The 71,690-nt window shown below is 39.4% G+C and overlaps 5 protein-coding genes across 12 annotated transcripts; 2 read left to right on the top strand and 3 right to left on the bottom strand.

Annotated features, from left to right (window-relative positions):
- The first annotated feature begins 6,134 nt into the window (after positions 1-6,134).
- LOC121744895 lies at positions 6,135-11,731 on the top strand. Of its 5 annotated transcripts, none has more exons than XM_042138584.1 (11): positions 6,135-6,427; positions 6,669-6,731; positions 6,838-7,158; positions 8,838-8,967; positions 9,302-9,819; positions 9,877-10,032; positions 10,124-10,222; positions 10,413-10,523; positions 10,605-10,688; positions 11,037-11,108; positions 11,174-11,731. In XM_042138584.1, exons 3-11 carry the CDS (start codon positions 6,841-6,843, stop codon positions 11,438-11,440), a joined length of 1,755 nt encoding a protein of 584 aa, XP_041994518.1. In that variant the 5' UTR covers positions 6,135-6,427; positions 6,669-6,731; positions 6,838-6,840; the 3' UTR covers positions 11,441-11,731. The 5 variants fall into 5 exon arrangements, with proteins under 5 accessions (XP_041994518.1, XP_041994516.1, XP_041994517.1 ...); XM_042138582.1 differs by having other exon boundaries at positions 6,829-7,158; XM_042138583.1 differs by having other exon boundaries at positions 6,135-6,731.
- LOC121744922 (release factor glutamine methyltransferase-like) lies at positions 7,995-13,237 on the bottom strand. Of its 3 annotated transcripts, none has more exons than XM_042138632.1 (3): positions 12,076-13,237; positions 11,847-11,987; positions 7,995-8,310 (listed from the first exon to the last, which is right to left on the bottom strand). In XM_042138632.1, exons 1-2 carry the CDS (start codon positions 13,003-13,005, stop codon positions 11,856-11,858), a joined length of 1,062 nt encoding a protein of 353 aa, XP_041994566.1. In that variant the 5' UTR covers positions 13,006-13,237; the 3' UTR covers positions 7,995-8,310; positions 11,847-11,855. The 3 variants fall into 3 exon arrangements, with proteins under 3 accessions (XP_041994566.1, XP_041994565.1, XP_041994564.1); XM_042138631.1 differs by lacking the exon at positions 7,995-8,310 and adding an exon at positions 11,726-11,777; XM_042138630.1 differs by lacking the exon at positions 7,995-8,310 and having other exon boundaries at positions 11,726-11,987; positions 12,076-13,236.
- A 23,040-nt stretch (positions 13,238-36,277) lies between these two features.
- On the top strand, positions 36,278-39,427 carry LOC121744903 (probable protein phosphatase 2C 66). 2 transcript variants are annotated; one of them, XM_042138603.1, is made up of 5 exons: positions 36,278-36,831; positions 37,083-37,466; positions 37,915-38,032; positions 38,411-38,634; positions 38,721-39,427. In XM_042138603.1, the coding sequence occupies exons 1-5, from the start codon at positions 36,550-36,552 to the stop codon at positions 39,246-39,248; spliced, it is 1,536 nt and encodes a 511-aa protein (XP_041994537.1). In that variant the 5' UTR covers positions 36,278-36,549; the 3' UTR covers positions 39,249-39,427. The 2 variants fall into 2 exon arrangements, with proteins under 2 accessions (XP_041994537.1, XP_041994538.1); XM_042138604.1 differs by having other exon boundaries at positions 36,692-36,831; positions 37,051-37,466.
- Positions 39,428-56,131: 16,704 nt separating this feature from the next.
- LOC121744881 (DNA topoisomerase 1-like) lies at positions 56,132-63,930 on the bottom strand. Its single transcript, XM_042138559.1, has 16 exons — positions 63,716-63,930; positions 61,075-62,218; positions 60,711-60,905; positions 59,825-59,905; positions 59,556-59,615; positions 59,369-59,463; positions 59,102-59,258; positions 58,877-59,002; positions 58,662-58,742; positions 58,325-58,415; positions 58,104-58,237; positions 57,321-57,389; positions 57,153-57,242; positions 56,834-56,937; positions 56,587-56,755; positions 56,132-56,507 (listed from the first exon to the last, which is right to left on the bottom strand). The coding sequence occupies exons 2-16, from the start codon at positions 62,203-62,205 to the stop codon at positions 56,439-56,441; spliced, it is 2,652 nt and encodes an 883-aa protein (XP_041994493.1). The 5' UTR covers positions 62,206-62,218; positions 63,716-63,930; the 3' UTR covers positions 56,132-56,438.
- A 6,711-nt stretch (positions 63,931-70,641) lies between these two features.
- Positions 70,642-71,294, bottom strand: LOC121744938 (ethylene-responsive transcription factor ERF036-like). The gene has a single exon (XM_042138652.1). It carries the CDS (start codon positions 71,249-71,251, stop codon positions 70,679-70,681), a length of 573 nt encoding a protein of 190 aa, XP_041994586.1. The 5' UTR covers positions 71,252-71,294; the 3' UTR covers positions 70,642-70,678.
- Between the last annotated feature and the right edge of the window lie 396 nt (positions 71,295-71,690).

Raw genomic sequence — 71,690 nt, 5'->3', positions numbered from 1 at the left:
CGTCCCGACACATTCCTTAGTCGGCACAAGATTTTAGGAAATATTGGTTAAAACGTTTAATTGGAGAGATGAACGGAGAGTGAAAGTATTAAAATAGAGAGAGAAAGAAAGATGAATATTTTAATATGAGTGAAAAAAAGTTGTTGGGTGTATTAATTGGAGAGAGAAAGTTTCCAAAAAAGGAAATGTGTCATCTTAGCTGGGACAAACTAAAAAGAAAAACGTGTCATCTTAAGCAAGACGAAGGGAGTATAATTTAGTTCACTCATTAGGATTAGGGAATTATTTGAATAATACACCGTCACTCATTATTTCCACCTCTCACTTTCCAGTTGAAGCTCATATTCTTTGTTTCCATTGTCCTTTCTAATCTAAAATCGCCGCGGCACATCGCCAAAGACCTGGAATTCGCTGCTCGGCGCTATCACCCAGCATCCTAGAGTCGAGTCAATTTATCAAGAGTGATAAGTTCTGGTAAGATATTTACTTTTTAATACATGAATAACATACTAGGCAACTAGCGATAATTTTGGAAAAATTGTTATACTCCCTCCTACCGCGATTAGAAATCCTGTTACTCAATTTTAGTTTGTCCGCAAATAGGAATCTCGGTTCATTTTTTCTATAAATGGGTAATGCCCCACATTTTCCTAACCCATTCCGCTCATATTTCATTTAAAACTAGTAGTAGTAATATACTCCCTCCGTCTCCAAGGAATATGCACTTTGGGTTCAGAACGGGTTTTAATGTAAAATTGGTAAAGTAAGAGAGAAGTAGAGAGAAAAAATAATTAAAGTATTGTTAGTGGAGAATGTGTCCCACCTCATTAGAGAGAAAAGACTTTCTAAAATTAGAAAGTGCATATTCTTGTGGGACAGAGGGAGTATAAGACTTCATCCTATAAAAATAGGAACATATGAGACTACAGAAGAATTAATGCTTAATTGGTAAAGTAAGAGATAAAATGATAATGGTAGTTAATAGTGTTAATAGTAGTGAGACCGGCATTATTATCTGTTTAATAGTGGATACTAGTGGTATAATTTGTAAATAAATTGATGTATATAAGTAATGAGTTGGGGAGAATTTTCCATAAATGGAAATGAGGTATTTTTATGGGACATGCGGAATTGGAAAGTGTCTCTATTTTTATGGGACGAAAGGAGTATAAATGAGACTCATATTCCTTCCATTTTTCATAACATTTTTTAAACTTTTACAAAAAAAAAAACGGAACTCCTAATAATAGATGGAGAAAATATAATCAAATGATTTCTCCTAAATGAGGTTATATTAAATGTTGAGTTATGGACAAAATAGCATCCAAATACTCCTATAATGCAGAATTTTCTTCTAGATTTTTTAGATGCATGCATTCTTTTTTTTTTAAATCAAAAGCGCCCTTTATGGGCGGATGGGAGGTTTAGGCAGACCTCCAACCCGTAAATAAGATCAAAATAAAAAGTTCTAACAACATGATCTTAGCCCAAAAGTGACTAGGATCTAAGCAAGAACATGAAGAAGCCAAATAGAGGTCCCACAAGTCTTTTAGATGCATGCATTCTGAATAGTTGTTTGTTGCTCATTCGTCTTATAAAAATATGTGTATTTTTCATTTTCGTCTGATACATAAAATTGTGGAAATTTTGATTTACCGAAAGTTATCCTCAACTCATTACTCGTATACATCAATTTATCATTACGGCCCACCATTACAACTCATTAAACACTAATAATGATATGGGTCCTACTCAATGGTGGATCCAACATTCGAAAACAGAGGAGGTGGAACATATATTACTAGCTTGGCTTAGGGCGGATATGGCTATTTTTTCGGCGTTCGGGGCGACATTGTAGGCAAACAGAGGGAGCGGACATGGATTTTTTTTATGTCCGGGTAAGGGGAAATTAGTCGCACAGAGGGGTCGCCCTATCCTACTATCCACTAATAGTCTAACACTACTTTAGTACTTTAACTACTCTTCTATACACCTCTTACTTTATTAATTATGTATTAATTCTCATAATTTTTTAAATATGCATATTTATATGAGATGGAAGGAGTATATTTTTTCAAGTTTTTTTCAGTTTGGAAATTAGTTTACTCTTTCAAATTTTTTTGAATATTGTTAGAATTGTAATTTTAACTCCTCCTGCTTTATTTCATTGCGACTAAAGTAAATTGGCTCCAACAAAAAATAAGATTGGAAGAGCATCAGCAATGGCGCCCATCCCGGCGGACGTCCGACCGGCGTGCTGGACGTCCGATGCGGACACCAGAGTTCCGCGGCGTTCCACGGACGTCCGCCATTGCGGAGACATGACGGACGTCCGTGCGGACGTCCCGATTTTTTATTTTTTAATTTTTTTTGTTTAAAAGTTTATATATACGGCTCATTGAACTTCATTTCATTCGCACCACTTGCTTAAACAAGTTTCTCTATCTCTAAATTTCTTTTATATATCCGTAATAACTGGTAGTGGTAGTGGTAGTGATAGTGGTAGTGGTAATGGTAGTGGTAGTGGTAGTGGTAGGCATTATGAACACATGATGCGGCTGATTCATGCACGTGTGCGGGAGGCAGCGGATAGGGAGGAACAAGCGGCCTTAGAGCCGGCGGTACCTCGACCCATCCATTGTCGATCTATAGTACTCCGGGACCACCTCGCTGCACACCGTCGGTTGTACGAGGATTACTTCGCTCCGGAGCCACGATATGGGGAGAACATGTTCCGGCGACGTTTTAGGATGCATCGTCCGCTCTTTCTGCGTATCGTGGACACTTTAGAGCGTCGATACGAGTATTTCAGGGTGGGGGAGGATGCGGCTGGTAAACCCGGCCACACGCCGATTCAGAAGTGCACTGCCGCAATCAGGCCGTTGGCATACGGAGGCGCGACCGACATGTTCGACGAGTACCTCCACATCGGCGAGACGACTGCCCGCGAGTGCCTGGAGTATTTTTGTCAGGGCGTTAGGGAGATATTCGGGGATAGGTATCTTCGGAAGCCTACCCCCGAAGATTGTCAGGCTCTGCTGGATATGCACGGGAATTAGCACGGGTTTCTGAGAATGTTAGGCAGCATATATTGTATGCACTGGGAGTGAAAGAACTGCCCCGCTGCTTGGAAAGGGATGTACAGTACTGGTTTCAAGGGCAAGAATCCCACGATGATCCTTGAAGAGGTAGCTGACTACCGGCTGTGGATTTGGCATGCCTATTTTGGAGTAGCCGGGTCTAACAACGACATCAACGTCCTCCAGTCGTCGCCCCTTTTCAACGACCAGTGCATGGGCGTTGGTCCGACCGTCAATTTCGTCGCCAACGGCAACCAGCACAGTATGAGCTATTATTTGGCGGATGGGATATACCCTATGTGGCCCATCTTTGTGAAGACGATCAGATGCCCCACAGAAGAAAAGAAGGTCTATTTTGCGGGTCATCAGGAGGCAGCGCGCAAGGATGTGGAGCGGGCGTTTGGTGCGCTCCAGGCTCGATGGGCGGCAGTGAAGGGTCCAACACGGCTGTGGTATGTTGACAACATTGCCGACATCATGTACGCATGTATTATCATGCACAACATGATTGTCGAAGATGAAGGTCCAGCAATGACTGATTGGACCAATGATGATGCTGATGCTGCGGGTCCAAGCCACGGCTTGGCCACTAGCAATGTACACATGGGGATACCCCACGACGAAGTCGATCGAGTCCGTGCATTTGCCGACATACGCCAAAAACAAGCCCATGTTAGACTCCAGAACGATATTATTGAAGAAGTATGGCAGCGGATGAGTCGTTGATGTAGTTTTTAATTATTGAAATGTATTTTTTTTATTTGGTGAAATGTACTTTTCTTTTTTTTATTTAATGGATTTTTTCCCTATTTGTGTTGAAATTTTAATTCCGTAAATTGTTTAATTCCGGAAATTGTTTAATTTGTGAATTTTTAAATTTTTATTATTGTAGGAAGTCCGTCGAGATGTCCTTGGGGATGTCTGCCATTGTGCATTGGTATGTCCGTATGAGGTGGCATCCGCAGTGAAATGTCCATATGATGTGGCATGAGGTGTTTTGGGGATGTCCGCGGGGATGTCCGCCGGGATATCCGCACCAGTGCTAAGAGCATCTCCAATGGCGGACGTCCGGTCGGACATCCGCGACGGGCGACCGGGATGTCCGCCATTGAGGCGTTTCAACTCGGATACGGACGTCCCATAAGGACATCGGATGTCCTCGGACGTTGCGGCGACGGGCGGGCGGACAACCGCCATTGTGGCATGGGTCGGACGTCCGGTATATTAATTTTTTTTAAAACTCTATATATACGGCTCGTTGAACTTCATTTCATTCGCACCACTTGTGTTAACAAGTTTCTCTCTCTACATCTCTATTTTCAAGTATATCTACAATGACTAGTGACAGTGATAGCGAGGATGAATTGGAGGTCGCTGTGGAAGGTGCGATAGATAGGCTGCTACACCAGAGGGAGCAGCGGCGGCAGCAGGCGGCGGTACATCGGCCGATCCGTCGTCGAACTATAATACCCCGTGACCACATTGCTGCACATATTCGGTTGTATCAGGACTACTTCGCTCCGCAGCCGCGTTTTGGGGATGCCTTATTCCGGCGACGTTTTAGGATGCATCGTCCACTGTTTATGCATATCGTGGGTGCTTTAGAGAGAAGATACCTGTATTTTAGGATCAGGGAGGATTCAGCTGGCAAACCCGGACTCACGCCCTTACAGAAGTGCACTGTCGCAATCAGACAACTAGCGTACGGAGGCGCGGACGACATGTTCGACGAGTACCTCCACATTGGCGAGTCGACAACCGTCGAGTGTCTGCAGAATTTTTGCACGGGCGTGAGAGCGATATTCGGTGAGCGGTATCTTCGGAGTCCGAGCCCCGAAGACTGCCAGAGTCTGATAGATATGCATGGGTTGGTGCACAGGTTCCCTGGGATGTTGGGCAGCATAGATTGTATGCATTGAGAGTGGAAGAACTGCCCCGCCGCCTGGAAGGGGATGTACACTACTGGCTTCAAAGCCAAGCATCCCACGATGATCCTTGAAGCTGTAGCTGACTACCGGCTGTGGATATGGCATGCTTATTTTGGAGTCGCCGGGTCGAACAACGACATCAACGTTCTCCAGTCGTCGCCCCTGTTCAATGCTCAGTGCAATGGCGTTGGTCCCGCCATCAGTTTCGTCGCCAACGGCAACCAGCACAATATGGGATACTATTTGGCGGATGGGATATACCCAAACTGGCCCGTGTTTGTGAAGACAATCAAGCATCCGCTCGGACAAAAGAAGTCATACTTCGCGAGCCGTCACGAAGCAGCGCGCAAGGATGTGGAGCGGACATTTGGTGTGCTCCAGAGTCGATGGGCGGTAGTCAAGGGTCCTGCACGGCAGTGGTATATTCCCAACATCGGCGATATCATGTACGTATGTATCATAATGCACAACATGATTGTCGAAAATGAAGCTGCGGAACTGACTCAGTGGACCAATGAAGATGATACGGGTGCAGGTTCAAGTCACGGCGTGGCCACCGCGAATGTGAATATGGGGGTACCTCATGGAGAGGTCGAGCGGATGCGTGCATTTGCCGACATGCGGCAAACAGATGCCCATGTTCAACTTCAGAATGATATTATCGAAGAGGTTTGGACGCGGAAGGGTTGACGTTGATGTTAGTACTTTTTTTTGTTTTATTATTATGTAATTTTTTTTTTCAAATCATGTATGTTTTTTTTAAATGAAGTTGTTAATTTTTCCCGTTCGTATTCGTGTTGAAATTTTATTTACGTAAACGTAAATTGCTTTATTTGTGAATTTGTGATTTTTTTTATTGCGGGAAGTCCTAGTGGGAAGGGCGATGGGAAGGGCGGATTGTGAAGGGGATGTCCTAGTGACGTGGCAGTGGGATGGGAAGTCCTAGTGACGTGACAGCAGGTGTTTTTGGGAAATTCTAGTGAATGTCCGAGTGTGACATCCGCCCACTGGAGATGCTCTAATGCTCGAAGCAGAGACAATGAAAAATTAAGATTAAATGGGTCCCATCTTATTTTTTCCCACTTTTCCGACTTAACCTCCCTCTCCCCCTCCCCCTCCCCCTCCCCCTCCCTTCCTTCCTCACAGCTTGTCTCACTCTCATGACCTCTTTTTTCAACTCTTTACATTTCTTCTCTACTTTTTTTCACTGATAAAAAGCCTAGGGTTCCAACTTTTTCTCCAATCAACCTCAGATTATCAATACTCGCTCTACATTTTACATCATAAATTTTCTTCTACCTCACCTTCACTTGCTCCAATTTAGTGGATCTTTCGCACCTTTTGTTGGTGCAATTGTTCCTGGATTTTTGGAGGGAGTTGCTTTATGGGATAGTGTTAGGGTCAAAAAGCGAAAATGCCGTGAGTTATTTATTGGTGTTTTTGCTTTTTGGAAGACGTACATTTGAAGCAAATTCTAATGTTTTAGTATGAGTGCTAATTTCCCAACTCTGAATTACTGAATCTTATCTATAACTCCGTGGAGAAGGAATATTCTGGATCATTTTACTCTTGTTTACTAAGACTGTGATTCGCAATTCGGATCGCTTTAATCGGCTTCATAGTAGCACAAACTAAGTTAGATTTAGGAAATGTGTTGCAGATGATGAGATGCCGCACCGCCATATCGTCGCACATTTTGGTTGATCGCCTCTCTACTTATTAGGTAGCTGGAGTTTTTTCAATATGGATAAAGCTCTAAGCTTTATACCGGATTTAGTCGTTGAATGTTGAGTTTATTGTTGATTAGTTGATATTTTTAGGGATTTTAGGTGATGGAGGATATAGGGCTGTTCAATCAAGGGTGGAAATGGCTGCAATCAAAGGACTGTTATTCTGTAGTGAGGACTACTGCGAGCTGTTTAAGGGACAAGATCGGGATTTTCAAGGAGCGGCATTGGCCGATGGTTTGTTGCGGATGTGCAAAATTTGGCAGAGCTCTTCTGTTCTTGTTGGTCTATTGGAAAAACTGTTGTATTTCAGGATTCCAGTCTTTTGCTGGGCTGGGATCAGCGGCTCTTCTTGTTATTATGTGGAGTTGCTTCCTAAGCTTGACATCTATGTCGTGTCTTGTATATGTGCTTCTTAGTATGGTATGTTTTCCATTCTCATTGATTAATTGTCAAATCTATATTCTTCTAGTTGCTTGTTTTGTGCTGCATATGTATTTCCTACATGTTTGTGGTTTCCAAGATCTGATTTTGTTTTGTGAGTCTATGGCTAATATGTTATTGATCTAAATAAAATGATGTAATGTGGACTTTGGATGATCTGCGAGAAAGGCGTTATGTTGGAGTTTGTAGGACCAGTTAAACTTAGGGATCATCTGGATCAACTTCTTCTGTTTCAGTAAAGATCGAGGTCTGTACCTCCTTTTCCCTGACAGAAAATGGAAAGTATGTGCAAATTCTTCTTGAGCCATTATCAGAAATGTTTAATCATCAAGATCAAATATTTCTCATATGAAACTTTCGTGCTCGATTTTATAGTGTTTGTGGAAATTATAGAGGGTGTGGATCCATTATTCTTATGGTAAATTGATACCTTTGATATTGCCCACATTTTTCTCTTTAGAAGGTTCGAGTAATTCTGGGAACGAATGTAGGGCTTCATGGACCTATAGAAGGATGACCTTCACATAGAGTGATTGTGATATTCCTATTTACTTAATCACTTGTGAAAGGTTTCGATTGTCAAGACTCAAAATGGAGTGTACACTGAACAATATTCACCTGTCGCAAATGTTAAATCAAACATTTTGTATGATTAATCTTCCCAGATGTGTTGTGACTGTTTTCATGGAAGACTAATAAAATGATAAATTCTGAGAAGTTGACCAGTATAAAATTATACTCCCTCCGTCCCCTAAAAATAGGGACTTTGGGGATGGCACGAGTTTTAATGCAGCAATGATAAAGTAGGAGAGAGATTGAAAGAAAAATGATACATGTAAATGAAGAGTGCAGGTAATTAGCTATTGAAAAGCTACCAGCTGCAGTTAGAAGAGTAGTTATTTAGTTAGTTAGGGAGGTGGTTAATCTGATCTAGGTTGGATAGCTATCAATATTCCTCTATAAATAGCAATGTAATACTCTTCTACGCTAAATGAATCAATGAATGAAGTCCAAACTTCTTGTCCCTAGTCTATCCTCTCTATCTTTGCAACTCTGCAGCCGGGCTCTTAAGCTCTATTATTTGGTGAAGCTGTCGACTACCGTTCTAATCCCGGGTGTCCTGTTCCTTCCCTGCATCAAAAAAGTACACACTTCATAAGTGAGAAGAACTTGCCAAAAATGGAAGTGGACTAATTTAATGGAACGGACTAAAATGGCAAAAGGAGACCATTGTTTTGCGATGGAGTAATATATTTTTTGATGCAATTAGTTCATTCTCCTCAGTAGTTTTCCCTGATTTTGAAAGTTCAATTAGACTCAGTTTTCTGATTTTGTGTAAAAGGATCAGTACTTTGACCTGGATTATATGCTCGTTAAATCTCATTGCCTGTAGAATTATTTAATTATGGTTGACCCTAATGGAATTCTGCGAGGCTTTCTCAAGAAGCAATAATTTTGTTTAGCATAATTGGTTTGTGCATATTTTTGTCCAGTTACTTTCGATTTATGTATTACTATTATATTATGGTACATTTATCTATCAAATGCTTACTTTATTTATTCCCTACAATTATACTGTATTTCTGCACTCTGCAAAAGTACTGTGGCCTACCTAGCAGTTACTTTTAACTACTCACTACTTGTTTGTGTGCTTCCAGGGAGCGGCTGCGGCTGCTGTTCAGTATTTAGGCTACACTCCTGGACTTTTTATTGTGGGGCTGTTTGCCATTCTAATTTTAAGGATGTATGCTAACATTTGGATAACTGGTACCTTGTTTATAGTTGGTGGTACGTCTCACTTCTCTTTGTTTATTTTCAACTCAGTTAACACTTAACACTGGCATCATTTCACTCTTTAACTAGTCTATTTCATTTCACATTCTTTCGTTTATCGTCTTCAATGTAGATACTTATGTTGAATATTTTAATTGGAAGCTACCCATTAGCTGGTTTCTCAAAATAAGTAGAGGGATCTAATCAATGATTTTTCCCCCTGTAATAGACTATAGAGTGTTGATTTTTTTAAGAACTGTTTTCTCTTGCTTCTACCTTTTTTCTGGTATTTGGCATTTTCTTGTACAGTCTGCTGAATGCTGATAACATCAAGACTTTGGGTGTACAGGCTATCTGTTTTCATTGAATCACGCTCGGCTGGTGGTATTTATGGCAACCTTGTATTCTGTATATTGCGTTAAAAACCAAGTAGGATGGCTTGGAGTTTTTCTCGCAATTAATCTTGCTTTCCTATCTAATGATGTATGGAACTACATGATAAAGTGGTGTGATAATTTAAGTGAAAGCACTCATTTTGAGGAGCATAAAGAGGCTGATTCATTTACAGAAGATGATTTTTGCACTAAGTGCGAATACTCTGCTCCTACTGAAGTAGAAATAGAAGAAGAAGTAGAAGTAGAAGAAGAGAAGCTGAAATCATGTAAATCAACAACTAAACCTGCTAGTCCTTCATCAATTGTTGAAAAGCCAAAAGAAGTTGCGCTGAAGGTCGTGGTTAGAGAAGATGGGAATTCCCTGATTGAGATGGAGAGGATTTTAAGTAGTGGCAATCACTATGAAGCCCTTGGGTTTCCCCGCCATAAGAAGATCGATGTTATATTATTGAAGAAGGAATATCATAAAAAGGTATGCATGTCTGATTTTGGTTCATGCAAATTATTCTTTTAATAGTGCCTTGGTTAGGCAATCAGTTATTCTCCTCAGAATAACTGCTTGGTAGCAGTTTCCTATGCAACACCACATTTTGCATATATTCAGGCCATGCTTGTGCACCCTGACAAAAATATGGGAAGCCCACTTGCAAGTGAATCATTTAAGAAACTTCAATGTGCATATGAGGTGAGTATTTTCATATTTATTGTCTATAAGAAGTTCCTGAAAACAATTGCGGGTATAGATTCCACTGGCAGCTGATGTTGGCAATAATCAGGTTCTTTCTGATGCTGTGAAGAAGAGGGACTATGATGAACAGCTCAAGAAAGAAGAATCGAAGTATGTTATGCAGAAATCAGCAAGCACTTCTTATCAGGTAGAGCTTGATTAACTATGTATTGCGTAGCTTGTGGTAACATTCAATTCTTGAATATGTTTTAATTTGGGCTTGAACTTTTATGGATTCTGTGTCTACCCTGATTACCACTTATTGCTTGATATTGTATATCATGGATAATATGTGTGGGCATGGTAGAGAAGAGATAATTATATATTTCCTCGTGCAGACTACTGACGTTTGCTCTGAGGAATCGAGGTGCATTCAGTGCACAAAGTGTGGCAATTCTCATATATGGGTCTGTACAAATAGAACCAAGGCGAAAGCTAGATGGTGCCAGGTTTGACTACCCCTTAGAAAGTTAATAGTGTTTTGTCTTTTGATTGTAGTCTATACCAATTGTTATGGTTTTTGGATACAGGATTGCTGCCAGTATCATCAAGCTAAAGATGGCGATGGATGGGTTGAGAACAAGGGCTCACTTGAGTTTGATCGGCTGCAAAAGGTATAGTACATACATAGTACTGAAGGTGCTATTTATATTTAATTTATTTATTATTGCTTGTATTTTGTTTGCTTAGCACTGAAGTATAAGCTGGTATTGAAGATGGTACTTATAACAGGTCCTGATGCATGGTTTGGCTGGATTGAAATATACTTCTTGATTTGACCTCTAAACTTGCTGAAACTCACTAGTAGCTTTGAGTATTTAAATTTCTTGCTGTGTAAGGCATACTATGATATTAGGGAGCAACTTCTATTCAGTTTGCCAACTTTTTCTCAAGTGTGTTCCACATTTCTCTTTCTCATTTGTGGCTTCTAAGTAGTATGCTGCTATGTCCACCATGTGTAGGTGGAAATACCCCGTGCTTTTGTATGTGCTGAAAGCAAGATTTTTGATGTATCGGAATGGGCTACATGTCAGGTTAGTCTGTTATTTCTGCACTCACTTGCCTGGTATCTTAGTTGCTAATTTGGTGGGAGATACAGGGAATGTCTTGCAGAGCAAATACCCACAGGCCCAGTTTCCATGTAAACATGGTTGGATTGGAGAAGTCAACTCAAAGGTCAAACTCAAGCCGTTACCCATGGGATTTGGATGCTGAGATGACTGATGAAGAGGATGAATTTGATATATGGCTACAGCAAGCCCTCGCAGCTGGACTGTTTTGTGAAACTTCCAAACGTAGGAAAAGCTGGAGTCCCTTCAAACTGCCTCAGAAGATAGGGAAAAACCAGTGGCGCAGATCATCTTAGAAGAAAACTTGATTAATCACCATCCATCTTTTTCCACCCACACTTCTCCGTGCAGAGCGTTGGTGCCCAGAGAGCTTGGAGCAGGTGAGAATGTGGATCAAGAATTGCACGGTCCAATTATGTAAATAACCGGGATTCGTCTATGTTACACTTGCACACCAGTTTTTGCAGCATTCTTGAGCTTTAGAATGAAAATGCGAGGAATGGCAAAACTGCTTTGCTGCTGTTTTGTGTACACATTTGCTTAACACCACTTGAGCAGATGCAATAAAGTGAATAGTTGAATTAGCATCTCACCCTCTTCTCAAAATTCATTGATTTTATGGTGATGAAATTCCTGTCAAATGTCTAAAACAATGACTACAAAGTAGTATTAGGTCAACAATCACTTGTAAATTGTAATCACCTCCAACTCCTAAGCTTTATATCCGGTGACAAATCTTTGGATTCCAGCAAAATCAGATACAATCTCTAATCTGCAGAAGCTTCCTTTCATCTCATTTTGCAAGTACTCCACAAGAAGTTTGCTCTGCCTCTCACCATTTGTCTGCACAACATTCAAACTAATAGCATTGAAGTTGCATTTGATATTGACATGAAAATGTTGATAGGAAATCAATTGAATAAGTGAAAACCTCAAATGAGAAAAATCCACGAGGTTTGAGCATGGAAGCTGCTCCATTGCAGAGGTGGAAAAGGTCATCCATTCCATCAGCTCCACCGTCAAGAGCAAGTACCGGTTCGTGTCTAGAGACCTCTGCTTGCAGAGAATGAATGTCTTTGCTGGGAATATATGGCGGATTGCTAACCACTCCATCCAATTCCCCTTCCACATCCTTGAGAGGATCAAACCACGATCCCAATCTCACACTCACTCTCCCCTGAAGGCAGTATCTCTCCACATTGTACCGCGCCACGGCGGCAGCCACGGGGCTCAGATCCACCGCCAAAACCCTCCCTCCGCCGCCCAAAACCCTAGCCACCGCAATTGCGAGCGCGCCGCTGCCTGTCCCCAAATCCGCCCACAAACCCTCCCCCAATTCGGAATCGGACTTCACGGCGCGGTCGACGAGATCGACGATGGTCTCAGTCTCGGGGCGGGGGATGAGAACGCCTTCCTCGACGCTGAGAACGAGATCGCGCCAGTGCTCGCACCCGACCACGTACTGAAACGGCCGCCTCTCCTCGATCCTCTGCCTCCACAGCTCGTACATTTCCTCCAATTGTGCCCTAATTGCTACCTCCGCCGCGGCATTGCTTTCCGTCGAGAGTAGGGCGGGGTGCTCGACGGCGTCCTCGACCAGCCAATTGAGCTCGCGGAGGAGGAGGGAGGAGTCCGGGCCGCCGTCGAGGGCGGAGAATGTGGAGCCCACGGAGGAGGCCTGGGTTTTGGCCCACGCGTGCCATCGATTGAGGTCTGATAGAGTGGCGCGGAAGGCAGGGGGGCGGAGGTGGAGGGGGGTCCGGGGCTTGGGTGGCGCGGCCGCGGCGGAGCAGAAGGCGGGTCGCCGGAGCGAGAAGACGGGTTGGAGTATGGAGGAGAGAGAGGCGCGACTGGACTTCATCGCTTCAGCTAAACCCAACTCTCTTCGCTTTAGCCCATTGCCTTTTCTTATTTGTTTGGGCCGGCCCAGCCCTCTCGCTCATTCATACAAACATTGGATGAATTGATTGGTTAGGGTTTTCGTTTGGTACGTGGTTAGAATTATTTAAATAGCTTAAAATTATTTTAATTTAGTTAGTTTTAAATATCTAAATTATCGTTGATCAGTATTCATGATGCCAAAATTGTATCTGAGATTAAATTTGTAGTGTGTTTGGTTCATGAGATTCAATCTCACAACTCAATCTTAGATGAATAATCATGAGATAATTATGAGATAATTAGTCATAGCTAAACCCATATAACTAAAATAATTTCATAATTCAATCATAGATGATATCTTGATATTATTTTATCTTGGAAATTGAACATCACCATGGTATATTAAGTTAATTATACAAATAATTTAATTTTTTATTTGGTGCATAAATTTTCATTTATGTTTAAACTGTGAATTAACAATATTACCTTTATAAAAATTAATTAATTATCATATTATCAACCTACTATAAGAACATTAGCAATGGCGCCCGTCCTGGCGGACGTCCGACCGGCGGATGTCCCGACGGATATGGACGTCCGTTTCGGACACCGGAGTTCCGCGGATATCCGTCGCGACGTCCGTGCGGACGTCTGCCATTGCGTTGACTCCCACGGACGTCCCGATTATTGCATTAATTTCTTTTTTTAATATTTCTATAAATACGTATCGTTGAACTTCATTTCATTCACACCACTTGCATTAACAATGGAGCAATGGAGCACCACGATAGCGATTCCTGTCACGACCCAATTCTCGTTAAGGATAACAAGATTGAGTAATTCGCGACTAATGGGAGATTAAAGAAGCGGGGATAGAAAAGTGGTAGAATCTGAAGAACTTGCCTAAGGCCAAATGTGATATTACAAAATAACAGTCAAGTATTTGATCACAATTCTCAGAGTAGAATAATGCGACATGTCAACTGAATCAGAGTTCGATGATGAGATATTACTATTCTCTTTTAACAAAACACAGCGGAATAGGTGCCTACTGAACGACTTCGTGTATGAAGACACGAATCGTCGAGAAATCCACACAATTATTTAATAGCATCGACTCCGATCAATTCTTCTCTATCTTGACGTTCAACCTGCACATTTATAAATACATGCAGGGCTGAGTACATGAGTACTCAGTGGACACGTGCCGAAAACAAAACATACAAATATAAGTTGTCATCCATCAGCAGTATCACACGGGGGTTTTCTTAAAAGGCCCGAACATACTAAATTCTTTTGTGATCTTAAAAGTCCGACTGATCAGTCTAAGTTCTTGATATACCCACCATGTCTGAGAATCCAGTGTGCCGTGAAGGTTGCCACCTTCAACAAGCACCCTCGCCGGCCAACCTCTCTCTAGGATGGCTCACAGCGCTCGCGCACGTCATTCCGAATAGGATTTGCGGTCCTATTGGGAACCGAATTCGTTACCAAATTTTTGGCATCGCTAAACTCTCGGCATATAACCCTCACAGACAGGTCTCGAAAACAAACATTTTTATGGCATGACAACAACTTTAAAATAAATCACATCCCCATTTTTGAGAAAGATGATATTTCATAACTTCAACAGTATTTGCTTTATATCCACACTATAGTGCTGGATATTAAAAGAAAGCCCACCTGGTATGCTTATCTCCGATTAAAATCCTCGTTTGGCCTCACTTGCCCTCGAATAAATTCTCCTTTAGAAATAAATAACGTAACACGCTAATTAGTACTTGAACTATTTATTTTTTTTGAGAAAAGAGTGCATGCATCCTATCTCTTAGTCTCGGCTCATATGATTTTTCTTAAATCCTAACTCGGCTTTACTATACGACGACACTTAAATTATTCTGCTCACTAATTTAGAAAAATTCTATTTTCTCTTAATTAAATATGGATTCCTAAAATCTGTCTTAAATCCTTTCTTTCGGATTTTACAATTCCTTAAGGTTTCTTAAGGCCGCCCAAGGCTTCGCAGGGCGACGCCGGTCGGCCCTTCGCGTCTTCGCTTCATCTCTTTCCATTTTGGGAAACTTAAATTATTCGGAGATTAATTCAATTAAGCTCCATGCTTAATTTCTTAAATTAATCCTTTTCCAAATAAAATTAAATTCTAATTCCAACAAAATAATTTATGTAGTTCATCCCAAACCAAACTCCCTCGGCCCAAAATTTAATCAGCCCATCTCGTTTAACTTGGCCCAAAACCCAGATAAAATCATTATTCCCTTGTGGCCCAAATCAATTATTTCATTGGCCCAAACAAAAGAAACAGGCGGTCCACCATTATACTTCCCCATCCGTCGACTCTTTCTCTCTCAATTACATTCCCAATTTCTAAAATTTCCAAAATCAAGCATCGCAGCGTCTTCTTCCTCACGCTCACGCCTCGACGCGTCGCCATCTCCGGCGTGAATCGATCATCGCCGTCCACGCCCTTCTCCGGCGTCTCCTCTCCTCCTGCTATTTCTTTCACTTTCCCAAAATTGATTTCCTCTTCCGAATTCAGCATCTTCACAACCGAATCTGGGAAGCGGCGGCGTCCCCTCGCTTTGGCGAGAACACCGTTACCTCGTCGGGGCTTCGGAGCTCCGCCGGTGCAAGTTCCCTCTCCCACAGCGTTCTCTCCCGTCGAGCTTTCGCCGCCTACTCAGCTTCTCGGGGATTCACTCCGCCGCCGTCGCCATCTACCGTTCTCGGCTTTACTTCGTCTACTCCTTCCCTAAGCTAAGTCATCCTCCCATTTTCCCCGTTTGATTTTCGAGAATCGTGGCAGTAGCTATGTGAAATTATTTCCATTATCCATTGGGGAGAGATTTGATAGCCTTGATATCCTCGTTCTATGTTTAGGTTCTCATTGTTTGTTTCGTGTGACCGATGTGGTTTATGCATTGTTCCGTTTTGTTGAGTAATGGTCGTGTCTAAGCTCTACGTTATTTCGCGAGTCCTAGAAATCTAAGTCCTTGACTACTTACGACTGCTCTATATGATGCAATATGGTGCTGAGGAAGTTACCTCACTTGGTGAACTCTCTAGGTTTTCTTGGCTGCCCTCTTTGCCGTCGTCGCCTTGTGCCGCCGTCCCTTACTCCATCGCACTCCTTGCCTTGCGAAAATTTTGACAGAATGTAGTTGTGGAGTGGGGAAGGGGACAGTGGTATTTATAGGCAACATGCCTTGGCCTCTTGTGGCAGAATCTTGGGCATTGAGCTCCTAATTTTGGCTACAATTTAGCTCCCTTTCTGAGCTTTATAACAATGTTGATCATGCTAAATTGGTGAATAATAGACTAACCTTCCTTGGCTGTTTCCTCAGCCTTGGATGGTGGGAAAGATTGGCTCTGGTCCATGCTTATTTTAAGCATATACATTGGCTCCTTTTACTACGCCTATTTGCTCTAATTTACACTTTGGTGAAACTTGAGAAGATAACAAAAGGGCTGATCCCAGCTCTAATTTGCAGCCTAATGGTTGACCTATATAGCTCTACTATTCCTCATCTCTAATTGAGCTTATGCCTCTTTTCCCTTTATTTGTGAGTTCCAAACTGACCCCTTTTTGGTGTAAACTTTGTAGGTGCAAGGTCATCTCTTTGGCACTTTGTGACTCCTCCAAGACCGAGGAAGATGGGGAGAGATTGGCTTACTTCACCATTTTGTCCTACTTTCCTACTCATCCTAGTTTTGGAGTAGATGAAAGTTGTATGTCCATTTTTATGTAATACTTGAATTTGTAGCTCAAGGAGTGGGGTGTAGTATTTCCTTAATTAAGCATTTGGATGTAGAGTTATTTATATGCACTCACTTTTCCTTAATAAAAGTATCCCAATTACTTTTATTCTTGAAACTTTTCTTTTGTACTCAAATTCTTTCAATAAGCTTGATTTGTTCCAACGCCGGATATTGCAATGAAAATTCTACGTCCTCCAAACGAGAATTGATCGAGCTATTAAATCCGACTAAATCCAACTAAAAGGAATAAAATCCGGGGCGTCACATTCTACCCTCCCTAAATGAAATTTCGTCCCGAAATTTGTACGGCTTCACTTGAACAACTCGGGATTTCGCTCCCTCATCTTATCTTCCAACTCCCACGTGGCCTCTTCCTGCCCGTGGTGTTCCCAAAGTATTTTCACTGAAGAAATGGACTTATTCCTTAACCGCTGCACTTTCTTGTCCAGGATTGCTTTCGGCTTTTCTTCATAGCTCAGATCCGGTTTTAATATCATCTCTTCCTGATGAATCACGTGCTTCGGATCGAACACATATTTCCTAAGTTGTGATACATGGAATACGTTGTGAACATTTCCAAAGCTCAGCGGTAGCGCCAATCAATAAGCCACTGGTCCGACTGCTTCTAGGATCTCGTACGGTCCTATGTATCGGGGTCGGAGTTTTCCCTTAACTCCAAATCTGGCTATCCCCTTCGAGGGTGACACTTTCAAGAAAACCTTATCTCCCACATCAAACCGTAAATCAGTCCGTCGGACATCCGCATAGGACTTCTGTCTGTCATGAGCCTCCTTGATTCTCCCTCGGATTTTCCTGATGATTTCTATCATTTCTTCAATTACTTCCGGGCCCAAAATTTTCCTCTCACCGACCTCGTCCCAGTAGAGGGGTGATCTACACTTTCTCCCGTACAGCGCCTCGTACGGAGCCATATCGATTGTTGCCTGGTAGCTATTATTATAAGCAAATTCTATCAGTGGCAGTACCTGTTCCCAATTGCTCCCTCTATCGAGCACTACTGCCCTCAGCATATCTTCAAGAGTCTGAATTGTTCTTTCCGATTGTCCATCGGTTTGTGGGTGAAATGCCGTGCTAAAATTCAATTGCGTCCCTAGCTCTTTCTGTAAGCTCTTCCAAATCTGGATGTGAATTTGGCATCTCTATCCGACGTGATCGTCGCTGGTATGCCATGCAGGCGAATGATTTCCTTTACGTACAACTGGGCTAGCTTCTCTGATCCGTACGTGATAGGGATCGGTATAAAGTGGGCGCTCTTAGTAAGACGATCAACTATTACCCAGATTGCAGTGTTTCCTCTTTGAGATTTTGGCAGTCCTGTGACAAAATCCATGGCTATGTGTTGACAAAATCCATTTCCACTCGGGAATCTCCAACGGCTGCAATTTTCCATAGGGTCGTTGGTGTAGTGCCTTCACTTGTTGACAGGCAAGACACCTCTTGACGTAGGATGTTATGTCCCTCTTCATGCCGTCCCACCAGAACTTCTTCTTTAAGTCCCGATACATCTTTGTACTCCCTGGGTGGGCGGTGTATAGGGTATCGTGCGCCTCGCTCATTATCTCATTTCTGAGCTCCTCTTGGTTGGGCACACACAGCCTCCCTTCAAACAGGAGCGCATTGTCTGCCCCTTCCTGGAAATTCTCTTGTTTGCCTGTACTCAAATTCTTTCAATAAGCTTGATTTGTTCCAACGCCGGATATTACAATGAAAATTCTACGTCATCCAAACAAGAATTGATCGAGCTATTAAATCCGACTAAATCCAACTAAAAGGAATAAAATCCGGGGCGTCACAATTCCCCCACCACGAGCGAGTCACAGGCTCCTTATTTTCCCGTCGGAGGTAGTACGCCGATGTCTGCCGCGATGCCCGGGTACTACAACATGTACCCGCAGTGGTATGGGATGATGCCCCAAATGTCCCAGATGCTCGGGGCGAGTCCCGGAATGCCCCAAATGCCGGGAATGATGCCCCAGATGCTGGGATGATGCCCCAAATGCCTGGAATGATGCCCCAAATGCCATGAATGATGCCCCAGATGCCCGGGATGATGATGTCGGGGATGATGCAGGGATCGCATGGCGCTGCGGGGGGGGGGGGGGGGGGGGAGTAGGCAGGGGGTCCCCCAATCGCCGGTGGACAACGTCTATCGGCCCTATATGGATTTACTGGCGCCAGACAACCCGCCGAGTATTCCTCTCGAGACTCAGTTCACTAGCATGGAGACGTTCTCGTTTGAGGAGTTGGGGCTATCTCCGATCCGGGATTCTCCCACCGACGCATTTTTTTTACTTAAGTATGTTTTTTTACTAGAATTTTTTACTTAATAATTATGCATTTTTTTTACTTAAGTATGTTTTTTTTAATAAAGTGGTTTCATTTTTCCCGTATTTGTGTCGAAATTTAATTCCGTAAATTGTTTAATTTATGAATTTTTATTGTGGGAAGTCCGTCGGGATATCCTTGGGGATGTCCACCACTGTGCAGTGGGATGTCCGTATGACGTGGCATAAGGTGTTTTTAGGATGTACGCGGGGATGTCCGCCGGGACATCCGCACCACTGCTAATGCTCTAACCGAAAGTTTTGACATTGGCATACAAATTCTTGCAGTCCAGCAGCAGCAAGAACAAAATTTGAGTGATTGAAACATAAAATTAAAATAAATAACTGGTTTATAGTATGAAATTGAGGGGTAAATACATAGCTCATGCAAAATATTTCACCTATGTTTCATATTAGTACAAAAAGTTTGAAGTTTACATAAATCATACAAAAAGTTTCATTCATGTTTCATTTTATTATATTACGTTTTTTTTATTTAAACAATGTTAAATTTGTACTTATGTGACACACCAACTGTAAGACAATGATGGAATTTTTGTACCAATAAATAACAATAATAAAACTATTTTACTAACACAAAACAATTATTAACAATTTTGTACTTCGCATTGACAAAGAGTTATCGAAAATCAACAAAGATAACAGAATATACTAAATCAAACACGAATGAAACCTTTTGTATTATTTATGTAAACTCCAAACTTTTTGTACTAATATAAAACAAAGGTAAAATATTTTGTATGAATTATGTATTTACCCCTGAAATTTATAAACAACGGTATTCGATACAGATCAAATAGGAGAACTCATCCCAAAAGACTAGCATGTTAGAAGAGATAGCTTATTTAGTCTATATACTTCGCACCAGTTGTTCTCACAACCTATAAGGGACATTATTCACTAAATTGAGTTTGTCCTCAATAAGATTCAATTTTGGAGTTAAAGCTAATTCGATTCTAGGAGAGGAAGAGTGATGCGAATTCACAAGTCACACATCATTTGATTAACCCCACCAAGGACATTCATCGACCAATGACGAGGGGAATGACAAAGAAGATGCAAGACAACCTAAGCACATTCATCCATGGATTAAGCTCATCCGAAGAGAGTGCTCAAGTGGGGAACAACCGGAAGCTAAGCAACGTGCTCAAGGCCTCGTGGGAGGAGGGAACGGAAGCGACACCCGTCCAAACGTTTCTTTTGGAGTCATTTGCTCCTCATTGCGCGACTTTCGTATAATGGCCATAACTCTCTCATCCGGACTCCGATTGGGGCGTTTAAGATACTCACGCGAATCTCTTTCGAAGACGAAGACAATGTAATTGGAGGATTCCAAAGGGAAAACCCGACTGGGTGATTTGCAAGGTGAAAAGACCCAACGGGGTGTTTTGACTGTTTTTGGTCGCGAAGTCCAGAGAGTTCACCCGATCGGGTATTATTGAATGAGGAAAAACACCCGACCGGGTGTTTTATGCGACTTGCAATTTTGAACTCTTTGTGACTCTTTTGTTTAGCACTTTTATCCTCGAGTATAAATACCCATGTCTAGGGTTTTTGCTAGCAGCTTTGAACTCATTTGTAAACAAACAAAGTCTCAATATTGAGCATCCTTCTTCATCTTTGAAGATTTATCAAAATCCCTTGTGGTTGCATTTTAATCTATTGACGGGCTTAGATTGAATGTTAAGGTATACAATTCTAGTTCTTGTGTTGCTAGTTTTGTGGAGCCATCAGATTCTTGCTTTGGTGAAAGTTGCATTAGGTTGTCTTCATTGTTTTGTAGAAGCTCCATAGGTTCCAAGCATCTATCTAAATCATAACACCTTCATCTTCTTCCTTTTCCACCTTTTTAATTGTTTTATTTCTTGTTGGGATGTTGGGTTGTTGAAATATTTACAAGAGCAAGTTCGGGGCAAACATATGTGTCTTGAATCCTTAAGATTCACATTAAAGAGGTGGCGGCGATGAGGTGTAAGGAGCATACTGTTGCAGATGACATAGGTAGAGAGAGAAACATAGCTACCAAACATGACCTTAGAGCATCCACAGTGGGACGGATATCCCGGTGGACATCCCGACGGACTTCCCAAAAACACCTTATGCCACGTCATAAGGACATCCCACTGCACAATAGCGGACATCCCAAGGACATTCACAATAATAAAAATTCACAAATTCACAAAATTAAATAATTTACGGAATTAAACAATTTACGGAATTAAAATTTCGACACGGATACGGACAGAAAAAGTGCAATGATAATTTCATTAAATAAAAAAAATAAAAAGTACATTTCAACAAAAAAATACTCAACAAATTATATTGTAAATATCAACGACGACCCTTCCGCGTCCATAGCTCTTCGAATATGGGCTTGTCGTTGGCGCATGTCTGCAAATGCACAGACTCGATCGACCTCTTCATTGGCGGTGGCCACGTCGTGGCTTGGACTGGCAGCATCAACATCATCATTGGCCCAATCAGTCAATGCTGGACCTTCATCTTCGATAATCATGTTGTGCATGATAATACATGCGTACATGATATCAGCGATGCTGTCAATATACCACAGCCGTGATTGACCCTTCACTACCGCCCATCGAGCCTGGAGCACACCAAATGCCCGCTCCACATCCTTGCGCGCTGCCTCCTGACGACCCACAAAATAGATATTCTTTTCGTCTGTTGCTCATCTGATCGTCTTCACAAAGACAGACCACATAGGGTATATCTCATCCGTCAAATAATAGCCCATATTGTGCTGGTTGCCGTTGGCGATGAAACTGACGGCCGGCCCAACGCCCATGCACTGCTCGTTGAAAAGGGGCGACAACTGGAGGACGTTGATGTCGTTGTTCGACCCGAATACTCCAAAATACGCATGTCAAATCCACAGCCGGTAGTCAGCTACCGCTTCAAGGATCATCGTAGGATTCTTGCCCTTGAAACCTGTAGTGTACACCCCTTTCTAGGCGGTGGGGCAGTTCTTCCACTCCCAATGCATACAATCTATGCTGCCCAACATTCCCAGAAACCCGTGCTGACTCCCGTGCATATCCATCCAAGCCTGACAATCTTTGGGGGTAGGCTTCCGAAGATACCTATCCCGAATATCTCCTTAACGTACTCACAAAAATACTGCAGACATTCGCGGGCAGTCGTCTCACCGATGTGGAGGTACTCATCAAACATGTCGGCCGCACCTCAGTATGCCAACTGCCTGATTGCGGCAGTGCACTTCGGTATTGGCGTGTGGTCGGGTTTACCAACCGCATCCTCCCTCATCCTGAAATACTCGTATCGACGCTCTAAATCGCCCACGATACGCAGAAATAGCGGATGATGCATCCTAAAACGTCGCCGGAACATGTTCTCCCCAAACCGCTGCTTCGGAGCGAAGTAGTCCTTATACAACCGACGGTGTGCAGCGATGTGGTCCCGGGGTACTATAGCTCGATGATGGATGGGTCGAGGTACCCCCGACTACTGTTGCTGCTGCAAGGCCGCTTGTATCAGGCGATTTATCTCCCTGGACGTAACGGCCCGCAACTCTTCTTTAATTCGCCGGCGTACGTCATCCGCACCCCCACCACTACCACCCGCACCACTACCACTACCACTAGCCATTTTGGATATACTAAATGAAACGTAGAGAGAGAGAGAGAGAGAGAGAGAGAGAGGAATTCGTTAAAACAAGTGGTGCGAATGAAATGAAGTTCAACGAGCAGTATATATAGAGTTTTTTTTTAAATTGAAAATCAGGACGTCCGTCGGGAACTCACAATGGCGGACGTTACAACAGACATCCCGATGGGCGTCGTCGGAAATCCGTGGAACTCCGGTGTCCGCAAGCGACGTCCGCGTCCGCCGGTCGCTCGCCTAGTGGCGGACGTCCGGCACGCAGGTTCAACGTCCGTCGGTGCGGATGCTGCTCTTAGTAGTTTATTCAAAAAGAAAAGATTCTTTGTCATAATGTTGCTACTAAGAATTGTATGGCATAGTATAAGGCAGTTATTTGCACCCCACCTTGTGATGGATACATAATGTGACAGCGCAGTTATTATATTTATGTGATTGTTATGTTGCGATGTGAATACATACTAAGATTTGTTAAACAGCAATCGGATTGCAATAAATATGAGGATTTTCCTTTATTTGGACATCACAGCTGTAAAGAGGGTGGTCACAGCATACTGCTTTATTGATGGAGACGCCATCCCTTGTATTTGTAGGGGCCTTTTCTACTTAATCATATACAACGACCAACATTATCTACATTTTTTTCACATTCTACTATCGATCTTTTATAATTTCCATTTTGTTTCCTTCCCAGCAATAATATTTTTTTGCATTCTTGTGTTTATATCCTACTGGATTTTGCATACATTATATATGATGGCCAGTCCACTCAATTCACACTCAATTCACACTCTATTCACAATCTATATAGAATTATAGCGGACATTAATAGTAAAATTATGCCTCAATGAACCTTATACAGTGATAATTTGTCCTTAATGGAATAAATGATGAGAGTTACTGAGGAATATTTTGGTACTATTAAACTCTAAAATGTTATTTAAAAAAATTATTACATTTGTATCCGTCTCACTCTAAGTGGTATATTTTTCTTTTTAGGATTCACAATTTAAATGACTCATTTCTAAATGTAGGAAATTATTTAACATCATACATTCAATAATACATAATTGAATATAAATAAAGCAAGATCTTCGAACATCATGTATTTCACGTATTAACCATAAACATGATGGATCGAAAACTTACCTTAACGATCCATAGCGGAAGCGATTGGGGAAGACGGAGAGAACTTCCTCAGACTTTCTTTGGCTTAGCGGCGCAACTCCAACTCCAAGGATTTGTTTCTCTCTCTTTCCCTCGTTTATGTGTTCTCTGTAATGTATGTGTTTTGATGGGATCACTACACTTGTATTTATAGGCAGAGAGAGGACAAACCCTAATCTTAAAACATTAAAGCCCTTTCCATCAAAGTGGTTATTTAATTAGGACGTTTCTTTTTGACCAAGTAATACCAAAATCATATTAAATAATTGAACATAATAATTTGATTTGATTTTGTTAGCCAATAATATATCAAACCATAATTATATATATGCGTCCATTTCTTCCCTTAATAATCACGGGAATAAAATACTATTCCTTTCACTTAATGACTATAATCAAACGCATACATAAATTAATAATTATGTTAATATATTCTCCATTTTCCTTATTAGTATAGGAACATATATTTAGTCAAACTTAATGACTAATTAGGAAACGTCCTACTTAAATCAATATATTCAATTGATAGCTAATTAATTACAGAAAAATGTGTCTAATACCAAGTTAATGCATTACATCAAAAATCCAATTCTATTTAGGATTCTATCACATGTCACATATGTGAGAACAAAAAACTTACATTCTTCCACTTGGCGAACATGTGGGACACAAAGTTTTCGATTCTCCCACTTGTCACACGTGACAGAGCCACAGTAAAATAGACATAATAAACATAAGGCGCGCATAATATTGGACTTTATAAATACTTTCATCATTGGCAAACATAAGTATTATATTAGAGAAACTACTAATGCGGGTCATGGCGGGCGTATATCATTTAATCGACATAGTTTCTTCCATGTACCACATCACCAATAACCGCACTAATATAATCTATAAGTGACACAACGTCCATAATTGTCTTATTTCAAGACTTCTAGCATTAATACTAAAAATATATATATGCATATCAATAATAAGTTTATGCAGGAAAAATAGAAACAACTTTATTGAATTCAAAATATCCATAATTTAAGTGTCTGAACCAACATGGAAACATAAAGATTAGACGTTTCCATACTCAAGACCCATTCTGTTAACTTATTCCATAAATGTCTTTGGCGGTAACGCCTTAGTCAATGGATAAGCTAATATAAGTTGTGTGCTTATATATTTTATAGATATTCTTTGTTCCCAAAACTTCATCTTTCACGACAAGAAACTTTAATTCCATATGTTTAACTCCTTTGAATACTTGTCATTCTTACATAAAGATACAATTGCACTATTATCACAATACAATTTCAAGGACGTGGATATTGAGGAAACAATACCAAGGCCTGAAATAAAATTTTGCAATCACTAATTCTTCAAAGCAAGCCATATATTCAGCTTTAATGGTGGATGTTGAATTAGAACTTTGCTTTACACTTTTCCATGATATGGCTCTTCCGGACATAAGAAAAATGTAACCAAAAGTTGATTTTCTAAAGTCAAAACATAAATCATAATCTGAATCGAAATATCTAATCACTTCTAATTGATCATATTTCCTAACTGTAAGCATATAATCTTTTGCCCCCTTTAAGTATCTCATTATCATCTTTGCGGCTCTCCAATGTTTAATGTCAGGGTTACTTTGGTAACGACCTAGCATTTCGAGCACAAAGCTAATGTCTGATAGTACAAACTTGAGCATACATACAACTTCCCACAATAGATGCATAAGGAATATTTTCCATCTCTTTAGGTTCTAATTCAGGTTTTGGACATTGATTCAAACTGAATTTGTCACTTTATGAATTGGAACAACACTTGGAGAACATGCACTCATGCCATATCTCTCTAAAAGATTCGATCTATGTAGCTTTTATGAGACAATCCAAAAGTCCACGTGATTGATCACAAGATATTTCTATCCTATGACGTAAGATGTCTCGCATATATCTTTTATGTTGGAATTTTTAGAGAGATAATTTTAGTGTCATGTAGTAATCCAATGTCACTACTAGCAAGCAATATATCATCAACATACAGAACCAAAAATATGAACTTGCTCCCACTAACCTTGAGGTATATGCACCGATCAACGGTGTTTTCTTCAAAACCAAAAGCAGTAATAGTGTCATGGAATTTAAAATACCATCGTCGAGAAGTCTGTTTCAGTCCATAAATTGATATCTTAAGTTTGCAGACTAAATTTCCATTCCCTTTCTTAATGAAGTCTTCAGGTTGTTTCATGTAGACTTCTTCTTACAAATCGTCATTTAGAAAAGCAGTTTTTCACATCCATTTGATGTAGTTCCAAGTCGAAATGGGCTACAAGTGCCAAAATGATTCTAAGTGATTTCTTCTTTGGTACATTAGTGAAAGTCTCTTTATAATCAATGCTATCTTTCTGAGTATAACCTTTGGAAACAAGTCTGGCTTTAAATCGTTCGATTAAACCATTCATGTCGAATTTGGTCTCGAAGACCCATTTACACCTAATACATTTGTGTCTATCAGGTAATTCGACAAGGTTCCAAACTTTATTATAATCCATAGATTTTAACTCTTCTATCATGGCATCAATCCATTTATTAGAATTATTACGCTTAATGGCTAGTGAAAATGAAACTGGATCGTTATGCATACATATATCGCATTTAGATTCTTCGAATATATCACATAGTCATCAGAAATGGCCAACCTTCATTTTCATAGAAAACGCCTTAATGGCACTTCTGTAGATGCTTCTTCCACACATATGTTCAATGACTTTGGCATCATCATTAAGTGGTTGGTCATTTAAATATTGTTAGGTTGTTCAACAATATTTGGCACACTTAATTCTTGAGAAAATGAGGGAAGAAGGTTATACCCTTATTTCATTAATGACCGCATTACGAGTGTTAGAACTCCCACTAATCTCACCATTCTCAAAGAATCATATATTTCCAGTTTCCACAATTCTCATGCTATCATTAAGACAATAAAACCTATACCCTTTAGATTTTTGTAGTAACCCATAAAATAACCACTAATGGTCTAAAATCCATTTTTCTTTTCTTGCGAAGAGTATACTCTAGTTTCCGCTGGACAACCCCAAACATGAAGGTGTTGCAAACTGGGTTTTCTACCTGTCCAAAGTTCATAAGAAAGTCTTTGGTACAACCTTACTAAAATCTCCGTTTAATACATAAATAGCGGTTCTAAGAGCATAAACAACGTTATGGGTAAGGTAGAATTATCATACTTCTAACCATTTCCATGAGAGTTCGGTTTCGTCTCTCAGCAACATCATTCTGCTGAGGCGTACTTGGCATAGTATATTAAGCATAAATGCCATGCTTTTCTAAGTATTTGGCAAAAGGTTCATGTAATTGACTTATTTTAGTAGTACAACCATAAAATTCACCACCTCTATCAGATCGAATAATTTTCACCTTTCTATTTATTTGCCTATCAACCTCAGTCATAAAATGTTCAACTGTGCCTGAGATTTTTCTTGCAATAAATAAATCCATAACGCGAAAAAATCGTCAATAAAGGTGATAAAATATTTTTCTCCACCAAAAGTCGAAACACCAAAAGGTCTGCAAATATCTGTATGTATAAATTTAAGGAGCTCATTGCTTCATGTGGCATTTATAGTATTGTGTTTGGTTTGTTTACATTTAATGCAATCCTCACAAACGGTAATGCTTGTAAAGTCTAAATTCGAATGAATATTATCCTTTATAAGCCTCTTAATTCTTTCACTAGAAATATGATCCAGTTCCTTTATGCCATAAGAATGATAAATTCGAATGAATATTATCCTTTAGATGCTCCTTCGGTTGCAATGTGAGCATGAGATGCACGCTCAAAGAAGTTAGTTCCATTAAGTTGGGGAACGATTGAGGTAAACATACTAGTAGAAAAAAAATATGTTTTTACATTATAGGAGCAATTAAGAGATGAATGCTCACATATAAAAGCTTTGAATAATAACACGAACATTAATTTGAAAACCCATATCATGAGGCAATTATGAAAACTCATTTGGGTAGTCTTCATACAATAATAAAAAAATCATGCTTTTAATATCCATATCTTAGTTCGACAATTGAGTAATAATAAATTAGCGTTACCTTTGGGTAATCGACACCAATTTAAATTATTAACTCCATTAGTGTTCATTATGTCGCAAAGACTATTTCCTTTGTGAATCTAGACCTTTTATGACAAACAAACTATTTAGATAATGAATAGCCACAACAAGCATGATGATTAATTGCATACATAGATTTTCATATTAACTTGATTATAAACTCTTCTTATTTTACCTCACTTTGGTGATTGTAAAATAAACATTATATAATCAATAATGTATAATGATTAATTGTTTAAGCAGATTTTCACTTAATTTGATTATAACCTTCTACTCCCTCTGTCCCGCACTACTCGCACGTTTTATTTTCGGCACGGAGATTAAGGAATGAGTGTATAGCAAAGTCAAATATTACGGCTGTAGGTGAAATTTTTTACTAAAAATGAAAATAGTGCAAATAACTTGGGACGCCCAGAAAGGAAATAAGTGCAAGTAGTCCGGGACGGAGGGAGTATTATTTTACCTCACTTTGGTGATTGTAAAATAAACATAATATAATCATAAATGTATAGTGATTAATTGCTTAAACAAATTTTCATATGAATTTAATTATAGACTTTACTTATTTTGCCTCACTTTGGTGATTGCAAAACAAACATAATATAATCATGATTGTATACATTAAAACATAAATTGAATTATGTAATCATTTATTCCACCGTCTCGATAGATTCATAATCATGAAACATTTAATTGAAATCTCAATTCACCCATACATACATACAAACTCAATTTATATACAGTATATAAGTAGTCTATATACCCAAATTAATTCCATATACATAAATAGAATCAATTTGGAGACAATATATTTCAAACATGGAAATCATTAATTCTGGGTAGAGAGCATACAAACATGAATTGACAATTCATCAATTAAAAATATTCATAATCAAAACTATGGAAACAAGATGACGATTTATGGAATTAAATATAACATATTCCAAAGCATATCTCAATTCAATTCAATTCAATTCAATTCAATTCAATAGCAATTCTTAAAAATATGTGCACAATTATGTATACAAAATAAATTTATTAAAACATAAATTGAATCATGTAATCCTTCATTCCATAAAATATATGCATAAATATGGAAACTACAGATTTTTTCGAAACAAGTCTTGAAACAAATCTCAATAAAATACGGAGTATCAATTAATTCCGTTCTATACATATACAATAATAACAGAATGAAATATTCCATATTCATACGCAATCAATTCATTGACTTCTCAAGCAAAAGAACGACGGCTATACTATATACGAACTCACGTGAATTCACCATATTCAAAACCAACTTAAATTAATTCAATCCACTAATTATCCCAACTACACACGTTCACGATTCATCAAATTTGAAGTCATAGTAATATGCTTGAAACATGTTTTAAAAAACAGCCGATTAATACATAAAGTATAGTTTGATAAGTTTCTGTGGTTACTCTTATATATATTCATAAAACTCGTAACATACAATTCAACAAATTTGAATTCATAATGTATTTGACCATATTAAAACAATCGATTCAATTAACAGTCATTTATCAAAAAAATACATTCAAACAATATGGTTTTCAATAATACGAAAATACATGAGTTCTCAACCATGCTCTGATACCACATGTAAGAAATTATTTAACATCATATATTCAATAATACATAATTGAATATAAATAAAGCAAGATCTTCGAACCTCATGTATTTCACGTATTAACCATACACATGATGGATCGAAAACTTACCTTGACGATCCATAGCGGAAGCGATTGGGGAAGACGGAGAGAACTTCCTCAGACTTTCTTTGGCTTAGTGGCGCAACTCCAACTCCAAGGATTTGTTTCTCTCTCTTTCCCTCGTTTATGTGTTCTCTGTAATGTGTGTGTTTTGATGGGATCACTACACCTGTATTTTATAGGCAGAGAGAGGACAAACTCTAATCTTAAAACATTAAAGCCCTTTCCGTCAGTGGCTATTTAATTAGGACGTTTCTTTTTGACCAAGTAATACCAAAATCATATTAAATAATTGAAAATAATATTTTGATTTGATTTTGTTAGCCAATAATATATCAAACCATAATTATATATATGCGTCCATTTCTTCCCTTAATAATCACAGGAATAAAATACTATTCCTTTCACTTAATGACTATAATCAAACGCATACATAAATTAATAATTATGTTAATATATTCTCCATTTTCCTTATTAGTATAGGAATATATATTTAGTCAAATTTAATGACTAATTAGGAAACGTCCTACTTAAATCAATATATTCAATTGATAGCTAATTAATTAGAGAAAAATGTGTCTAATACCAAGTTAATGCATTACATCAAAAATTCAATTCTATTTAGGATTCTATCACATGTCACATATGTGAGACATAAAACTTACATTCTAAATATAGAAATACCACTCTTTCTACTTTTTCCTATCTCTCTTACTCTACTTTACTAATAAAACTAGTTTTAACCCACGTGCGATGCACGACGATCAAGTTTTGATGCCGAAAACAAATTGGTAGTATTGCAAGTTTTAAAATTGGACGATAGCTTTTCAAACATCAAACGGTTTTAAAATTGTATTTTGAAGTATAAAAGCGCCGACGCAAAATAATATTGTCACAAAATTGTGTGTAATTTTTTTGTATTCTGTATCCATTTAAATTAGTACTATACTTTATCATAGTCGAGCTTCATTACATTGCAATATAGTGACCCTAATACGCTAAAAACCCAAACCTTAAAACCTAAATCCTAAACCCTAAACCCTTAACTTTAAAATATAATCATAATGACCAACAAATGAACCAAATATAAATACAATCTTCCCTCCGTCCCAGTGCAATTTTACTTTGTTAATCACTTTAAAACAAATTTACTAATTGGGCAAAATTAAAAGAATATCATAACTTCATGTTAAACAGTATGAAGAGTATTGGAAAATATGGAGTTAAAAACTAAGCAATGTTATCAAATTTTGGAAAATGAATGACAATAATTTCCGACATTGTATTTGTATTGTATGAAATGAGTAATGAATAAATGTATAATGAATTTTGGAAAATGAAATGGAAGGCCATTGAAGCAATAATTTCATAATTTACTTTAAAACATTTCGGTTAATCCGCACACTCATACAACAAAAGGTCGTTATTCCTCATACTTATAAATACCAATCAATGGCAATATTAAATGTCCATAAATATCATTATGGATTTTATAAAAATATACTCCCTCCGTCCCCCAAAATTCGTCACCATTTGACCCGGCACGGGTTTTAAGAAATATAATAGAAAGTGAGTTGAAAAAGTTGGTGGCATGTGGGTCCTACTTTTATATATTAGTTTTATAATAAAATGTGAGTGTGAATGAGTTAGTGGAATGTAGGGTCCACTACCAAAAATGGTAAAAGTGAAAGGTGACAAATTTTTAGGGACGGACGAAAAAGGAAATAGGTGACAAATTTTCAGGGACGGAGGGAGTAATAAAATACACAACAAATAATTATTATCCTAATTTAGGGTAATATAAACATTGAAGTCGTGATCAATATAGACAATGAAGTACACAATAAATAGATAAAAATATAATCTGATTCATATTTCATGATATTCTCAAATCTATTAAATAAATAAATAAATTGATTACAATTCAAGGTATAATTTAGAATTCATTTAGGCGAAACGTTTGCAGTCATCTTCTACTTCAACCTCTTATGTCCGCCTCCATTACACTTCATCTTCTGTCGTCATTGTCTACTGCACTTCCTTGTCCTACGCTAACGCCATCTACTCCATCTGCTGGTTTGCCTCCATCTACGTGTAAGAATTTGAAATAAATCAACTACAGACTTATAATGCAAATTTTAAAAATTACAATCTCACTGGAAAACGTGTTTTTGGTTGCCCTTCGAGATGCTCTTAGCCGTTGGAAATAATAATCACTTATCACGGTTTTTCGTCAGTTTGCCTCCATCTACAAATAAAAATCAATTGTAGACCAATATTGCAATTTAAAAAGATTTTACAGAGGAATACTTAATCTCATCGGAAAATGCATTTTCGGCCTTTTCTAAACCACTGGAACTTATTCATCATTGCCAATAGCCGGCATATCTTATTCTCTTATTCCCCCTTCCCATATACTCTCTCCCTGTAGCCACCACACACATACCAAGCACAAATACAATGTCATAATGGTATTGGTATTTATAGAAAATCTTGTAGTTTTTGGCATTCTTCGTTTTTCTTGGGTCAACATCATTTATTCTAAATTAAATTAATGATTCATTATCTTTTTAACCTCTCAAATAATGATACTAATATAACCGCAAAATTTAATAAAAACCTTTTGACTAAGAAACCGATTATGCATAGCAATTTATTGTTGGTAACTGTCAATTAGTGGAAAGACGTTATGTATATCCATAATGTTTATAATTCAGTTTACCAATACTACGTCTCAATTTCAATTTTCATTATCTACTAAAACCGTACACATTCTAATTTTTCCCAAAATGCCCCTAAAACTCAACTTTTATATATGTATAAATAATTCATAAACCTAAAATGCTCCGCTCCAAGTTGGACATAAGGAGTATATAAAAAACTTACTTTGTGAATATTAGGAAGTAGGAGTACTAAATAATTATATGTTGTTGTAAAAGATTCCGTCATTAATTGAACAACTACTGAAAATTATGTCGATCGTTTGTAATTAAAGATTCCATCATTAATTATAGTACTACCTAGTACTAATGTATCTTTTGCAAATAAGGAATAGTACTGGGTAGTACTACTATATCTTTTGCAACTCAAAATTTATACATTTGGTACTACAATAAAAAAAAATGTGAGGGTCCTTAATGAGATGTTAATTAATTTGTGGACGTTGATGAATTACACAATACACTTTTTTCTTGCAAAGGAACACTTTAACATAAATGAGAATAAATAATTAAATTATTGAGGTTATACGGTAGTAGTATTAATTAACGATGTTGATTGCAAAGGACGGCTAATTGGTTGGTTTAGTGCATTCAGCTTTTATGCTATCGGTTTCAATTTCAACCTCTTCTACTTGTCATTTCCTCTTTCAACTTCAACTAAATATTTATCATTTTATGTATAGGATTTCTAATGAGAGAAAATTTGCTACATAAGAAAGTAGTACTAGTAAAGAGAAGTGAAATGTGAGATTAGTACCATTTGAAATTTATTACTAAAACAATAGGGATTACAAGATGGATCGGATTACTAATTAAGAAAGCTATTGTATGAAGTGATGTTGGGTATGGCCATGGGGGAGTACGTTTTTGCAATGATATCTCTTAAGAGAATGAATAAATAGAAAATACAATTTCAAATGGCAACAATTTGGAATTTCCACATAATTACAATAAGTTGTCCAGATTAACTATACATAAAAAATGTTCTACAAAAAGATATACTCCACTTAACTTTCAATATTAATTTTGAACTATTGCAATTAATTATAGTACAAGTATTACCACTACAATATAAGGTGTAGTGCTTGGTGATGGTGATGTAGTACTAATTACTAAAATAACATAACAATACCATATTGATAATATTTCAAAGTATGTTGCTGAACTTGCAAGTGTATAAAAAGGTAACGAATTATCAAAGTAATTAATAGTTCACTTAGTACAATAATATTTGCACATTCTGTTGGAATCGTGCGTAGTCAAATGATTTTTGACTAATAATAAATGTTACAAGACATTTAATTTTGTGAAATTAAATGCAATAGCGTCGATCTACGTTCCGAGTAGATGACCGTAGTATATTCATTTTCTCAAATCCGATTCCCGGTAAATGAGAAATAATATATTAAAGTTGGTCACAATAAAGCTAGAAATGAGCTATGTGAAAAGACTAAGAGATTAATTAACTAGGTGTTAATTATCCCACATCGGGGATGATAAACTTCTTTGATGAAGTATTTAATCAGATGAATTATCATGTGTAATAATTATTGTGGAATAAGACGGGTGACAGAGCCCACACGCACGCGCGCCGCCGCCCGTCCGCGACCCGCGCACCGTGACCCGTGTCCCGTGACCCGTGCACCGGGTGCCTGGTGCCTTGGATCTTGGATCTTGGTCTTTGGGTGGTTTTTGGGCTGTTCTTTGGAGCTGGTCGTTGAGCGTGGTTCGAGCCTCGCTTGTTCTTTTTAGACCACCTCAAACTCCACGTTATCCCCGACGGGTCCTAGTCCACGTCATGGTCCCTCTGGACCCCGACGCACAACGGGAGACAAAAGGTCCCTGCTGGATCTACGTTCGGAGTAGATGACCGTGATATATTCATTTTCTCAAATCCGATTCCCGGTGAGTGAGAAATAATGGATTAAAGTTGCGCAAAATTTGTAGCTAATTAAATGAGCTATGAGAGAACTCGTGAGATTAATTAAGAGATTAAGATGAGCCGTAGAGCCCACACGTACACACACGCGAGCCGCGAGCCCGTGCCCCTGTCCTTGGACTTGGACTTTGACTTGTCTTGCGGAAAGAGGACTCATCGACTCGACTAATACTGTTTACGGTTTATTGTTTCCTTTTCTGTTGTAATTTCATTTCAGTTTCTCCATTCTGTATTCCTTCTTTTGGGTTGTATTATGCCCGATTTTATCTCTTGTAATCCAGAAACAAACATTATTCACTTTATCTTTTTTTTTCTTACTTTATCAATTTTATATTACAACTTATATAGGCTATTAATAAAACTGTTTTTTTATTCACGGAGGAAATATAAAATTATATGACGGAATATTTATCGTTGTTAATTTGGACGGCATGGATCTTAGATTTTATTGAGGTTAATGCTTCGTTGAGGTACGCACCAAATAAATAAATGCATTACTTCGTTGAGGTTAATGATGTAGTAGTTATTTAAATTAATAAATGCTGTCGTCTTCCTTTACTCATTTCGCAATTGGTTAACGCATTTCCCATGTATATGAGTACTTTCTTTCAAAATTCAAAGGGACGTTAATTAGTTTAATTTTCTACTTCGCGCGAGAAGGAAACTGTAGTATAATACTAGTATATCTCATGATTAAATATATATTATATTTGATTGTTAGATTGAATCTCACAATTTAAATTAAGCATACAAGAATGGAACTTTTCAGAATATATGTTTGTACCAACTCGCATAACAGATGAATTCAACTCATGCGTACAAAATGCAATTTTTTGTGTATATAATATGAATCCAGTTAATTCAATCATTGCATAACATACTTGTAGCGTATAAGTCTGATTAGTCTGGTAAAAAATTGAATGAACAGTTTATATAGAGATTACACATCTAGTATGTCTGATATTAATTCACTGACTTTATACTAGAGTATTAGAATCCTTATAAATATATGAATGAATGCAAAGATGACAATTCCTTGCATCTTTGTTCCATTTCCTTTTTCATTCTATCATACCAAGCAAATTAATATTAATGAAATACATATAAAAATCGTCATTCTATTTCTTTCACTACACTCTATATATATTCCAACCCTTTTACAATGCATATGTTATGCTATTATATTAATGTGTTACATTAATTGCAACTTTATTACCGTCACCCTAGCTCATCGACCTCTCCTACTCTTTATAAATTACGACAAACCAATTTTAAATTCCATATTCTAAATAAATAACCAAAGTTTGTTGTTAAACCGAACTATCTAGTTTGCAGCACCCCCACATAGGTGGTCCACTCCTGGGTGTCCCCTTCCCCCCTTTAAATAAAACCTTTTTTCAATTTTATTATACTACTTTGATATCTTAATTCTAACACTTTAGATTATCTTATTGAGAATAGACACAAATAATGAAATAACTATAGCATCTTCCGTTTCGTATGTGTATAATTTTCTAACATTTTTTGTTGTTCAAATTTAATCTCTGCAAAATTTACAAGTGAATCGTTAAAGCTAAGTATTGCGTCAATGTTGAATCAAAGGTTTGTTAAAATGAATCAATAAACTGTTTTTTAAATTAAGTTCAGACAAGCCACGAAAATATAAAATATTACTACTATAAATTAATTACAAAAATAAAAAAGCGTCGCGCGTGTGATCCGTTTGATTAGAACAGCAACTCGAGTTTCAAACTTTCAAACAGCAGCAATTTTAATTCATCTAATTAGCAGCAAAAGCTTGGTAACAAAAAGTCATAAATCTGCACCTACTCACCACCTCCTCACCTGAATCCTGCTTTCTCTCTCTCCAACCCCGCTCTCCCCTCTCTCTCACACACACACATACTAACTCTTCTAGATTATGTTTCTACTTTGATCCATTGGGAAATTTCTTTTTTTTTTTACATTTTGAATTAGTAATCTTGCAACTGGGCAGAGAATTTTGGGCTAAAAATCGAATCTTTTTTGGGGTTTGGAGTAATTTGATGGGTATTTGCTCTTCGTCGGCTAGTGGAAAGCGGAGCACGGGGTGGGAGACCGGCGACGAAAAGGCGGATTCCCGGTTGAAAAAGAGTAGCTCTGGCGATTTCGCAACCTTTATCAGCAAGTTAAGCGGCGGCGGAGGCGGAGGCGCCGTTGTAGCCGAGGAGCGGGCGTTGCATCAAATCCCGGGGCGGCTGTTCTCGAATGGGGCCAGCCGCATCGCTAGCTTGTACACTCAGCAGGGCAAGAAAGGGACTAATCAAGATGCCATGATCGTTTGGGAGGTCAGTGTTTCTTCAATCGATTCATTGATTTACTTTTGCAAAAATTGCTAGTTTATGTAATGTGTTTGATATAGTAGAGCATTGTGGCTATTCATAATAGTAGTACTTAATTTATTAGTCTAGTAAGTATGTTTTAGGTTATGTTTGATGATTGGCTAAATCTACGAAGAAGTGAAGGAATAATGGAGTTTTTTTTGTTTTTGTCTATTTTGGGGTCAGTTTATGACTTGCTTGGGTTGTTTATACGGTAGAATTTCTGCACTGGAGGCGATGCGAGCGCTACATTTTGTGGAGTTTTCGATGGTCATGGTCCTTATGGTCACATGGTAGCAAGGAAAGTGCGCGATACTCTTCCAATTTTGCTGCGTTCTCAGTGGGAAAGTAAGGCCGAAGATGAGCAAAATCATGTGCAAGAAAATGTGGGGTTTGAAGGGATGAGGCGATTCGATGACTTCATGGATGAGGATGGATGTGAATCGGTAGAAGCAGAGGAAGTTGAGAAAGTGCCTGAGATGCATATTCCACTCAGGAATTCAATGCTCAAGGCTTTCAAGTTGATGGATAAGGAACTGAAGTTGCATCCGTCTATCGACTGCTTTTGCAGTGGCAGTACCACTGTTGCCTTGATAAAGCAGGTAGTTCTCCACCTCTCTTTGAAACCGTATCAACTTGTGCTAGTCTGAACTGGCGTGATTAGGACTTTCAGAATTTGTTTTCGTGCTTTTGTGGTTGGAATCAGCATATTCAGCTCGTTAAAGTCTATATGGCCTGCCTGCAGTACCCCATTATTTGTGGTAAAAACTTTGAGATTTTTGTTATCAATCTATTTATAGACACGTTTTCAACTTCGTCATTTGCAAGGTGGAATTAGGCTACTTTGAATTCTCTTGTAGAGATTGATAACTTCTTCTGTGGATTTCTTGTGTCTTATGATCTGAAATAATCGGTTTCAATAGCATATAGTACTAGTTTTTTCTGCCTTACATTGTGGTATCAGTGCTATGGTGTGTATTAGATAGACTGTCTATGACGAAGATATATGCTACTCGATGGGTCTGACTACTTGTGAACATGATCCTCCAGGGTCTGGATCTTATAATTGGAAATGTAGGCGACTCGAGAGCAGTACTTGCAACCCGGGACAAGGACAATGTTTTGGCAGCTGTACAGTTAACTGTCGACTTGAAACCTAATCTTCCAAGTATCCGTCTCTCACACTCAAATGCTATACATATTTCTTTCTATTGTTTATGGAATCTCTCTCTGCTACTATGAATGCAACAAGACTAAGATGAATATTGAACAGCTTTTTTGAACCCTCGCCCCTCTCTTGTTAAGCGGTCATGTTTTATGATGAAAGTTCTTAATCTCTTGCTCATACAGCTCTTTGAAGTGAACCTAGAAAGTGTGCTCAGGGAGCTACTATAAGGAGCCATACTATTAATCCTCCATGATCCGACAAACTATGTCTTTTCTATATGATGACTTGCATTACATATATTCTTGGTGTACTATAGAAATATGTAGCTGTTATGTATGCATAGGTGGTATAGCTCAATATGTGGTTTCTTGATTTCAGGGGAATCGGCGAGGATCCAGAAATGTAAAGGAAGAGTTTTCGCCTTGCAAGATGAACCAGAAGTAGCACGTGTATGGCTACCTAATAGTGATTCACCTGGCTTGGCCATGGCTAGAGCATTCGGGGATTTCTGTCTGAAGGACTTTGGTTTGATCTCCATACCGGATGTTTATCACCACCACATTATAGACAGAGACGAGTTCGTTATTCTTGCAACTGATGGGGTATCATTCTCCGTTCTCTTCAGATAAACTTGCTCACATTCTACTATAACTTCCTGTTTCTGAAAAGTTTTTCAACATTTGGATAGGTGTGGGATGTTCTCTCCAATAAGGAGGCCGTGGACATAGTGGCCTCAGCTCCCGGGCGTGGAACAGCCGCCAGAGCCCTTGTGGATTGCGCCACCAGAGCATGGAGGCTCAAATATCCAACATCAAAGAACGACGACTGTGCTGCAGTATGTTTGTTTCTGGAACATGCAAATGAGTCCAAACCCCAAAATGGCGCGGTATCTGCTCCTGAAGAGGAAATCAAGGCTCCCTTAGAAGAGGAAACAACAACCAAAGCTCCCTCCGAGCCGGACCCTGATTACCAAAACATCGATAGTCCTGTGAGAAAAGAGTCAAGCGAGATAGTGCCCGTGGTGGAGGAAGAGGAGGAGAAATCAACTGACAAGTGTGTTGGGCAGTCGAGGAGAAGCCTGGCCGAGTGCCTTTTGAGTGCAGAAGAGGATGAATGGTCAGCACTCGAAGGTATAACACGAGTTAATAGCCTTCTTAGTCTGCCCCGGTTCTTGCCTTTCGATAGAAGAAGCACGAGTTGGAGAAAATGGTTATGATATATATTAAAGATTTCAAGATTTGGCCTGAGAACTACCAAATCCTATCTGAGATGAAGCAGGAAAGAAAAATGAAGGGTTAGCTGTTGATGGATTTGGTACCAGAATTTTGTATCTTCTTACTCTGCTCTGCAAAACTCTATATATTTAGATACTTGTCATTTTGCTTCTTTGTAAAACTCAGGTCTTCAAAAATAATCCCACCATTCAAATTTTAGGGCCGAACACTCTTCTAAATATTGATCTACTCGAGTTCAATTAAGCTACAATGGTTGCCTAAATGGCCCATTGCAGGCCCATTTAGCTTCGGTGTTTAAAACATTGGATATTAATGGATAATTTCCTTACACCAACTAATTAGTGTTCTGAACATTACAGTTTAAAATAGGTACTAAAACTTGCCGTAATTTTGTATTTGCCCAATGGTTGAGCCCATGAGGCTGAACGTTTAGGTAGAAATTTTTGTGGCATGATAAAAGTTCAAGCTGACTGGTCCGCATCAAATGACAACCCAAAATAATAATACAAGTATGATATGGGCCAAAATTTATCAATCTATTCACTGAGGTGATGTTCGATTTTTAAAATAAAATAATACCTAGAACTAGGATTGAATTGTGAGATTATTTAGTCATAGAGGATTAGCTATGACTAATTATCCCATGATTATCCATCTAGGTTTAAGTTGTGGGATTGACGCTCATGAACCAAATACACTATAAATTTAATCATGGATACAATCTTGCAACCGAACACCCCCTAAGTATAGTATCGATACCAATTTATATGTTGCCAATCCAAAGAATGCTACCTCCAAACTCCAAAGTATATGGTTATCGACAGTTCGAAAGTCGTAACCAACATTTGAAAATATCATTCTACGGAGTATTAAATATTTGTTGTCCAATCAAGTACTTCATTAACCACATTTTGACACTAACCATATAATTGGACATATAAGTATACAATGCGAAATATAACCGTTTAGAACACAAAACAGACCAGCTCTCCTTAATATCAACTAAATATACTAATATGGTGTTTCTTATGTGAACATATGCAATTAGCATCTTATTAGATTTCTTGTAAAATTACCCTTGATGAATCCGCGAATTATTGATGATGATGAATGCTCGTAAAAATAAATTACGACACGGAAATTTTACGTGGTTCGATTTACTGAGGTAAATCTACGTCCACGGGGAGAAATGGGGGCAGGTTTGTATTGCTTGATCTGCGAATTACAGCTTACAACACAGACTTGCTATATGATTTTTTCTCTAGAGAGATTCTAACCCCCTCATATCAGATCTAAGTTCTATTTATATATGGAACTAAGATCGTGGCTTGCATCCCCACCCTAAGTCGTGGATGTCGTGTAGGTCATGGCCTAAGATCGTGGATGTAGCGTAGGTCATGGCCTACGATCGTGGCCTGAGTTGACACCACGTGGTAGTGGGTGTGTTGGACATCCTGTATGGGTCCACTAACTCCTTGTTCGGTCGAATACTGAGACCGAACTGCTTTGGTTGCCGATCTTTGAGTAGAGCTTGATGCCGACCTGAGAGCAGAGCTTGATTGGTTGGCTTTTACCGAGCTGTAGGCTGAGGCCGAACTCTTTGGTAATGCCGAACTCATACTCCTGCTTTGGTTGCCGATCTGAGAGTAGAGCTTGATAGGTTGGCTTTTACCGAGCTGTAGGCTGAGGCCGAACTCTTTGGTAATGCCGAACTCATACTCTTCCTTGGGCTTTGGGCTGATGGGCCGTCATTGCTGTTGGGCTTGTTTAGTACGCACCCCATCACTACCCCCCCCGAAGGGCGAAGTGAATCACTTCGGAGAAGTGAGTCACTTCGGCATTCTGGATAAAGGCAAGGGGGAGGCTGATGTCAGGGGACGTGCCTTGCGCGTGACTGCATTAAATGCGACAGTAAAATCCGGCCGTTGAATCCTGAAAAGGTGGGATTCGAAACGGTGCGACGATTTTGAAATCTTCGCCGAATCTGATAAATACCTCCTTTCTTCATCATTGAAGCACTTTTGCGACTGCTTCTTCTGCACTCTCTCTTTTTTGCGAAGATTCTCTCTCCGCTTTCAAGAATTTCTTCAGACTTTCTTCACCTTCAAAAAGTAAGAAAAATGTCTTCTTCTTCTTCTTCTTCGGAGTCGGGTAGCGTTAGGAGAGGCGGTAAGGGGTCTTCTGGCCGGAAAGAGTCCGGGGAGAAGACCGTAGAGTATTTCCATAGTATTTTGAGTAAGGATACTGTGATGTCCCTACCCGAAAAATACTTTTTTCCTGGGGGGAAGGCGGTGGTACCTGACGGTGATCATAGGGCTGACTCCCCGCCGGAGGGTTACGCCACCGTGTACGAGGCCTGCTTAGAATGCGGGCTTCGTTTCCCCCTCCCTTCTGCCTTTATAGATTTACTAGATTTTTTTCAGCTTCCTTTAGGCCAGGTGACTCCGAACTCTTGGAGGCACTTGTCGGCCTTTGCTGCCGAACTCCGTAGGTTAGGAAGGGATTTGTCTTTGAAGGCGATCCTTAAATTCTTTCAATTTAAGAGGAAGGGGTCTTGGTTTTACTTGATCCCTGTACAGCCCTTTAGGGCCTTTTGTAAAACGAAGTGGCCGAAGTGGCAAAACCGCTTCTTCTACTATGATAGGACCGCGGCTCCTAGTTTTCCCTGGAGAGGGCCGAAGTCCGTTATCCGTCATCCTCGGCCTGAACCGTTGGACGAGCTCGATGGCGAGCTCAACAAGATTCCCATAGTTAGGAAACAATACACGGAGTCTGAGCTCGTCAAGGGCGACGTCGTGTTCGACATCTCGTCTTCGGACGAAGAGGCCGAGGGTGAGGATTTCTCTTTATCTTTATGCTCTACTGCTTTAGCGAAGAAAACTAACCTTGCTTTCTTGCTTTTTGGCAGTGTACATGCTGAATAAAGCTATCCGAAAGTCCTCCGAGCTTGCGGGGCCGGAGAGGCAGAGAGCCCCTCGGTCGGCGTCTGAAGCCGAAAAGAATCCGAAGAGGCAAAAAACCTCTTCTTCGGATCCGAAAGAGCCGGAGCCATCTTCGGCTAAAGGGAAGGGGAAACTTCATGAGTCCCCAAGAGTGCCGGGGAAAGACCTGGTCATCTCCGAGGTGGTTGCAGACATCCCGGAACACGTCCCTGAGCCTTTTCAATGGCCGACGAATTTTGTGGAGGTAAGCTTTCTGACTTGGCTTCTTTTCCACATTTTTTGATGGGCCTTCTGTTGACTTTTTTCCTTGTTCATCTTCAGAGAGCGAAGCTCGTCTCCGTGGAGCTCTCCAAAGCATCCCATGACTACGAGGAGATGCAGAAGAAGTTGCATCTTGCTCGTAGTCTGGCCGAACAGGCTGAGGCCAAATTTGAGAGGGCCCGAGCTGCCAGGATCTCGGCTCAGGATGAAGCTCGGTCAGCCAAAAACCAGCTCATCATCCTGCGAGAGCAGACGAAGCTCCGGGAGGCTCAGAAGGAGGCAGCCGCCGTGGCTGCCCAGGGGGAGGCTCTCCGTGTTTACACGGAGAAACTCTTTTTGAGCAGCCAGTTCTCGGCCTTTGTCGGTAGTCTGGTAAGGCTAATTACCGATAAGGGCGAGCAGGGGGCCGACGTCGTGCTGCCTCTGTACAGCCGAGAGATAGCAGCTCGGCTTCAGAATCTGCCGCTCCTTGAGGAGCTCGCTTCATCCTCGGTCCTGCTTTCTGCAGACCGAGTCCGGAGTTGTCGAGCTGATCGGGACGAGAACCTGGAGGCTATCTTTGCCTCCGTGGGACCCGTTTCACCCGCTTCGACTTACAACGGAGAGGGTGAGGCCGAGCCGCTGGAGCCGGAGGCCGAAGTCGAGCGGGCCGGGCATCCGGAGAAGGAAGCCGATCAGGAGGCGGAGGCGAGGCCGGCAGGATGCGAGGCCGAGGCTGAGGTAGCTCAGGAGAAAGAAGCTGAACCAGAGCGAGGAGCCGGAGACGAAGCTGGCGGAGTATGATTTCGTCTCCCTTCTCTTACTCTGGTTTCTTCCTTGTAAAAATGGCCTTGAAGCCCTCCTAGTGTAAAAAATTTTCCTTGTGAATGAAAAATTCTCTACACTTGTCTTCGTATAGCTTTTCGTACTCGCCTTTACTCCTGTTGTATTTTACTATCTGCTTGGTACAGCTGCCGAACTAATATAGCTGCTTTGTACCCAAGGAAATGGAGATACTTCACTGGAAACGGCTGTACTCTTCGGCTTTAGACGAAGCTGAGAAAAGAGCTATAGCCGATCAGACGAAGAATGACGAGCTTCTGGCTCGTTTAGTGAAGCTGGAGGCCGATAATAAGGACTTAGAGTCCGATAAGAAGGATCTGGAGGTCGAGCTGAATACGACCATTGCTGAGAGGACTGCGTACGAGGATTACATCCGTGTGCGCGGGGGAGTGACCATATCAGATGTTCAGAGTCGAGTTGACGAACTGTGGGAGGAATATCATGTACTCCGGAGGAACAATGCGCTGGAGAGCTCGGCTTGCCAACAAGTTGTGAAATCACTGCGGCGTTGGGCTTCTCGGTACAACATTGTTCTTTCTCGGCGCCCCTCCATAGAAAGATTCCTTCGGCATATCGTGCCAACAGATGCTCGCACTCCAGATCAAACCTCTGGTTCCCTTGTTCAAAATCCTACTCCAAGTCAACAACGAACTCCGGAACAGCCGGAAACGTCAAGACGAGAACGGGCTCAGGAGCAACCGGAATCGTCAAGACAGGGACGGACTGAAATTCGCCGAGGAGTTGTGACTATGAGCGAGCAAGATCAGCAGATGCTTATTGCAGAGACTCTTCATCGCCGAGGGGCTAGAGCTTCTGGGGCTCGCGGAAGAGGTGTTGGGTCGAGGATAGCATCTCGTCGACCTGCTTATTCTTCATCTGCTCGGAACAACCGGACTCGGCTTCCAGAGGATTTTGTTAATAGGTGGCTCAACTTTAGCAACCCCGGACAGTAGAATAGTCCTTTGTAATAGCGTAACGCCATTTTGTAGGGTAGCGGAGTTGTATGCCGAACAAGATTTGAAAAATGAAATTTTGTTTTCGCTTCTAACACTGTATTTACAGCTTAGCGAAAAAATTTCATCGTACTTGTCCTCGGCCTTATGAAGTAAACTTCTTTGACCGGACTTGGTCCTTGGTCTTATGAAGTAAACTTCTTTGACCGGGCTTGGTCCTTGGTCTGATGAAATAAACATCTTTGACCGGACTCGTCTTTGGTCTGATGAAATAAACATCTTTGTCCGGACTCGTCTTTGGTCTGATGAAATAAACATCTTTGACCGGACTTGGTTTGTGTTCTAATTTGGCGATTTTTGTCGCCGGGATCGAACTTTCCCTTGTCCTAATTCGGCGAGTTTTATCGCGTGGATCGGACTTTCCCAGTTAACCGAAGTGGTCTTATGCAGTAAACCTCTTTGACTAGACATGGTCGTCCTCGGTCTTATGAGGTAAACTTCTTTGACCGAACTTGGTCGTCCTAATTCGGCGAGGTTTATCGCGTGGATCGGACTTTCCCTTATTGCAGTTCGTTTCAGACGAAGTGCTTATTTCTTAAGCCGAATTGTGGTCTTGTATCTTCCTGAGAAGCTTGGACTCACAATCGTTGGCTTAATGCAGTTCGTTTCTTGTTAAGCTGAATTGTGGTCTTGTATCCTCCTTGGAAGCTTGGACTCACAATCGTTGGCTTATTGCAGTTCGTTTCAGACGGACTGCTTGTTAAGCTGAATTGTGGTCTTATATCTTCCTTAGAAGCTTGGACTCACAATAGTCTTTAATAATCGATCTAAAAAGGGGATCAGTCTTTAAAGAACGATATACCTTGGTACCATTTGTAAGAGACGACAAGCACATAGAGACAAAACACATAGAGAAAAAATGAAAAAGATGAAAGAAAAAAAAAAAAAAAAAACTTTAAACTTTTTTTAAAAAACGACAAGTAAAAGGTGCAAGTAAGAAACAAACAAATAAAAACATATACCCCTATGACCGAACTAGACACGAGACGGACTGACCGGACTGTCTCTTACAAGTGGAACTTCTTGAGGTTGGAGATGTGCCATGTTCGGGGTACTTGTTCTCCTGACATGTGAGTCAATTTATAAGACCCTTTGCCGAGGACTTCTGACACCCGATATGGACCCTCCCATGTGGGTTCGAGTTTGCCCAGCTTTTCTGCTCGGCTTACTTCGTTGTTTCTCAAGACGAGATCTCCCACTTGAAATTGAAGCTTTTTCACCCTTTGGTTATAATACCGGGCTACTTGCTCCTTATACTTGGCTGCTTTTATGCACGCCAATTCTCTTCTTTCTTCGGCGAGATCTAGTTCTGCTCTCAGTCCGTCGTCATTCATTTCTGAGGAGAAATTTAGAGTTCGGGGACTGGGTACGCCGATCTCCACCGGAATTACGGCTTCAGTGCCGTACACCAGACTATACGGAGTTTCACCGTTGGAGGTTTTGGGTGTAGTTCGGTAGGACCATAGGACTTGAGGGAGATTTTCTACCCATTGTCCTTTGGCTTGTTCTAACCGAGCTTTTAACCCTTTCACCAGAATCCGGTTCGTTACTTCCGTTTGTCCGTTTGCTTGGGGATGGGAGACCGAAGTGAACCGCTGTTGAATGTTCAGCTCTTGGCACCAATTCTTGAACGTCTTGTCGGTGAACTGAGTCCCATTATCCGAGATGAGGATGTGGGGTATGCCAAATCGGCACACTATGTTCTTCCAGACGAAGTCCAATGCCTTTGAGCTCGTTATCGTAGCTAATGGTTCAGCCTCCACCCACTTCGTGAAGTAGTCCACGGCAACGATAAGGAATTTCATTTGCCGAGGAGCTTGAGGAAGTGGTCCCACTATGTCTATGCCCCATTGCATGAAAGGCCAAGGGCTTTGCATAGTGTATAGATCGGTCTGCGGCATCCTTGGGACATTTGCATGAATTTGGCACTTCGTACACTTCTTGACGAGCTGCACTGCCTCTTGTACCATGGTTGGCCAATAATATCCCCATCTCAGAACTTTTTTAGCTAAAGCTCTGGCTCCGATGTGGCTACCGCACGATCCTTCATGAACTTCTCTGAGGATGTAGTCCGTCTCTTCTGGTCCTACGCACCGCAATAACGGCTGGAGGTAAGACTTTCTAAAGAGGACTCCTTCATGAAGTTCGTACCGAAGTGCTCGGCACGTGATCTTCCGAGCTTCTCTCTTATCCTCGGGCAATTGTCCTTGATCCAGATACTGCAAGATCGGCGTCATCCAGTTCGGCGAGCTGGATACTGAATGTACCTCGGCTTCATCAATGCTTCGATGCATTAATTCTTCCGCCTTTGAGCTCGGATCTGAGGCCAACTTACTTAAGGCATCTGCTCGGCTATTTTCCGCTCTGGGAATGCGGATTATCCGAAAATAGGAGAAACTTCGGCTGATGCTTTGCGCTTTGTCCAAATACTTCTTCATTCTCTCGTCACGAGCTTCACTTGTACCCAACATGTGATTTGCTATGACTTGTGAATCACAATGGACTTTGAGAGATTTGACGAGCAGACTTTGCGCTAACTGGAGTCCGGCCAGGAGGGCTTCGTACTCGGCTTCATTATTAGTAGTGGGGAATAGGAAACGAAGTGAGTAGGTTACCTCGTGTCCGTCGGGAGCGACAAGTAAAATACCAGCTCCACTTCCCATCTTGTTTGAAGCTCCATCTACGAATCCGCTCCAGCAGTCCGGCGGCTCTACTTCGGATTCCAAGGGCAGTGCTAGTTCGGCATTGGCAGAATTCTTCTGTTCGGCAATAACAGGAATTGCTTGATCGAACTTTGCTTCTGCAAGAAAATCTGCCAAGGCTTGTCCCTTGATGGCTTTCCGAGGTAGATATTCAATTGTGTGCTCTCCCAACTCTATAGCCCACTTGGCGATTCTGCCTGATGCTTCTGGTTTGGTCAACACTTGCCGAAGTGGCAGATCAGTTAAGACGCATACCTTGTGAGCATAGAAGTATGGCCGCAGTCTCCTTGCTGCATTTACTAATGCTAGAGCAATCTTTTCCAGAGGTTGATACCTGGTTTCTGGACCTCTTAATGCTCGGCTTGTAAAATAGATGGGAAGCTGCTTTAGGCCTTCTTCTCGTACAAGCACCGCGCTGATGGTTTGATCCGATGCCGCTAAGTATAAGAATATTACTTCGGCTTCGGTTGGAGCAGAGAGAATAGGAAGCTCGGCTAGATAACTTTTGAGCTCGTCAAAGGCCTTTTTCTGCTCGGCTCCCCACTCGAACTTTGGTGCCTTTTTCAACACCTTGAAGAACGGCAGTTGCTTTTCGGCTGCTTGGGAAAGGAATCGATTCAGTGCGGCTAGACATCCGGTTAGCCTTTGCACGTCATGTATGGACTTCGGCATTGCCATGTTCTGAACGACTTGAACTTTTGAGGGGTTTGCCTTGAGTCCGTCCTTTGAAACCCAACAACCCAGAAACTTTCCCGAATCTACCAAAAAGGTACACTTTTGGGGATTAAGTTTGAGGTTGGCTTTCTTGAGCACGTTGAGAGTGGACTTGAGGTTGTGCTCGTACTCCGAAGTGCTTTTGCTTTTGACGACTATATCGTCAACATACACTTCGACCTCCTTTCCAATCAGGTGCCGAAAAAGCTTGTCTACCATCCTTTGATAAGTGGCTCCGGCATTCTTTAAACCGAATGGCATCTTTTTATAAGCGAAAATGCCGAAATCAGTAATGAAGGCCGTTTTTGAAGCGTCAATCTCATCCATTAAGACTTGGTGGTAGCCTTTGTATAAATCAAGAAAACAGAAAATTTCGAAGCCGATCAAAGCTTCTACTTTTTTATCTATGTTCGGAAGGGGATAGCAATCTTTGGGACAGTGCTTATTTAGATCGGTGAAATCTATGCACATCCGCCATCCTCCTTCCTTTTTCTTGATCATGACAGGATTGGCCACCCACGAAGGATACTTCACTTCGAATAACACATCCGCTCTCAGTAATTGGCGGACTTCGTCATGGATGACTTGATTTCTTTCTGCCGCAAAGAGTCTTTGCTTCTGTTTTATAGGCCGGACTGATGGATCAATATTTAACCGATGAGTGATTACCTCAGAGGGCACTCCGGTCATGTCCAACGGAGACCATGCAAAGACATCTTTGTACTCCTTGAGGAGCTGGATGGTCTTTTCTCGGAGTAGAGGCGTTCCCGCGAAACCGATCTTGACCGTTCTGGATGGATCATCTTCGTATAACTGAACGGTCATTGAGTTCGGCTCTGGTGTGACTTCGGTAATTTCGCTTGCCTCTGACTCCGGCTGCTGTGATTGCTATGCTTGATGATGCCGATCTGATTGCTCGGCACTTTTAAGCGCAATCTGCAGACACTCTTTTGCTCTCTTTTGATCACCTCGGATGACCGCTATCCCCCCTTTAGTGGGGAGCTTGATGGTGAGATGATAAGTAGAGCAAACGGCCCGAACTGCGTTGAGCCAGTCTCTTCCCAGGATGATGTTGTACGGAGACCGAGCTTTTACCACAAAGAACTCAATCATCGTACTGGAGCTAGTAGGCGCTTTCCCCACCGTGATCGGAAGGCTGATAATACCTTCAGGGCGGGTGTCCTCCTGGGCGAAGCTCTTCAGGGGAAGCGGAGCCGGACTGAGCCGAGCTGGGTCCACTTCTAGTTTGTCGAAGCACTCTTTAAAAAGAATGCTAACCGACGCTCCTGTATCCACAAACACCCTGTGGATTAGTTTGTTTGCCACTCCGGCTTGGATGACAATGGCGTCTTGGTGAGGAGAGATGGCCGGGACGGGATCAGCATCCGAGAACGTAATCACTTCGTCCTGCTTCAGCCTTTTATGCGTTGGCTCCTCTCGATTGGAGCCTCTGCGCTCTGACTTCAGGGACGACTTGGTCTTCCCGGCAGGGAGAGCGTCGATAGTCTGGATTACTCCATCATATTGCGGCTCGTCATCGTCTTCGGGATCCGGCTGCCTTTTCGGATCCTGAGGAGCGCAGTTCGCACCTCTCTGCTTTTTATTCTTCTTTGACTGCTTGCTTTGGTATTTTTTCAATGTCCCTGCCTTCACAAGAACATCGATACCTGCAGCCAAGTTTCTGCACTCCTCGGTATCGTGACCGTGGTCTTGATGGTAGGAGCAGTAGTTATCCCGGGGTCGGCGCGCGGCTGATTTCGTCATCCGCTTTGGCTTTTCGAACAGGTCAGAGTGCAGTTCGAAAATTTCCGCTCTCGGCTTGTTCAGCGGTATGAACTGAGCGGGCGGCTTCTCGGGATTGAGACGGGGTCCCAATCTGTCTTGTACCGGAGCCTTTTGAATTCTTTCAAATGGAGTCCGGCGAGGATGCCCCTGATCGCTATGATCTGGCTTCCTTCTGTCTCCTCGGGACGATGAGCTGTCTAACGACCGTTTGCGACGGTCTGCCTCATCGGCCCGGGAGTACTGGTCCGCAATGTCCCACATTTCCTGAGCTGTCTGCGGACCGCACTCAACGAGCTTCCTGTAGAGAGCTCCGGGCAGGATTCCATTTTGGAATGCCGAGATGACAAGCAGATCGTTGAGATCGTCTACTTGCAGGCATTCCTTGTGGAATCTTGTCATAAAGTCGCTGATTTTTTCGTCGCGACCTTGACGAATGGAAAGCAGCTGAGCCGAAGTGATTCGGACTTCCGCTTTCTGAAAGAACCTCCTATGGAATGCATCCATTAGATCTCGGTAAGATCTAATGCTGCCTTGGGGGAGGCTATCGAACCACCTTCTTGCGTTCCCGATGAGCAGCTCGGGAAACAGCTTGCACATGTGGACCTCGTTGAGACCCTGGTTCGCCATGTTATATTGATAGCGTCCCAAGAAATCATGAGGATCCACGAGTCCGTCATAGGTTATCGACGGAGTTCGGTAGTTCTGTGGTAGGGGAGTTCGGGTAATATCGTCCGAGAACGGAGTCCTCAATGCTCCGTACACGGCGAACCCGACATTTCTTCGGTATGGAGGAGATGGAGTTCTCCTGTGATTCCGGTACCGAGGATTCTTTCTCCTGGAAGACATGACACTACTGCGGTAGTGACTGTCTCGTATGGAGGGAGAGGGAAAATCCGCCGTTTTCGTCTCCGGCTGCTTTTGGCTTTTTTGCAGGAAGGTTAAGAATTCCTCCTGCTTTTCAGCCAAAAACAGCTTGACAGCCTCGTTCAAATCGGGCTGCTGGGAAGACTCAGTGGGACGATTTTTGGAGCGGCTTGTTCCTCCGCCATGAGAACTGGTGGTGGATTTATCCCTAGGCTGTTTTCCAGACCCATGGGATGGATTGGCTTCCTCCTGGTTCTCACGGGCAGGAATACGGGTACTCTGCGATCTGGTATGCATTTTTTGGGTGGAAAAAATGGTCAAAAATTCGCTTTATCACAAATTTGGTTCTCTGCTTCCCACAGACGGCGCCAGTGATGAATCCGCGAATTATTGATGATGATGAATGCTCGTAAAAATAAATTACGACACGGAAATTTTACGTGGTTCGATTTACTGAGGTAAATCTACGTCCACGGGGAGAAATGGGGGCAGGTTTGTATTGCTTGATCTGCGAATTACAGCTTACAACACAGACTTGCTATATGATTTTTTCTCTAGAGAGATTCTAACCCCCTCATATCAGATCTAAGTTCTATTTATATATGGAACTAAGATCGTGGCTTGCATCCCCACCCTAAGTCGTGGATGTCGTGTAGGTCATGGCCTAAGATCGTGGATGTAGCGTAGGTCATGGCCTACGATCGTGGCCTGAGTTGACACCACGTGGTAGTGGGTGTGTTGGACATCCTGTATGGGTCCACTAACTCCTTGTTCGGTCGAATACTGAGACCGAACTGCTTTGGTTGCCGATCTTTGAGTAGAGCTTGATGCCGACCTGAGAGCAGAGCTTGATTGGTTGGCTTTTACCGAGCTGTAGGCTGAGGCCGAACTCTTTGGTAATGCCGAACTCATACTCCTGCTTTGGTTGCCGATCTGAGAGTAGAGCTTGATAGGTTGGCTTTTACCGAGCTGTAGGCTGAGGCCGAACTCTTTGGTAATGCCGAACTCATACTCTTCCTTGGGCTTTGGGCTGATGGGCCGTCATTGCTGTTGGGCTTGTTTAGTACGCACCCCATCAACCCTCAATTTTATACATTTATGAAGAGAGAAAATTGTTATTAACGGCCAAATAGAAAAATATTAGTACCCCTTATGTGGGTGACATAACTATATTTTTTAATGAATGTGAAATAATTAACATTGGATGTAAATTATTATACCCAAATTTACATGAATTTGGTCCAAACTCATGAGAATCAAGACATTATCAATAATTGTTATACAAATTAATAAAATTACACTTGATCGTTTTAATTAATTAATCAGTTTGATTGTTACATCGGTTTGATCAGTTTTGAAGAATTATCCTAACTCTTGAGATTATATATTCTTGGTGTGCAATCAAATATTGTTGCCGCCTCCAATCACCACAAATATAATTTTGTTACAAGTTGATAAATTGATAAAAGACAGCATTTATGTAAGAAAATGCAGCCTTCAATTTTTGCGCACGTAGATCTGAAACTTTCCTTTATAAATTATACTTAGAATTAATATAGTATTTTACCCAATTTCAAAAATATCCACACTTGCTTATATATATTAATATATAGAGAAAAAGGATCAAACGAGAACCCCTTTTATCGTAAGACAATGAGAACCATTTCAGCCCCTTAAATTTTAGATTTTTTTACAGTGGGTGCATATTTGTCGTTAGATAAAATTTTAAATTAAAAATTTAGACTATAGATCTCGTACCAAATAAATTTTGTACATCTACCGTTAGTTAGGGTTGTGTGATTTATGCAAAACACATAACAAAATACATTTTTAGGTTATTTTTAGTTTTTTTATGTCGTTTTAGTAAAAGGATGATCTAAAATGATCTAAAAATGACATCAAAGCTGGATTTTATAAAATGAACTAAAACGATTAATAATGGTCTTCCCTGTTTTTCGTTAATTATTGACCATCAGATCGCCTAATCTATGCCCACGATTTGGGCTGCATTTTGTATTAAAATGCATTTTTGTTTTGATCATTTCCATGTATTCTTATATACTAATTTATGCATTTACTGATGTGCATATTCTCCGACAAATATAAATACAATGACACATATACGTACGCGTATTTGTATTGAGATGCATACGCGCGAGCACAAACGCACACGCAGAGACAAAAAGGAATTAGGGCACAATGTTCCTCACCCGACCGCAGGTGGGCAGTGATATCCATTATCCACCGGCCCACATTAGTAGTACTATTATTGCCTTCTCATTTTCAACGTTTGAACAATGAAATTCACACTTGATTCTGAGTCATGAATGCTTCCAAATCTTGGCTTTTTCACTAACCCACCCAAATATGTACACCTTACATATTTGTTGGTGTGTCATATATTACTAGTTCAATTTAAAGGACACGACCTTTTGAAATTAATTCATAACCTTGAGATCAAAACTAACATTAGTGTGCTAATAAAAAAAAATAGGTGGTCAATTATTAGGTTTAAATGTTGAGATCATCTCAAATAACTTTATACCATATCACTTGCAAGTTAAATTCATTATAAACATCGAACACTGTATATGTTGACCCTAATTACTTTGTCCAAATTAATTTAGATTGCAATGTATAATAATATTTGGATTTGAGGGGCATATATATATTCACTCAATCTCAGAACTATCTACTATAGTAGCAAAAAGTTGAGTTAAAAGAAAAGTAGAATATGAGTGAGTACAGTAAATCGAAAATGATGGTGGGGAAGTTTTGGTACTTTCTTCATGTGTAATAATTGTGCTTTGTTAAATGAGTAGTAGTAATCTCATTCCATTATTGTTATCCTTAATAAATTAAGTAGGGTCACTAGTTTGTAGTACTTGTTTAGAGTATCTGCAAAGGTGGACAGACGACGTCTGTCCGTCCGTGTCGCTGGCAAGGACGAGCTCCGCCGCCGCTGCGCTCGCGCCGCTGGCACAGCGCTGCTCGATGCATCGAGCACGTTCGAGCCAGCGAGCAGCTGACGTGGCGCGCAGCGATTGGGCAACGGCATAGCCGTTGCCTTTGAATTTTTTTAATTAAAAATTGGTTTTTAATTAAAAAAACCAATTAAAAATAAGAAAAAAATATTTTTCCACTTCCCAAAAAAATATATCCGTTTTTTTACCGTTTTTACCACTTTTAAATTTTTTTTTTATTTTTCCCCCAAAAATACACTTTTTCATCTATAAATACCTCAACTTTCACACCAAAAAATTCACACCACACTACACAATTCTCATCTTCATTCTCACATATTCATTATCATCTTCATTCTCACATATCCATTCTCAATCTTTCTTCCACTCCTACAACATAACAATGTCCGACCAAGGCAATAACCCCTCGGGCTCCCACGGTTGGAACCCCGAATGGTTCTCTTCACAACCGTTTCCTAGTCCGGAAACGGAATATTCGGCCCCTCCTCAAACCCAAAGTTCGGGCGTTCTGGGTGGCTACCGGCCATACCCAATCGACGACCAAGATGCCCCCGAAGGGCAATACGGGTGGACACCCGCCCCCTCCCAAACTCCGACTCCTCCTACTCGCGGTGTCCGCACACCGTACACTCCGGCCGAGATGGATAAATTGTTCGCGGCGTACTTGGAAATCTCCGAAGATCCGGTGGTTGGCACGAACCAATCCGGCGATCACTTTTGGTGGCGCATCGCTTGTCGATATAATGAAAACCGGCAGCCGGGAACAATCGAGCGCAACGAGAGTATGGTGCGCAACGCCATCTACCGAGCCAACGAAGAAATTGGCAAGTTCAATGGTTATTTCCTCCAGGAAGAGCGGTCGGGGGGAGCGGCTGGAGCGAGGTCGACATCATCACTGCCGCGATGAGCACCTACCAATCCATGAACTACAAGCCATTCAAATACCTCAACGTTTGGCAGGAGACGCGGGCGCACCCGAAGTATAGGGGACCCTCTTGGCCCAACTCAATATGGCCGATAGGTCAACTATGACCCCCTCGCAACTTCGATCGCATGAGGCCATGATATTAGGCCTCCAAAGACAATTGGGGGTAGTGCCGTCGGATGAGTAGTCTTCCACGGGGGTATTTTAGCTTTTAATTATGTAATTTTTAATTATTAGAAGTTTAATTATGTAGTTTTTAATTTTTTGGATTTTAATTATGTACTTTTTAATTTTTAAGATTTTAATTATGTCGTTTTTATTTTATTTGTCATTTGTAATATTATTTAGGTTTTTTTTAATAAATTTTAATATTATGAAAATGTTTTTGTTTAATTGAATTTTAAATTGAATTGTGCTCGTCCTTGCGGAAGAGGACAGCTGTGGGTGTTGTGCTCTTACCAGAGAGCAGGCAGAAAAAGTGGGGCCGAGCCCACAACCATATTCGCTGGCAAGAGCACGGTTGTGGGTGCTCTTAACCATTAAACTATAGTCTTATATTCCCCCCACCAATAATATATAATTGACCTAAAATAGTACTACTGATATAGAGTTCTTTTGTTTGGTAGTGTATAAGTCGAAAATATGGTACTCATATTCAGATATCCGTACTTGACAACTAAATTCTGTCGCATTAACATCCAAGAATTTCATTAATGCATTTGCCTCTTAATCAGTTTTTGCTTCTGAATTACTATCATCTGTCTTTTTCTCTTTTTTTTTTTTGTTTTTTTTATAACCAAGTCAAATATAATTATTTTCAATTTCATCATCTGTGTACACAACAAACTTTTCCCCCAAAAATATACAGAATCGAATCGATTGATTATCCGTCACACAATCTTGTTATACACTAATTCTTATGCCGACATTTTACATCAAGTGGAGTGTAGAAATACAAAAAAAGTAGTACACGTGAGAATGAAATTGGACTTTCTAAATGGCACGAACTCCATTAATTTCCACAGAAAATAATATTGAACCTTTTCAAAGCCGCAAAATCTGGAAAAAAAACAGCTCATAGCACTATTACGCCAAGAATTCTCCAAATTAAAAAGGTTTTTAATTTAGTGGTCTATGCTTCTTCAGACTGAAAACGATTAGTCGGATTGTGTGTCTCTGAATCTATTTTTAATGTAGTAGTTGATTGGCCAATTCGTGTTATATTGCTATGCACTAGTAGTAATACATGATTTTATGTAAATGGTTCATCATGATCGTGCTAGCTATGAAATATATTGGTTACTTTGAAACAATAATAACTCTCGATGGATACAAGTGGCGTCATATATTTAGAAAAATTGGTTATTTAACTATTTTTTTCAGTATTTTTTTTTGTTTTGCATATAAGATGCACAAGTATAATACTTATTATACACGGATTTGGAACCCCTGCTAAAGCTACAACCTGATGTATTGTTCCATGCAACACAATATTTAATTAAAAAAAATAATATTTAAATGTCATTATTTATGAATTATATATTATGTTGTGTACAACATGACACCATGCTTTGGCTTTGAGCACAGCAGATAAATCGAGCATACTACTGATATGATAAAATTTCATAGATCTACTTCAAAGCATTATTTTTAAGTATTCTCAACTTAACTACACGTTAATATTATTATTAATTTTCAGAGAATTTTTTTCACTATACCAATTATAAAAATTGATTAGGGCACACTGCCAACTGTAAATTGATAGTAGTATTTGTTTCCAAGCAACTACGAATTTTCAAGTAAGTAAACGGATTTATAAATTTACAATACAAGCTTTTAGGCAAGTTTCAGGTGCAACAACCAAAAGAATTAGTATAAATTTAGGTAGTGTTACCATACAGATCATTATATGCAATAAATCAAAAGAATGTTCATCAAATGTGAAGTGTTATCACTCGCTGGATCTAAAATATGGGGAGTTAAGAGAGCGTAAACGATGAGCTGAATTTCTCGAATTCAATGGTCAAAATGAACTCAAAGATGGGAGCTATGGCTCCGCAATTTCATTGAGATCGTACAATGAAATAAGAATCTTCAGCAGGAATAAACAAATTTCACTCTTTCTCTCTGGGGCTTATGGAACACAACTAACGTATAATTTAGAATCTGAAACCTGGATCGACATCCATTGCCCAGGCGAATTTTGCCAGTAACGACTTGTTAAAAATCTACACAACATAAAAGAAACCAACCATTATTGATGGAAAAGGATGAAAAATAGATTGAACCTAGCAACCCAAAGCTCACCTTCTCAATAGGAACTTCATGGCGTTTGCACCATGCAACGGTGATCCTAGGATCAAGATAGTTGATCTTTGATGTACCCAAGGCTACAGTTTTTAGATCCTCTTTTGTGTCCTTGTCTCTTTCCATTTTTTCAATCTTTGCTGTGGTTTGAGCTATCTTTTTCTCCAATCTGCACAACAGTAACACCATAAGCTACGTGTACCATACCATAGGCCTAATTAGCCCACAAAGCAAGCCATATACTTACGAATCAGGATTTAAACTCCTCTTCGACTTCCCATCCGATCTCATCAAGGGGGGCTTCCCCTTTTTGACCCTAGCTAAATCTGTCCTCAATTCTTCCAAAACCCCCTGAATTCACCAGCAATTGAATAGAAAATAGATTTGGGCTTATACAAGAAGGAAAACATCCAACAAAAGAAGGAAACAAATGTGATATATCTGTCACCAAAAAACAGAGCCCATGCAGAAACCTTCTTCAGGGATGTAGCCTCCACAATATATCCCCAAATCCTTTAATATTTCTGATTCACTTTTGTTACTACCTAATAAAATCATGGCATTACCTTTAGTTCGTCTATCTTTTCATCCAAGCGCGTCATCTGAGCGCTGTGGGACTTTGAGACAGTGCGTTGATGATTACAAATGATGGCAACCTAAGCAAGACATTTAGAGAATTAGACATTATAATAGAAGTTCACACAAAAAGAGATCATCAGAATTGACAATCTTGCCTCCTTGTTTGCATGCTGATAAACAACAACTTTTTCAGCGACTTCTCCCCCTTTTGTCTCCCTGCTTAGCTGTATACACGGGATCCATGCATTAAGTCATTAACAAGATTTGTCAAGAGAAGAATTCAATATTAACTATTAAGAACAAGTATAGGCTGAGGTTTCGTTACACTTGAAATAAAACTGTTTCCATAAACATCAGGGGCATTAGCATCATGTATCAAATACCATACACTATGCATGTTTAACAGCAAGGTACATGTCATATTCATTCAGCTGATTTAATTACTACCAAAAGTAAGAGAATAGCTGTCTGCCAAACAAGAAAAGATTATACAACTAAAGAATTCAAAATTCTAAGATAGCTCATATAAATCTGCATCATAATTTATTTATAACCAACTTCAAGTATAAGTACAAGTTCACATCAACTGATAGAAACATAAGAGGGGTTTAATATTACTCTGATAAAACTACAATAAGTAACAAAAAAGATACAAAAGTAGCCACCATCCGCTTCTAAAGGCATTGCTCTACATTTTCAGGAAAATTCTTGGTTAGAACTCAAAATGACTCAATATTGGGAAAATTCTTGAACACGGATACTTTAGTACAATGTTATCTCTTAAGGCATTCAAATGAACCCTCTGCCGTTATTTCACCTGAAACCCATTCACATCCCCACAGCATGGCAGGAGAATGAGAAATTAGACATGCTGCACATTAACGCTACTTATTAATGAACAAACATTCCACAGAGAGAATAATCAAATTGCATCTTACCATGTCATCCAATGTAATAGATGCATTGTATGTACGGAAGACCTTAGCAGTGAGACCAGGCATCAATTCCTTTAGATGAGCATTCAGTTTACTAGTATCTAGTTTGTCAAATATATCATCTCCACCTTTTTTCCCTGGACATAATACAATATGCATGTAAATATATATACCAATAAGAAACCAGAGTCACATGTATATTATTTTAGTGGACTGTTACTGACTATTCCGAAACTCTTGGATTGCCCTGAACACAGCAACTTCAACCTCGACTTCATTCTGATACCTTATAGAATCTTTACCAAGAAAATCAAACTGCACATAGGGAATTGCAATTTGTTAATTCAACATAAAACTTTGAGGTTGAGTATAGTAAGCATTGCAGGGTTAAACTTTCAACTTCCTTTCAAAACCTCAACTTCTTGTACGAATTTAAGGATAACGAAGTTCATATATTGTAATCATTTTAAATCAGCAGTCATCAAACTACAGAATCTAATCAAGGAGACTACATAGCAAAGTGAATATGAAAAAGTTGTACTATCAAAGATGGAAGGGGACCTTCAAGATATTTGGAGGCACTGGTTTCACATTTTCAACTTTTAACGTACAGCAACCTACTGTGTCAGCTTCATCATCATCCTATAACCAAAAAAGATATTAAAAGCTGTGTAATCCTCATTTAAACTAAAGCTTGGACACATTAGAAGAAATCAAGACAAGACAAAAGAAATTTAAAGAATGATAAAACACAAAAAATCTCTTGCAACTTATACCTTCTCATTGCCTGCCCTAAGAGCCAGTTTGTCAATAAGATATGTTGCTACTGCTATCTGCTTCTTAGTAAGATCTTTGCTTGTAAAGTCCTTGGTATATGCTGTGCGGATACCTTGTATATAGTTCTTCATTAGAAAACCACAACATGCAAACAATTAGTACACCAATCTTCACAACCAACAAAAACAACAGGTAAGAAAATTGGACTTGGAGTTTAGAATCACCTTTAATAGCCTGGCTTTCTCATACTTCTCTTTGTCACTTTGACCTTTTAAGGTACTACTTGCAGCAAGAAAAACATATTTGAATTCCTTCGGATTAATGGGGTCGTTCCAGAAAGCTAACCATGTCACTGTGTTGTCGTGTCTTATTTCTTTCCAGCTGCCAGCCATGAAGATCAAAGAGTATTAATTTTAGAAAAGTTCCCACTTGAAGCAGAAAAAAACTGTTCATTCTATTGGTATTTCAACAAAAGGAGTCATTAGCCGAACCTTTGGCCAGGGATAGGACACTCAGGAATTGGAGCATCCCTCCCAATATTGATAGTTATGTCACTTGGGCAAATTCTTTTTTTCAGTTTCCCCATCTGTATTGATCATCAACAATATAAATATGTAAAAGCTTAAATTTTCACACTAACAACAATGCTTTACTGTTAGAAGGAAAACTTCAGTGCACCTTTGGGTGCTCACCCCGGCCGCGGAACAATCCAGGTGGTTCAACTCTGAAGTTTCCAACCTGTAAATGGGCACATCAAAAAGATGATCACAAAAGTTTCAGTATAGCTAAAGTTAATGAAAGAAAATGAAGGTTCAGTTCTACACCCGCAGGGATCTAAGTAAAGATTGTGACAAAGTGTCTAGTAATGCTGAAAGAGAAAAGCATAGACTATTTGAGATGTGCGGTTGGGAAAAGAGATCAAGCATAGATCAAGATAACAATTATACCTTCTCTTTCACACCATCAACAATGGCCCACATATATTTTTCCTCTTGCTTCAGTTTCTCCTCTTTCAGAGCTTTCTTCTCCTGCCCAGTGAAAAGAAAGATGAAGTGAAGACGGCATGTCCATGTAAATAAGTAACTAATTTACATATCAGCCACATGGTTGATTTCTTTTTCTTTTTTGTTTCTGTTAACACATTGATTAGATTCTCAGGTTCTCACCGCTCTGGTCATGATGCTGTACCGAAAAATTGCCACTAAACAAACTAAGAGTTGATGGAACAAGACTGCTAGCAGCCTAGCACATAATCAAGATGAGCCATAACATCACTTGCAGTGCCAAGATTGTAGCAAATCAATATTTTTCAACACAAGTAACCACATTTGCTACATGCTGAAAACTGAAAAAGGGTCAAGAAACTAACAACAATCACTTATGTGATGTTATCCTGAGCTTATACACGGAAAGCAATACAAAACGGAAAGCAATACAAAACTACATCATGTTGAAATCTTGACCAAAATGATTTGGCCATTTATTCAATAAGACTGTCTTGAATACACCAACAAATATTTTCATATAAAACATCAGCTGAACTCCAACAACATAGGATCAAAAACCTAACATGTCCGTCTACAGTTTTATCTTGCTTCAAATGTGTTATTTTCTTTTATGAGGAAAAGAAATGTTTGTAAACAGTTACATCAAGAAAAAGATCTCATGTCGCCTCAAAAAATATTAAAGAGATAACATGTAAATGTCATGTGACGGCCATGTTTATAGCACATTAGACACAATTAACAAGAAACAAATAAAGCATAGAATCAGATAGGCTCAATATCGACGATATTGAATATACGAAGCCTTCAAAATGTAACCCTAGCACACCTCTGTTGTCATCTGTTTCTTCTTCTCCTTTTCACTCTGATGCCAATCATATATTGAAGTGAAATCACAGTGCTCTAAGCTCTGAATAATATGATTTTTTCCCAAAATCTTCCGCCAGTCATCCATGAAGTTCTCTTTGAACTTGGGCTTATCCATGTATTCAGTATCAAGCATCACTGCAAACATTGTCGCCACCTGCAAATAGGAGAAATGAAGACATTAATATGATTCCAAGTAATAAACGCAATTCTACAAAAAATGATTACTGATGGGAAACAGGCTATCATAAGCGTAGATGCACTAGATAGGTAAGTGTGTGTGTGTGTGTGTGTGTGTGTGAGAGAGAGAGAGAGAGAGAGAGCACCTCTTCCTGTTCTGGGGTCAAGTCAACAGGCTTCCCTTTATAGAGAATCTTGACACCATGAGGCTTGTATGGAGGTGGAAAAATCACACCACTATGGACCAAAGTGGTCCACTTCTGCCCTTCACCAGAGCTAGGAGGAACCTTTGATGACTCAGAATACTTTGTGTTTTTAATGGTCTTATTTGGTTTTTTATTGAACTTCTTGGTTATTGGAGTTGCAGGTGTAGTCAATTTTTTTATCGGTGCTGATATCTTCTCAGCAACAGCCGTCTTCTTTATTCTTTGTGATATTGGAACATGATCTTCATCATCTTCTTCCTTCATTTCAGCTTTAATGGACAATTCTTTATTTTTATGAAGTGTAGATGTCTCAGATAACTTGGGCCTTTTTAAAGAAGATGCGTCTGAAGGTTTTATACTATCTACAATTCTCTTCTTCAAAACAGTTGAAGATTTCCTATCTGTTGATGCTGAACCATTTTGACCACATTCTGCCACCAGAGGTTTTTTCTCACCAGATGTAGAAGATCTGTTAGTTGAACCCCCAGCAGCAGGCTTAACTCGAAACTTAGAAGACAAAGGCATTTCATCATCTGAATCTTCTGATTTGGGAACCTTTGATGTTTGACTAAAATTTGAAGCATTAGCCCCTCTATCAGCATTGCCAGAGTTGATCTTTGATCGGCCAGCATGAAGCCTCGCACTAAGTGGTTTATCATCTTCAGAATCTTCCGATACCTCCTTTGGTCCACGAGTAGATCCACTCAAAGAATTCTCAACTCTCATTGAAGTGGAGGGTCTAGAATCTACCACGGTAGACTTTACTTCCAATTCCTTGGTAAGAGAATTAGATAATTTTGGGCTCAGCAGAGGAGATCTATCTGAAGGTGTCTTAGAAGCAGGGACTATCTTACTCCTTTGAACAGAGTTATTCTGACCATTTTGTGGCCGTGCATTTGATGCTGGCCTCCCTAGTTGTTGATCGTGTTTATGAGGTACTGGTTTTTTAGTTTCTGAGTTTGAACGGTTTTGCTTTGAAGAAGAAGAGCTACTCCGTTTAAAAACTAATGGTTCATCATCGTCATCCATATCATCCATTAGCTTTTGCTTATTACATGCCTCAACAGTCATCAGTGGCTATTACCTACAGATACACCAATGCTATTGTTAACAACCATATATAGCAATTCTCCAGTCCTTTTTATGTACATGACTACATTCTATTAATTTCAAACAGGAGCAATGGAAATAAGACTTGCATCTTTTACAGTTCAACCAGTGAAGCAAGTGGTCTAAACCCAAAACCATGAGTTAAACTGAAAATTTGCTTGTATGTGAAAATATTATACTTATCCCACTAGAGAATACTACATGAAAGTTTAATCTATCAACTCAAAACACACAGATACATTGATCTAAAAAATGACTATATGTCGTTGATTCAGAAGAAATATGATATTTGCAACATGCAAGATCAAGAAATGACGAGATACACCAGACATTGGAACAAACAACTATATGCATCCAAAAGATATTCACTATAGATAATCATTCATCTAAAGTTAGTACATGTTATGACCTATGCATAAAATCAAGTCAACCAGTCATTAATCATGCTAAAGATGGAGTCGAGGACAGAAATTCAAATTCATATGTACAGTATAGACCAAAATCTAAACAGTCACAAGCACTAGCTTCACTTGTTATCATATGATGTCTTATGAGTAAATGCATCCTCAGGTGAATATCACTAACGAGAAAAATGAACCTCAAACATTTTTTCTTCAAAACATAACTTTGTTGATCCACAATAGTCTTCTAAGCCACACCCAATCCAAAATCCTCATCAACCAAACCATTAAGGGAGTACTAACTTTAGGTGATGGATTAAAATGATAAATACATGTGATTATTTGAAGCATTAGATGATAAAGCAAGCTTAAAATTAAAAATCCACTTAAGTATATGGGGAATTAGCTTAAATTGTTTTTATCACCCAAAGTAAATATTCCCTGATTGGATAGAGAGACCTTATGTGTGCTCTTAGTTGATTTCATGCACACATCACACTATATATCAACTGCTCTAATGAGGATATAGTCCACTCTTCCACAATGATTGGTATTAAGTTAGGTTGAAATGGGTTTCCGGCTTTCAGATGATCAGAGAGTTATAGTAGGCATTTTCACTTTATTGATTCCACATTAACTTCAGTCTAACATCCCCAATTTCTGTAATATGTTTTTTCCATAATTAACAGAAACGCAAAACCTAGAAATTGAAATAAGTGCTACCACCTACATTAACCAAAACTAATAATTGTCGGCTAGAATCACCATTATGCACCTGTTCTATAATGCTAAAATGCATTTTCAAGAAAAGAAACAGTTTTATTAACTTTCAATCAGCTACTACATCCCTAGCTCAACATTCAACAATCAATTACATGCATATATACCATAAAAATGACAATAAACCAAACAGAACCATATCAAACGCCAAAACCCCTAACATCAAAACGGCAAACTAGACTATACCCCCAAAAATTAATCTAAGAAACTAATGGCACAGATCAAATAGCTAACTTTTCCGACAAGACGAAGCAGCACAAGTGAGCCAAATTCAAATATTGAGCTTCTACCTTCCCCCTCTTCGTTGCCCCAATTCGGAGACGTCCAAACACTATTTTGTAACAGTGTTCAAATTCTATTGAAAAGGAGAGATTATTTCTCGAGGCGCACGAGTCTTGGAAAAAAGGGGACGGTGGTGACGAGGCGGCGAGCGGACTCCGGTTAGCCGGAGGCGGAAAACGAGGGTATGGCGAGTGGGGAAATAAATATATGCAGGCACATATTTCTTCTGTTTTTATTTTCTTTATTATTTCCATAATTCCATTCTTATTTCCGGGTTGGGTTTACGGGTGCCCACCCATATTAATAAGTCCAACGGGTCGAGTAGATTCCAATTTTATCCAATTTTATCCAGTTCCAAGAATAATAAAATATAGGAAATATAAAATGATGTGCAAAAATGAACAAATCGTAAAAGAATTGCAAAATAACTCCAAAGCTATTTTGTGACCAAGTCCAACCAAGCTATTTTGTGACTAAAATAACTCGCAATCGTTATTTCAGTTTCACTTCACAATGAACAAATCGTAAAAGAATTGCATTTAATAATATTAATACGCATGTGTATTTGTATATAATGTGTTGTTACAACTTATGCATGATGTATCAACCACCCAAGTGCATGCATCAACCAAAAAGTTAAGCGCATGCAGCCACGTATATTTTATTAATTCTTTAACAATATGACTTCTTGTTGCTATTATAGTGATGACAAACTACGAGGTTAAAATATAATTACCGAACTGAGATCCTAGTGGCATCAAAGAAAAATTATGATTGATAGTTAGGAAGAAATTTAAATAAATATGGGTTTAGTTATGGCCTTATGGGTTATGAGAAATGCGTATGTAATAACTAATAAGCATGGTCCATATTTAAATATTGTTTCTCGTATAATTATATTTTTCTAACCACCAAGCACAATTGCAATATCTCCCAAATTAACTTCAAAGATTGCTACATGTTGTGAATAGATTAATATGTGTGTCTCGTCCGTATCAAGACTAAATTAATCGCTCCAATGAAATGACTTATATTTAAGTTGATAGGTGAAATTCCAACAACCCTTTACAAACCATTAAATAGTTGTCAAATTATGAGGTTTCAATGGCTTTATTGGTCGAGATATAAACAAACAATTCATTATGAAACAACCTTAAAGATGATTAATATCAAATTATTAAGGTTTGAAGCCTCTCTTGGACAGTTCGTATAATTTCATTTTGAGTCCAAGGATCATGTGTCATGAATTATAGGAGTAGTTTATTTTGATGCAAATGGTTGTTGTGTTTCGTTTTTATTAAAATACTATGGGAATCGATAAGTTAACCAGATACAGAATTTGTGGCAAAAACATGTTGATTAATTTTGTAAAGTAAATTACAGTTAAATACCCAAACTATTTAATGGAATTTAAATGAAAATATTTAGAACTAAACATAATATAAAATTTAATCAGATTGAGATAATTCACCAGCCAATGTATGCCAATCAGATTGTAGAATGTGATGGTCCATATATACTCATTTAGTGTTACTACTTACTATGAATATTTTGAGAAGTGAAACATGATGTTTAGGTTAAGGGTTAAAAGCTCGTGTTGTTTATAAAATAAAGATGCATGCAATATGAAGACAAATAGAACAGGAAAGCTGACCAAATTAACCAATATTGTTATAGTTTTACATAAAAAATTATGGAGTACTTTTCGCATTTATTTTAAAATTTAAAGTGTTATATATACTTTATCCGGTACCCAATAAATATCTTATATTTGACTGATGCGAGTTTTAAGAAAATGTTTGACTTTGTGAAGAAAAGTGAGTAAAAAAGTTTAGTATAATGTGAGTCTTACTACTGTCCATGAAAAATAGTTTTATTTTATTATTTTACGATATCCAAAAAAATAGTTCCATTTTTAAAAGTGAAAAGTTTCTCTATCATATTTTACCCACTTTTGCTCCTCTTGCCATATTTTACCCATTTTTTCTTTTCTCTCTCATACTTTACTATTTTCTTATTAAAATCAGTGTCTTCATGTGTTAATACCCACACGCCAGTTTTTTTTCGATGTAAACAAATAACATTTTTTTAGCAAAAAGATGGGACATTTAGTAAGATCGAGTAATGTATAAAGTATTACCGTTATTCGTGAAATTAAATCTCTTCAAAATTACCCTAAATAACTCATAAGAATGTTTCTTGTGCTAGTCCATATTTTTGTATATTCCAAAAAAGTCTCAACCCATAAAAGTGGCGAGTGAGCAAGGATCAAAATATATCATATTCACCTAGTTAAATGTTGTTTTACTTAATTAGTAGTAGTAGTAGTAGTTAATATTATTTGAATGTAAATGACGTTTGGCTTTCTTGTTTGATTTAGCTCTTTAATTAGATATATACCATGCATAATCGGATATTTATAAGTGCATACGAGATTTCTAGTTTAGAAAATATTCATATGAAGAAAGATTAAAAGTTCTATGGAAAAAATTGGATCTTAAATTTATAAAGTAATAGTAATACTACTATATTTGATGTGCTAAACTGCATGCGCCCATCTTTTCTCATCTCTTTTCATTTTCGTATTATCTTTTCTATTTCCTCTTTCAGATATAATCTCAAAAGAAGTGAAGAATTTTTATCAAGATATTAGTTAGTATACGAAAGTGGTCATCCAAAGTACAAGCATCACATCTTTTCACCCCCAACAAACCCTTATTAGTGCAATTTAAGAGCATTAATTTCATACAAAACGAGATAAAATTAAATGAGTAGTACACTAAAATTAATTTTAAGATGCTCTTTTAAGAGTTTTTAAAAGTAGTAGTATATGATTTAAGAAAATAAACAATTGAGAACATGAGAATGTTGTATTTAACGTAGAAACTCGCACTCGCAATAAAATTAACTGCATTCGAATTGGAAGGAACAAAGATCTCCATCACTAGGCAATAATCAATTACTCCATCCGTCCCTGAAAGTAAGAGAAAGAATAATATAGAGAAGACTTTTATCTACATTATTCTCTATCTTATTTTACCTTCTCTCCATTTTAACTATTTATTATCATTTTTTCAAAATGAGTGCAGAAAATGAAATGTGACAAATTTTTAGGGACGGAGGGGGTACTACTTAGAACATTGATGTTGTCGATTTTCATCTCGCGATCTAGGAGAGTTCTTACACATAGTCGGCGCCAAGTGAGAGTCGTCCGATGAGTCATAAAACGGATTAACATAAGGCAAAATGGACGGCAAAAGGGACGACAAGAAGTAGTGGCACAAGCGGGAAGCGATTGGACGAGTTGTCCAAAAATGGATAAATTGAATGAAACAACTATGATCACCGTATGCGACAAAGCGTTATCAAAATACACATTAAAGAGGACACTGGCTCAACAACAAAAGTACGAAAACTTTGTCAACCAACTTGGATGCTAGCTTTTGTGATTTGTAATTTTTTTTGAATATGTTGCTTTTTCGAATTTTTACTTTAATTATTATATGTTTTATTTTGATGATAAATTTTCCAAATTTTATTTTTATTCAATTTCAGAAATATCGCAATTCGAATAAATATACTCCCCTCGTCCACGAAAAATATAGCACATTTGTCATTTTTGATTGTCCACAAAAAATAAAACACATTTAAAAATGAAAAGTTTTCAACAACTTCTCTCTTACTAATAATATTGACCCACATTCCACTAACACTACTTCTCTTTTACTTTTTTCCCTTTTGTCTTACTTTACCAATTATACATTAAAACACATATCATTCACAATATGTCCTATTTTTCATGGACGGAGGGAGTATAACGTTGGATATTTTAAAAATTTTAAATACTCCTATAAATTAACACAGTAAATAATGGGATTGGGACCATGAATATTAAAGTTCTAGATTTGTGGCATTGGATTGTGAACGTTCTTAGTCACCTTTTATGACTCTATCTCATATGCTTAAGTTCAAAACATCCATCTTAATTCTATAATTTTTTTTATACAAGAGAAATGCTCAAGCGGTAGGTGCAGCGAGCAAAACAGTCGATAACAAACAAACGAACAAAGCAAAAAAGACAACAAAAAACTAAGCAAATACCCCCACTTACCTACCACTGAATCCAAAAACCATTAAAACAAATGAACAAAGCAAAAAAGACAACCAAAAACTATGCAAATACCCTCCACTTACCTACCAGTGTATCAAAAAACCATAAAGCTAAGCAAAGAAACACTACAAGTCTGCAGCAACCTGACCACGAGCCATCCCTCAACAAAAAGCCACACCACCAGTTCAACCAGGAACAAAACACCAACAACCAGTTCAACCAGGAACAAAACACCAACAACAGAAAAAGCAGGCACCAGAGGAAGAGAAAGAAAGAAAAAGCAATAAAACCACAAAAGAGCACACCTCAAAAGTCTTCTTCCATCTAGTTCCTTTTACTTTCAAAGCCTCGCCAACTTCTAACAACGTTTAAGTTTTCTGTCATTTGTGTAGGGGAAAAGGGGAATCCTGAGCACCATCCCCTCACCCATGTGCCAAGTCGCCACAAAAGTCTTCTCTTTTCGAACTCCCAGTTTGGTGTGAAGTCTTTGAAAATTATTTTATTTTGGATGTCCCAAATCGTCCACGAGACAACATAGAACATAGAGATCCATATTTTCTTGTCAAACCTCTTGAAGGGGGCACCAAGGCATGAGAGAAAGCATGCTTCTGATCCTTTGGCAAGCAAAATGACATACTCTAGCAGTCACAAGAAAAATACCACAGTTTTGATGAAACCTTGCAGCTGAAGAACAGGTGCTCGATGATCGATTCAGATTCATCCTTGCAAAAGTTACATAAGTTGTCTTCAATCCCCGGAGTTCCTAATCTGAAGAGTCTCTCGCCCAAGAAGTACCAACCAAACATGGAGCTGAGCACGAGGTGGAGCGAGGTTCCTCCAAGCTAGTCGTCTCCGTTTGCTTATTAACCTGCAAAACAAAGTTAGAAACTGAAAATGAAGTATGATTGTCCTCAGACCACACCCTCACATCGCTAGTGTTTTCCTTCATTACTATCTGATTCACGGCCATTAGGAGTTCTTCCACTAATTCCTCCTCCCAAACAAAAAGCCTTCTTCTCCATAAAAGGTTCCACCTCCATCCCATCTCCCCATCTTCTCAATAAGCTCTTCTTTTTGTGTGGATAACAAGAACAAACGAGGAAACGTCTCAACGTATTTAACATATGTATAATAAACCAACAAATGCAAATACCGTGTTAATTATGTTTAATAGGCTGTACTCAAAATGAAAAATTAGAATCATTATATTACTAGAATGAAAGCGGGTGTTGGTGGACTCGAGTAATTAATTAGAAATTTAGAATGGTGAAAAAATTGTCGAATTCCCAATTGAGAATTGAGCAGAGATGCAGAGTCAAACTGTCGACATGGATGTTTTACTATATATATATATATACGAAAATTATTGCTTCCGCACAGTCGCTCACTGTTTGGCTTCAGCAAATTTGTCTCTGGCGGTAAATATGAGTAGTTTAATGCGACACTTTGCATTTTCAATGCCAATTGTCCTAAACTATAAAAATACCATGGCTACTTCCTAAACTAAGGTAGTAAGGTGTAATCACGTTCTTGGTACTTTTCACTATTCATTATAAATTTGTACCAAAAATGCCCTAAAGGTATAAAGGACTTTTTTGGACTTTCATGTCTATGTATCGGACATGATATTTTTTTTATTTGTCTCTAGTATTAGATATGATATTTTCTTATAGTTTGATTATCAGAAATGATATTTTTCACTCCACTTTTAAATCAATTTATGTCAAATTCTCTTTTTTCTCTTTCCCTAAAAGTTTTAGAAAATAAAAAATTTAATACTATAAAAACTAAAAGCTTCTATAATGATCTAAACTATCTAAAATAAATTTTCAAATAAAATTTTGATAATATAGCCCTACTAATGTCATTTTTTGTGTCCGCCCCAAGCGACAAGTACGGCAATAAGAAGCATTAATAAAATAGACTATTGGATGTCATGCTAAATACTATTCCCACCGTTCCATAGTAGTGAATGCATTTCTTTCCAACATGGAGATTAAGAAAATAATGTGCAATATAAAGAAAAAAAAGACTAATAAAGTATGAGAGAGGAAAAAATAAGTGAGAAGAAATGTGTTGATTTTTCCTAAAAAGGGAAATGATTCAACTACTATAGAACGTACCAAAATGACTCTACGATTATGGAACAGATAGAATATCAAGAAATGGAAGTAGTTGGCATTGACTATTTTCCTTCACAATGTTTGTACGTTAAGTAATTATAGTATTTTTATCATTACAATCTCAAAGAAAATACTACTAGTACTAGTAATGAGTAGGGATAGAGTATAACACTATAAGAGCATCCACTATGGCACGTCCACCATTAGGCAGCAAGGAGGCGAACGCGGACGTACGTTGCGGACATCGGAGTTCCGCGGCATTCCGATGACGTCCGCCATTGTGGTGACACGACGGACGTCCCGGCGGACCTCCCGATTTTTCATTTTTTTTACAAAAAAAACTATATATATACAGCTCGTTGAACTTCATTTCATTCACACCACTTGTTTTAACGAGTTTCTCTCTCTACTTTAATTTCTTTTGAAACTATATTTTTTTAACTATGTATTTTTTTTAAAATAATTATGTATGTTTTTTGTTTTAAATAAAATGGTTGCATTTTTTCCGTATTCGTGTCGAAATTTTAATTCCGTAAATTGTTTAATTTAGTGAATTTGTGAATTTTTATTATTGTGGGATGTCGGTCGGGATATCCTTGGGGATGTCCGTCATTATGACGTGAGAGGTGTTTTTGGGAAATCGGTCGGGACATCCGTCCCACCGTGGATGTTGTAAGGAAAAGAAGACGAGGAAGATGAATTGGCAAATAAAACTCAAAATTGGATGAAAAGAGACATTAACAAAAAAGATGATTCGAGAAGAGGCCTTGAAAATTGGGAGACATGAAATCATCAATGAGCATTGAATTATCCTCTAAACTATGGAGACTCGGTTGATTGAAATAGCAATCCCATTCCCATTCCAATCCCACGTCCGCCGCCACGACGACCTCCTCCCCTTCACAGAGGCGCGGCAGCTCCACTATCTCTCCGAGTCCCAGCTCCACCGCCGACGCATCATGAGCCAGGTGGTCCATCAGCGCCGCCTTGGTGGCCGCGGCCTGGACGTCCTGCGGCGAGGAGGTGGCGGGGCGTGGCAGCAGGTCGGATATCTCCGGGAAGTTGAGGATGGCGGCGGCGCCCTTGACGGCGAGGGCGGCGGCGTCGTGGGCCCTCGCGGCCATCTCGGCGGTGGCGAAAGTGCCGAGCCAGATCCTGGACTTCTTCTTGGGCTGTCGGATCTCGGATACCCATTTCCCCCAGGCCCGCATTCTCACCCCTCTGTACACACGATGCCCGCTTCCGTTTCTCTTTTGGGCCGCCGCTTCGTCGCTGGCTCTCTTTTTGCTGGACTCGGCCAACTCACCCATTGAGAGGAATGATCTCAATTTCTCAATGAAGGCATAGATTTGGATACAGCTACTATACATATATATATATATACATGTATGTGTGTGTGTGTGTGTGTGGTGTGCAGAGAGTGTTGAAATATTATTATGTGACGTGAGTTTTTTTTTTCTTCTTCCGTGTTCGTGTGTGTATAGTGTATGTATCGGTTGGTAGGAGAAACTTTCTTTTACAATTCTTTTATTTTTATGTTTATGATTTTTTGGTGTGGAATAAAATTAAGGGTGCATGAAGGGGCCGTCTCCACCGACCCAACTTTTATGGCTGATTTGTTTTCATCATTTTGATTTGATTTGATTTTTTTATACTATTTCAAGACGCTGAAACTCATAGCTTAAGAGCGTCCACAACCGTGCTCTTGCCAGCTGCATGGTTGTGGGCCCGACCCCACTTTTTCTGCCT

This window comes from Salvia splendens, chromosome 8 (assembly GCF_004379255.2).
Source record: "Salvia splendens isolate huo1 chromosome 8, SspV2, whole genome shotgun sequence".
In the NCBI taxonomy this organism is placed as follows: Eukaryota; Viridiplantae; Streptophyta; class Magnoliopsida; order Lamiales; family Lamiaceae; genus Salvia; species Salvia splendens.
Note: the sequence above shows the minus strand (reverse complement) of the source record. Positions and strands in the feature narration are given on the sequence as shown.

Coding starts and splice junctions, on each gene's coding strand:
- LOC121744895 (XM_042138584.1), top strand. CDS start 6,841: ATGGAGGATATAGGGCTGTTCAATCAAGGGTGGAAATGGCTGCAATCA. Junction 7,159..8,837: donor TATATGTGCTTCTTAGTATG/GTATGTTTTCCA, acceptor GTGTGCTTCCAG/GGAGCGGCTGCGGCTGCTGT. Junction 8,968..9,301: donor TACCTTGTTTATAGTTGGTG/GTACGTCTCACT, acceptor TTGGGTGTACAG/GCTATCTGTTTTCATTGAAT.
- LOC121744903 (XM_042138603.1), top strand. CDS start 36,550: ATGGGTATTTGCTCTTCGTCGGCTAGTGGAAAGCGGAGCACGGGGTGG. Junction 36,832..37,082: donor ATGCCATGATCGTTTGGGAG/GTCAGTGTTTCT, acceptor TTTATACGGTAG/AATTTCTGCACTGGAGGCGA. Junction 38,033..38,410: donor CTTGAAACCTAATCTTCCAA/GTATCCGTCTCT, acceptor TCTTGATTTCAG/GGGAATCGGCGAGGATCCAG.
- LOC121744938 (XM_042138652.1), bottom strand. CDS start 71,251: ATGGGTGAGTTGGCCGAGTCCAGCAAAAAGAGAGCCAGCGACGAAGCG.
- LOC121744922 (XM_042138632.1), bottom strand. CDS start 13,005: ATGAAGTCCAGTCGCGCCTCTCTCTCCTCCATACTCCAACCCGTCTTC. Junction 11,988..12,075: donor GTGGATTTTTCTCATTTGAG/GTTTTCACTTAT, acceptor AATGTTGTGCAG/ACAAATGGTGAGAGGCAGAG.
- LOC121744881 (XM_042138559.1), bottom strand. CDS start 62,205: ATGACTGTTGAGGCATGTAATAAGCAAAAGCTAATGGATGATATGGAT. Junction 60,906..61,074: donor TGACCCCAGAACAGGAAGAG/GTGCTCTCTCTC, acceptor TCCTATTTGCAG/GTGGCGACAATGTTTGCAGT. Junction 56,756..56,833: donor AGGAGTTTAAATCCTGATTC/GTAAGTATATGG, acceptor ACTGTTGTGCAG/ATTGGAGAAAAAGATAGCTC.